A 60,948-nucleotide genomic window follows, 5' to 3' on the forward strand; every position below is an offset into this window, starting at 1 on the left:
TATATATATATATATATATATATATATATATATATATATATATATATATATATATATATATTCACATAGAAAAACGCTGTTTTAAATTGTAATAATATTTCACAATATTACTGTTTTTTTTATCAAATAATTGCAGCCTTGGTGAGCAGAAGAGACTTCTTAAAAAACATAAACAATCTTACCGATCTAAAACTATACATTTCTATATTACTAACAACAGTGTCGCTCCACACTGGCGAAGAGGGGACATTCTGAATGATATCTATCCAACCAAGTGGGGACTTTGTGTGTGTGTGTGAACAGTGAATTGAAGTGGCAGTGAAATACACATCCGTAAAGGGGGTCGCACACCGAATGAGAAGCGCAGCGCTGCGCCACGTCTAGGACAACTCCAAGTATCGCACACCGGACTCACCTTCTCATCAGTGTATGGCCAGCAATATTGTTATGTTTAATGACATGAAATGAAGATGTTTGTTCTATGTTATAATTGTACTGTACAATTAAATACAATCGTTGCTGAGTCTGCAGTCTGAAAACTACCTCAGAGCATCAGTTAACTGAATGAATTGAGAATCTCACATGAAAACCCAATTACATCAGCAATTGTCATTCAAGCAGCTGATTTATGTAAATGAATGCAAAACTAAATTTATTGCAGCATAGGGCAAAGTCAGTATACATTATCAACGATTTGAGACAACAAAATAATTTAAACTTTATATAAAACTAAATGGCACTCTGTGGCGGCAGCAGGATTACATTCAAAAGGTCACGGCGACGTAGCCGTAAGTACAGAGGCAGTGTTTACAAGTTGAACGCATAGGTTGAACGTGCAAACTAACTCAAACGCTGTTTACAAAAAAGTAATTAAAAGGTAAAACAGCGATGTCGGACGATTTTGATTCTGTACTTCCGGCTACGTCGCCCGTGACCTTTTGAACGTAATTACGTATTACGTGACGTTACAAACGCGCCTCACAGAATAGAGCAAGGCTAGCATTTGTCCTTAGAAAAGTTACATTTTTGGAATAAGTTTTGAAATAACCGATCGTTTCGCATGATAAGACCCTTATTCATCGTCTGCTGCATCTGAAACTGTTATTAACTGTCTTTTCGACCTTGGACCGTCTGGTTCCCATGTAAGTCCATTATATGGAGAAAAATCCTGGAATGTTTTCATCAAAAACCTTAATTTCTTTTCGACTGAGGAAAGAAAAATATGGACATCTTGGATGACATGGGGGTGAGTAAATTACCAGCAAAAGTTTTTTAAGAGCCACAAACCTGTATATAAAACTCTTTTTATTTTAGATACACTAAATGCAGACAAAGAAAAGACAGGATTTTGATGCAATATGCAAAAAAAGTCAGAACAGTCACACAGCTTGATCAAACAGGATTATGTTATTTTATGTTTGAGATAGATATAGATAAATAAAAATAAAAATATTTAGACATTTTTTTTTACGTTGATCTTACCTAAATGTTTTTTTTTTGTTTTGTTTTTTTGTTAAGAGTTTAAGTAACACATGGAAGCTTGATTTCAATCTTCGAATTAAACTGAAAAAAGTAGCAAATAAATAGAATAGAATAAAGAGTTTTTTTGGTATGTCAGAAATACTACAGAAACTGAATAAAGTAATCCAATGTAAAATAACACTGGATAGTCTTTTTAGTCCAAGACTGAATTAAATACAAAGGCTATTAATTCTGATTGCTTAGAATTAATGCTATATTCTATTGTTTTAATTCAACAGAATTAATGACAGACACATATGGCTGCGTTCACTTTAAGAACGGATCCCTGTCTCATTTGTACTGTCTGTCTGTCACACGCGTTTAATGCTTATTTAAGACATTAGACTGTCTTTACGAGGTTACTCACCAATACCAGAGAAAGTGTTTTCTCCTATAAAACAAAACATAAATTCACAAAAGACATCAATTTTATTAGTTTGATGTAATCCAAATCTTTAGAATCCATAGCCTACGTTGTTTACAAGAAAAAAATCCTAATTCAACCTTTTATCCAGTCGTGATCTTCGCCTCCATTCTCAGCAGCAACCGTACACGTCAAATCCCGCGCTGGTGATGAATTCAAATTCAAAAATCACGCCCTTGAGAAGCGATACGTCGTGTTTTACGGCAGAGATATCAAATGGTCATTAGCTCTTCCCTGCCTCATCACAGATTGAGACATGAAGGACTGTGACGGTTGGTTTAGTTCTTTTGAAATAGTGCGAAGCTGCGAACTGAAGCCGGATGAACATTTTCATTGATTAACTAATTACAATGTTGCCAGAGAGGACTGCGACTGCAAAGCATCTTCATGTGAACGGCTTTTGGTAGCGGTTTTGACATTTTCGCAATAAATATATTATTGTGATTATACTTTTCTGTTAGTCACGTTTTTCTTCATAATGGGCTCTATGCACGGCGTTATTTCCGGTGAAGCATTAGGGATGCTCGATAACTTCCGCCGATCGTAGAGTCCAATGCAATACCGAGAATTTATATTGAATTTTATACTCCATGGTTATACTAATGAAACGTCAGTCACAAAAACAGATAAAACAGACACCCCTCGTTGTGTTTATGCTTCTTTTTAAAATTATATTAAATAAACATAACTATATATAAAATTACATCTAAACGTATGTACGTTTCGTTTCAAAGACGGGAGGACAGTAAATATTGAAGACTCTGCCATAATCCCGTTTTCTCCGGTTTTCCTCTGCTTTAATCTACACAACCGGAAATGGACGAGCATCCTTACGTCAAATGCGGAACTTATGCGTGCATATAGCCCATTGTAACGTTAGTTTACGTAGTTTTAACGAATTGTTAGGGGTAGGTTTAGGGGTAGGAGTAGGATTGGTGGCTCAAAATATATTTTAATGCCATATTGTTAATAGAACTGCCATTTCCCAACACATCTGTCCATTATGTTTTATCCTTTTTTTATATTCTGTATAAAATACACTGTAAAAAAATGTCTTGTCAAATTAACAGTAACTTACTGGCAACAATTATCCAGTACTTGCTGTATTTCATTCAACAATAAAATTACTTTAACACTAACTACAGTACTGTTAAGCATACTGTAAAATCAAATAACATTATTTTACTGTAATTTCTTACCATATTAAAGTACAGTATTACACTGTTAATTTTTAATAATACTGTATAGTATTATACAGTTATGAAATGTTATTGTATTTATTTGGTGCTACTGTGTAACCTGTAGAATATGTAGAAAATCCGTAGAAATAGAGTATTATTTAACAGTTAAAATAATATTTCTATGGATTTTCTACATATTCTACAGGTTGCACAGTAGCACTATAGGAAATAGAAAAAAGAACAATTGAAGCTTTAACTGCTCAAGGTTTATTGTGTATTTTCAAACACATTACATTTACATATATACATTTAAATACATGAATAAAATTAAATACATGAATAATAATAATGTAATATAATACAATTTAAATCATGCATGAAAATCATGAACAATCATGCGTTTCAAATCATTCAAAAATGATTATGAACAGGTAAAATAGAAAAGATTAAAGGGGCGCTATCTGATCAATCTATTAGAAAGGGGGGGGGGCTTAAACTAGATAGTCTATTGGTTTGAGATAGACTGTCTAACTGGTCAGACTGGTCTGTTGCTGATTTTAAAGGGTTTTGGGCTCCTTTATAACTAGAGGACCAGATTTGCAGGGCTGGGAGAAATGTATAAACTAGCTTTGACGAGTAAACCACCAATCCAGATGAGTATTACAAAATGACAAGTTGCACTCTAAAAAAATTCTGGGTTGTTTTAACCCAATTTTTGGGTAGAATATGGACAAAACCAAATGTTGGCTTAAAAATGCAATGTAAAAATTTAACCCAACGGCTGGGTTTGTCCATATTTGGCCAAAAGTTGGGTTAAAACAACCCAGCATTTTTTAGAGTGTGTTATCCAGTGTCCTTTAAAAAAATCTAAACACAAAACAATATCATCATGCACATGTGCCATGAAAAACTTGCATTACGGTATTAATAATCATTTATATGCAGACTTAATGTTCTAACATTTGCAATAGGAAGTTCTCTATCCAAGCTTTTATGCAACTGAACCAGAACAATTCTTAACAACTTGCAGATAGGCAATTATCTGTTCAAAATTCACAGATAGCAAATAATCTGTTTAAAATGTTCTCAGTGGGTCAGTATTTGGCCAAGGTATAGTAGTAGTAGTTGGATAAATAGAATAATTAAATTAGATTAGATTTACAATTCATCGGTCGTCAAGATGGATGGGGTCTTCTTAATATGCACAGCTCACACCTGTGGAAAAGGAGAACAGACGAGACGTTTTTACAGTAAAAGCGTTTTTGCTGTTGTTGTTTTTTTTTAGCTAAACAGCAAAAACAGACAAAATGATGTCTAAAGTGTAATTCACTTAATACTATCTTGTTTGTTGGACTGTTTAAAATCAATTCATTTACGGTCACGTGAAAACGTCAATCTTGCTTGTGTGATACTAAGATACATCGTATGACAAAAGAAGCTTGACAGGGCGTCTTTCCCTTCAAATAAGTAACGTTACATGTCAGTTTACACATAGTTATAAAAACAATTACGATATCAGACAATACTGTAAATGTCACACATAGCTTTGTATTTGGACAAAACTGCACTTTTTGGGCGCTGCGGTAGAGACTGTCACTGAGGTAAACATTAACGTTAACTTAAATAGCAGATTGCCAGGTCAGGATTTACACAAAAATAAGCGTGAAAAAATCAATAAGAGGAATCGAAACTTTAATTTTATAACAATAGGCTAATCCGAATCCTAACCTTGGATATCAGATTTAAGGATACATTTATCGATTTTCAATTCCCAACCCTATAAAGTTATAAAATAATGAACGTGCAGGCGTTTCCACCGACATAACGTGGTAAATAACAAAACTGATTAGACCATTTTGACCTTATAAGAGGCTATATATGATATACATGTTAATAAAATCACATTTAATCAAGTAACTTCATATAGTTCATGCCGCGGCCAATAACCTTAATCCGTTAATGTAAGTAACTGATATGGTTTGCATAAAATATATAATTACTAACCAGATATATCATATGTAGGCTATGGCGAAAACATTGCAGACGACAGCGGCGCGATGCACAGCCTGCGCGCTCTCACAGAGGGAATAAGGGAACTGAAGAGTTCTTCATAAAATGGCAGCTTGTTGTGGTTATTTTTCGCAGTCATTTCGTACTTATGTATTTAAATTGACAGTAACATGTCCCTAGGTTACATTGAAGAGTGTCAAATTGTACATCTTATAGTAAAATGTCTAGAATAGATTAAATTGAATACAGAAATTGTGGTCAGCTATTCTATATAACTTTAAAGTTATAGCAAGAATCCATAATAATTATTACTTACCAGATGAAGAAGTTCCTGGTCGGCAGAAAAGACAGCGGCACCACTGACACGACAAACTCTTTCAAAATTCAAATGCGCTCTCATGCACACTGAATTAAGGCTGTTCAAGGCGTGCTACATTTCTTTTTTTTTTAATGTAAGAATAATAACATTAGAGGTCTAGCAATTTTACCCGTGGAACTGTGTGTCGAGTTTTTCGCGGTCAGTTTGCACTGCTGTATTTAGATTAACAGTAACTGATAATTTCCCAGAATGCATTGAAATTCTACAGTAACATACTGTCAACTGTGTGCACAGTACATAATTGTTGAAAAAACAAAATAATACTGTGAAAACAACTAAATTCTACTGTAACTTACTGTACATAGATTATACAGTAAGAAACTGTTGACAAAAACTGTATAATCCTGTGAAAACAACAGAAATCGTTTACAGTGTAGTTATGTTTAGGTTTGGGATTAGGGTTATGGGATCTTACATAAAATGGTAAAAAGGGATATATACAGATATCTTTATGACATAGAATATACGTAAATACTTAACGTTTTGTAGCTGTAAAAACATAATAATGTTACTTTTAAATGTTGCAAATACGTATATATTATACATTTCAGCATCTATCCAAAAGTACAAAAAAGTATGTTTTCTATCTTTGCAAAAAACTTAAAATACCTACGTATTAACAATGAGACCAGGCTGCTAAAATCATATTGAATTTCGTTGACTAAAACTAGACTAAAACAATTCAGATGACTAAAATATGACAAACTAAATGGCATTTTAGTCAAAAGACTAAAACTAAATCAAAATTTGTTGTCAAAATGAACACTGCTTTAGTTTGAAAATTACTTCAATTATCTTTTTAACTGTTAACTGGTTTCAATCTTATTTATGGAACAGAAAGTTTTTGTTCAGGATAGGTCATTTCTTCTGTTCTGTCGCTCACCTCCACAGGGATCGATCTCGGCGCCCTCCCTTTACCCGTTCTACATGCTACCATTGGGTTCTATATTTTAATAAGACATGGTGTTTCCTTCCATTCTTATGCTGAAGACACCACAATATACGTATATACACCTATTGAGAGAAATGATCCGTCTGCTTCCATTTCTCTTTTATTATGCTAAGATGAGGTTACATCTTGGCTTGCAAAAAAATTGTGTCTTTAAATGAACACAAAACTGAGGTGATAGTTTTCCCCACTGATAATTTTAAGACCACCAGCATCGCTTTGAGGAGCTTCTCTGCATTCAGATCTATGCGGGATTAGGTGTGCTTTTAGATGGGCCTTCAAAACGTGATAAATATCTTCCGTAACTGCAGTTTATCAACTGCATCTAGTTTTTATTTGAGAAGTTGCACAGATACTTGAACATTGGTAGCTGTATTTGTAAGCGCTCAGACCAGTTTACCTAAAACACCTTCAAAAAGCCATCCTGCATTGAAATGTAAATGAGTGTGGGGGGATGTGGAATCAGGGGCGTAGCAATCATTTCAAAAGTGAGGGGGACAGAATGTCAAGCATTTTACATGGTTCATGTTTACATGAAAGACTAAGACTTGTGTATGTGTTTAGTTACTTCTTAATTTTTCAGTTTTTTTTTTAGATTTAGAATATGTTTCAGTGTGAAATACGGTAGAAATATCTTATTCGTTTGTCTGTTGATAAGTTTTGAACTTAAATAACAGTCTTGGAAATAATATGTAAGCATGTGCCTGTACAGTAAATCAAGTTTTGTTTGCCAGAAATCAATTCATGTAAATTGAAAGATCTTAGTTTAGCCAAGACTGATCGTGTGATCACTGAGTGAAGAGTTTTGAGAAGTTGTTCAATGTTGTATTATGTTCAGAGTTTTAGCAGTGTTGTGTCGAAGTGAAATATGTAGTTTGGAAGATGTAGTCACTGAATGCATTAATACAACTCTAAAAAGAAAAACAACAACAAAAAAGCAACCTGTAATAGCAGCTGCAAATGGGGCCTTATTTATCACTCAGAAAGAATTAGCGTTAAACACATTTACACAAACTCTAGACACAGAAGGATCATATGTTCCCCACATCACACCAGGACATTTCACTCAAAATTGTGAAATATTTCACTCATTAAGTGTTTGATTTACTCATTCAACTGATGTTCAAAACAACTGTGTAGTTACAGTGCTGCAAAAAAATGCAGACATGTTTCTTTATAAAATAGCAGACACAATACCACTGATATTGAAAAAAAAAGATCTAAATCAACTTCTAGGTTTGGGTGAAGTGAGAGGGTCACAGAGACGGAACTAAAAACCTAATTTGTCAAATAATCTCTAAAAATAAAAGATATTCAAGACTGTGGTATAAATAATTGGATGATCTGACCATAACTCATACTATCCTTGATTTTCTAACTTAGGACATTTCCTTTGTGTGTGATTGCATCGCCCTCCCCCACACTAATTAACATATCAATGCAAGATGGCTGGAAGGTGTCTAGGTGAAGTGGCCTGAGCGCTTACAAATACAGCTACCAATGTTCAAGTATCTGTGCAACTTCTCAAATAAACTACAATAAACTAGAGAAAATGCTGGGATTTACCCTTCCAAATTTATTTTGTAATGTTTTCTTTTGTAAAAATGTATTTAAAAAATAAATAAATACAAGAATTAGACTATCTACTGTTAACTGCAGTTTGTTACATTATCCATGTTTACAATACTGCACAAAATTATTCCTAATTTTCCCCTTTTGTATAGATTAAATTGGTGATTAAACTGAGACTAACACAAACACTTGTGGAGATGTTTAGTTAAATATAATTGGTTTTTTGTTTTGTTTTTAATTCAGATTATATTTCAAAATGGTATTACTGTATAAATATTGCAAATTTTGGTCTTATTCATGTTGTGTTAGGTTTTGAACATCAGTTTTGATTGGAGAATGTAAAGATGTGCAATTTGGTCTTTATAGAACATAAAGTTCTGTTGTTGTTTGTGTTAAGTGTGAAATACATTCATGTAAATTGAAAGACGCCATTGAATAAAAAAATTCCAAAGCAAAATTAAATGATCCACAGTTTGTCACATAAGCCCATTTCACTCCGAGATTCTAGAAAATATACTGATAATTTGTCCCTTGATCTTTTGATTTCTGTTCATCGACAGTACCAGGGATTACAGTATTGTAAACATGGATAATGTAACAAACTGCAGTTAACAGTAGTTTACTTCTTGTTTTTATTTATTTATTAAATACATTTTTACAAAAGAATATGTTACAAAATAAATTTGGAAGGGTAAATCCCAACGTTTTCTCTAGTTTATTGTAGTTTATTTGAGAAGTTGCACAGATACTTGAACATTGGTAGCTGTATTTGTAAGCACTCAGGCCACTTCACCTAGACACCTTCAAGCCATCTTGCATTGATATGTTAATTAGTGTGGGGGAGGGCGGTGTAATCACACACAAAGGAAATGTCCTAAGTTAGAAAATCAAGGATAGTATGAGTTATGGTCAGATCATCCAATTATTTATACCACAGTCTTGAATATCTTTTATTTTTAGAGTTTATTTGACAAATTAGGTTTTTAGTTCTGTCTTTGTGACCCTCTCACTTCACCCAAACCTAGAAGTTGATTTAGATCTTTTTTTTTCAATATCAGTGGTATTGTGTCTGCTATTTTATAAAGAAACATGTCTGCATTTTTTTGCAGCACTGTAACTACACAGTTGTTTTGAACATCAGTTGAATGAGTAAATCAAACACTTAATGAGTGAAATATTTCACAATTTTGAGTGAAATGTCCTGGTGTGATGTGGGGAACATATGATCCTTCTGTGTCTAGAGTTTGTGTAAATGTGTTTAACGCTAATTCTTTCTGAGTGATAAATAAGGCCCCATTTGCAGCTGCTATTACAGGTTGCTTTTTTGTTGTTGTTTTTCTTTTTAGAGTTGTATTAATGCATTCAGTGACTACATCTTCCAAACTACATATTTCACTTCGACACAACACTGCTAAAACTCTGAACATAATACAACATTGAACAACTTCTCAAAACTCTTCACTCAGTGATCACACGATCAGTATTGACTAAACTGAGATCTTTCAATTTACATGAATTGATTTCTGGCAAACAAAACTTGATCTACTGTACAGGCCAATTTGCACATGCTTAGATATTATTTCCAAGACTGTTATTTAAGTTCAAAACTTATCAACAGACAAACGAATAAGATATTTCTACCGTATTTTACACTGAAACATATTCTGAATCTAAAAAAACAAACAAAAAAAAAAACAGAAAAATTAAGAATTAACTAAACACGTAAACAAGTCCAAGTCTTTCATATAAACATGAACCAACGAATTCTGAACAGCAAAAAATAGTGCATATTGCTGCCTGTTGTGTGTGTGTGTTTATTCAACGCATTCTCATCCTTTAACGTCATATAGAACGCTATATGCAAAAACGGCGCTATACTACGCACATGGCACCCGTTATCATTAATATAACACGCGCTGTGAGAGCTAAGTTTAGGTGTGGGGTAGGGTCTGCGTATCATATTTACGCTAAAGGATTTATGACGACTTGGGTTCGCGTGTTATATTAATGATAAAGGGTGCCATGTGTGTAGTATAGCGCCATTTTTGCATATAGCGTTCTATGACGTTAAAGGATGAGAACGGTTTGGTTTATTATATGTATGAATGATGTGTTTTGGTAGTTTTAATGCGTTTTGAATGTGGAATGTACTGCAGTGAAGCTGAAGTGAAGAGCTTAAAAAAGTGATAAGTATTTAGAAATAAATACATTCTAATTTAATTTAATTTAATTTAATGGGAATATAACATTCTAATGTTGTGGGTTAACAGATTATGATTGGGTTACAAGCATCACCTGATGTCAGTCAGGATAAAAATGTAATGATAAAAAAATAAACAAATCTGGGTAATTTAAGCCCTAAGGAAAACAAGGTTGTTGTTTTTTTTGTTTTTTTTACTGATATTGGCCAATATGAGGGACCACAACCCATAAGATTGGTCTTTCATTACAGAAAAGAGGCTCTCCAGTTTGATGGTAAAGGGAACAATGTGTAATTGCTGCTAATATACTGTTATATACTGCTGCTAATATGCTAATATCAAATAATGTTATAGCTTTTTATAATTGTATTATGAAATATATGCCTTGTTAAAAAGAATTGAAACATGTTCATAATTGAAACCAAAAGGAGAATTATAAGCATTCCCCAGACTTACTGCTGCCATTGCATTTTATTTATCTAGAGTCTAGATCATGTACAGTTTAGCTTGTGTGGAGACCTGCAATTATACCTTAAAGAGATATTTCTGCTTGATTTTATTGAGTTGATAAACTAGATGCAGTTACGGAAGATATTTATCACGTTTTGAAGGCCCATCTAAAAGCACACCTAATCCCGCATAGATCTGAATGCAGAGAAGCTCCTCAAAGCGATGCTGGTGGTCTTAAAATTATCAGTGGGGAAAACTATCACCTCAGTTTTGTGTTCATTTAAAGACACAATTTTTTTGCAAGCAAAGATGTAACCTCATCTTAGCATAATAAAAGAGAAATGGAAGCAGACAGATCATTTCTCTCAATAGGTGTATATATTTTGGTGTCTTCAGCATAAGAATGGAAGGAAACACCATGTCTTATTAAAATATAGAACCCAATGGTAGCATGTAGAACGAGTAAAGGGAGGGCGCCGAGATCGATCCCTGTGGAGGTGAGCGACAGAACAGAAGAAATGACCTATCCTGAACAAAAACTTTCTGTTCCATAAATAAGATTGAAACCAGTTAACTGTTAAAAAGATAATTGAAGTAATTTTCAAACTAAAGTAATATACACTGTAAAAAAAAAAAAATCATGATTTGTTATCATAACGTTGTTTCTTCTGTCAAATCAACTTAGATAATGTATGTGGTTCAGATAACATAATATTTTGAGTTTCTGATTATAAAATCAATCTCCTTTGAAGATTTTGAAATTTTTCAATTTCAATGAACGTAAAGTTTCAAGGCAACCAGGTAACTTCATTTTTTAAGTTAAACCAACAATAATTGTTTTACAGTGCACACATATCAGTCAAAACTGCTTGTAAAATGTAAAATATAGTCAAATACAACTATTTGTATATTTGTCAAATACAACTTATCAGTAGGCAATAAGCTTAAATGGGATATGTGGACCAATCATATACTGTAAGTATAAAGCCACAACAGAGAATTAATTTTTTAAAGCAATAACTTTCCTGTATTGTCCACAACATAAAGCTTCTGATGTTTTATAGGAATTTCATCGAAAGTGTTATGATATTCTGTATTATTTGTTAGTATGGAATTGCTACTGAGGTAAAATTATTAAGAAAAGTAACAATGGCAAGTAAATTGTTAGGGACTGCTATAACCAAGCATAGACAGTATCTATGAAGAGAGAGCGTTAAATAAGAAAAAAATAATATTATGAATGATAAGAGGCGTCTTCTCGCCTCTGCTTTCGAACTGTTGCCGCTGGGCACTTCATAATAACTGCATGCTATTAATCATTAGTTAATCATTAGTAAATAGTTTATCTGTAATTTATAAAGCATTAATAGACATTAATAAGAAGTTTATAAATACAGCTATAAATGCTCTATTCTTGTGTAAATGCTTTATTCTTTATTTAGAAGCATAATATTGTGTTTAATCATTGTATTTTCATACTTTATTAATGATCAATTTATAATTTCCTAATGAAGAATAACATTATTTACAAACCAGTTATTGAGGAGTTGTCAGTGATTCATGAGGTCACTTAAGTGTATTTAAATGTAGTAAATGCAAGAAGTTAAGCATTTAGTAGTGGTCAGTTAACTTTTTTTGGCAGCTCATCTAAAGTGAGGAATAGTTATATCTTGTAAAGCATTCATAAATTAGATTTAAAGGCTCAGTTCTCTTCTAAACAGAAAAAGGAAACAAACACAACACTTTGAACATAAAAGAACATACAAATATTTAACTGAGCCTTTGAAATCTCTTTTATAAATGCATTACAAGGCATAACAGATCCTCACTTTAGATGAGCTCACAAAATAGTAAACTGACCACTACTAAATGGTTGATAACTACCTGAATTAACCTTGGATTACAGTAGAAATACATGTTAAAAATGTATTAACACACTAAGTAACTATTACTATATGTCTGAATAATAAGATACATGAATGCACATTGAAATAGTTTATTAATCATTTACTCACTTTCTAAGTGATCTTATAAACCACTGACAACTCCTAAATAACTTTATATTGGTTTATTATTATGGTTGATAATGCTATACTTCATTTAGAAATCATAAATTGTTCATTAATAAAGCATGGAATTAAAATGATTAAAACACATTATAGATATGCTTTTAAACCAATAATCAGCAATTTATAAAGACAGATATAAAGCTATAAATTCTTTAATATTGTTTTAAAAGCATATATATAATGTGTTTTAATAATTGTATTTTCATTAGTTAAGCATTTACTATTGCTTAACTAATGATTACTAGCGTGGGGTTATTAAATTTACTGAAAGTACCTTAACTAAGCAGCTCTACAGTCTCAGAGGCTTTGGGACAGCCAGCCATTCAGACAATAGAGAAGTGTGAACGACGTGTGTTAATGGGCCACTGCAGTTCCTGCTCCAGCCTACAGGAGCGCTGCTGAGTATGGGCTTAAACACACACACATGTGTTAGTCCCCACTTGGTCAAAAGTTAAAAAAATTCACCAGAGCGTTTTTTAGTTGATTTTAACATGTTTTAAGGCATAGCTAACAGGGGACTTGAAAAATGTCCCCACTTCCCTCGGCGGTCCCCTGTTGGTGAGTGTGTAACGACACCAAAGTCCCCTCTTAGATAGGTAGACAAGTACACACACACACACACACACACACACACACACACATACATTTGTGCACTAAGTTGGGTAGTAAAAAGTATTTCAACATTGAAAATAAATATCCATTGCTCTGTTTGAGCAGACCAACATGAACCAGAGCCCCTAAAGCAATCTTTAAAAAAAATTGCTAAACATGGCAGTATCTAATGTGAGCATCTCCATGGAGAAAAATATTAATATTGAGTTTTTAATTATTCATGTTGGCTTGTTTTCCAATAAATTATCTACAAATCCCACCTAAAAACAAGGAAAAAGATTTACACTACAGGTACAGAGCACAGGTACAAAACAACCCTGTCCACACCTGCAATCTTAATACCAGCTGTAAGAAAAAGCTCAGTTGGAAGTGCTGTGAATAAGTGTTCAGCCACACAATAGAAAGCAGCAAGCCATTCAGAGACAACAGATATAGAGAATACAAGATGGAGAAAAGAATGGCATGAGTGCATGAGATTCTTTAAGGTCAGAGAGAAGTAGTTAGATGAAACTCGAAGAAGGGGAAGAGGGGGAAAAAACGGGTTTGAGATAAAGGAAAGACAACAGAGAGATAGGCTGGGATAATGATGAGACTGAGTTTGAAAAGTGCTCTGACAGTGTCCTTTAAAACACCCTTTCCTTCAAGAGAAATAGAGAGAGAGAGAGAGAGCAGCCATCTGTCAAGACTTTACACTGCAGTCTTGCAGCTATCTGATAGCCGGCAGGAGAGAGCGGCCTGACAGCTCAGTGTAACACCTGCATTAGCATTCGCCGGGCGGAGAGAGAATGCATGTAAGGGCAGGACAGAGTGCTGAATCCTGCTGATATTACAAGAAGGCTTTTTAAGCACAAATTATTCAAAAGTAGCCCTTTTGTGAGGAAATTCACTTTCCTCACGCATCCGCGCACACCCTCGGACTCCATTCTGCCCTTGGGGAGGAAAATAAACATTTGCCGCAGGATAGTCTTTGTTCTCAGGGTTTATTGACATTTCAAACAGATGAAAAATGCAGGGCTTCGTTAATGGCTTACTGTTTCCTTGCTGTTCAAGCAAGTTTTATTGCAGAACGGTTTATTTTTTTTTATTAGTAAAGCAGGTTGTTTATGAATATAGGTTACGGAAACACATTGGCTGATGCTTGACTCCAGTATATTCACTAGCATGCTAATTTATGCTTTCTAGAATAGATCACTTTTACATTAAATTGCTTGCGCTTAAAGACTGCTAATTACTCATTTGTGTATCACATACAGCACTCTTTTAATCCCATATGAATGTGATAAGGTATATTACTCTTAAAAGGAAACCTCCTTTTCTTGATTTGACTCTCATCCCAGGACGCCTAAAATGCTGACTGACAGATCATTCATAAGACACAGTTTGGTAGCCATTAATATCTGTATCTTTCTACAAACTGTCAGTAATGGTTAACGTCCTACTTTTTTAAGCGTGACAGATACTGGATACAGTACATCTATCTTAGTGGTGCGCCACCATCAACAAGAAACCTGAATAAAACAACATTTCAATAGAGGTTTGTGTTCAACTATTAAGACAGCATAATCCAAATTGAAATCTCTTTCCTCTTCCGAATAATTCATTGATTCATACCAACAATGTAATCTGAACAATAACCTCATGCAGATGTGTACCACCAACGTCTGTGAGTTTATATTCCCATGATGAATACTGGCATTTCATCATCTTTGTTCTTGTTTACTCATCTGAGCTCTTTATCTCTCTTTCCCAGAATAACATAGAACAATGACTGTATAATACCGATCAGTAAGCTCTGTGTCCAGTGTGTTCAAGATGGATGTACTACAGCATATCATGCTAGCTTGCTCCTCCCCATTACATTCTCCACACGATGATACCCATGGTGAGAGGTGATAATGATTGTTATTAGTAATCATAATTAGGAGTGAAAATATTCAGGTTTACATCTGTTAGGGGTGTGTATATCACCCCTAGATCATGTCTCATTATAGTCCTGTAACTGTAAACTATTCTTTTCTACTGAATACAAAATGATGAATGATGAAGTCTATTAGGGCTAAATTATTCAAGCCATAAATTGAAAATAAATCGTTATTTTTTGTGCCAGACGCATGATAAAAAAATGCTATATTTCTTAGCGACAAGGACTTCTTTTAAACTCTGCATTAAAACCTTCTGCATTAAAATTACTGTATCACCAAGCTTTATTAGGGAGAAATAATTTTTTAAAAAGTGCCAGCTCGAAATATTCATGCAATTCAAGAGTGTTCATTACTGCATGAAAACGCTCAATGGCACCAACATCAAAGGCAAAAGCCCAGGCCGTAGATCCACTGAACCTTCAATACACTTTAACGAATCCCCCTTCTGCCATCCTTCAGTATTCACACTTTTCACACACTTAGGTGGCTTCATAATAGAGTAAAATCATATCAAAGTGGAGGTTTTGACTCCAGATTGATTCAAAATGACTTTAAACTGCAGTGCTGCTGATAACAGTTTAACTATTAAAGCATCAGCAAATGCAGTGAAATTGGAGAATTCAAGCTGCTTTTGTGATATACCAGAGAACATATCATGAACCATATGGCCATGCCTCTTTAATTTCAATTGACTGAAGTGAGATAAAAAGGTACTAAAGAAATAGGGAGGGGGAAAGCAAGGGAGAGTGAAAGAGAGCAAGACGGAGATTTCACACCATGACTTTTTTTTTTTCATTCAGTGAAGATCAAAGGTAACATGATTCCTTTTCTTCTGCTGGATCAGAGGTTTTTAATGTGTCTGCTCCTCTCTAAAGTGCTGTCTTGCTGAACTGGATACGACTGGTCAGAATATCACACCCTTAGGTAATCTCAATGAACATTTCCTCCTGTCAGAAACTGTAAACGTACAAAATCACTTCATCTTAAATGGTAAAGCATCCTTTTTTTTTCATATTATGGAAAATTAGCATAACTATCATGTTGAGATAAGGGTTTGAGGAAACCCCAACAGCGTTTTAAATAATAGCTCAAAAATACACTGTCTATTATTGAAGTATTAGGATGACACTTTATAAAACTCTGGCAGTCTGGCATTTGATTTTCTTGTATTTCTACAGTGTGTTGTTGTTGTTGGAATAAAATAGCCCAAGTAAATAAAAACATGAAATGTTAAATATTTTTGATATATTTTTTTTAAAAACACACAAATATTTGATTTGTTAACCTGCATGTCATGTGACCATTAACCAACATCAATGTTAAATGTTAATGCTTTAAATTATTAAAATATGAATTTACTCATTAAATTTTAAAAAATCATGAAGGATACAAATTAACCGAAAATGTCTCCCACACTTTTAGAAATTTTAAAAATGTTCATGCAAACTGTCACAAGGCTTCATGGGTCACTTTTATGGTAATTTTACAACTTTCACGAATCTTGTAAGGTTCAGACCCCATTCATTTCAGACTGATCTCATGAAATGGCGTATGTATGACACGCCAATTCGTATTTCCATTTTTGGAATGCTATCAAAATGCATAATCGCTTTTCAGCGTGTTTATGAACGCCGTTGACTTAATGTTACATTACTGTATATATAAATATATGACCTACCTTAACCCCGTCCCTAAACCTACCCGTCACTGGGGTTAATACCATTTATGAGTCTTCCCCTACAATCCTAGGAAAAAAATATCGCTCCATAGATGTAGATCTACATTTTGCTTCATTTCGCTCGGACATTTAACGGCGTAGACATACACGCATACATGCGGATAGCTCAAAATGCGTATAGATAACACGCCACTTGACTTGAATGTATGTATGTGGCGTGTATGTTTACGCAAAAGTCATGATGCCATGTTGTAATTGTATGGAAAATACAGACAAGCAAAGTGTTCTGAATTTCTTCTTTTGGTTCAGTAGTACAGTACAGGTTTGGAACAACATTAAGGTGAGTAGATGAATGTTCATGTGAATGTTCATGTTCATTCATCTGAATGTTCATTTTGGGGTTAACTCTCCCTTCAAACTTACTCAAACACTCATAAAGAGAGGCTCAATCTTCTCAGAGTCAGATTTCCTGGCAGTCTGTCCCGCAGGCGCTGACGTAAGAGAAGATCTCAAAAGAGCTCTCCATGGTGCTGATATTTCCGCTGAAGCGTGGGGCTCTTCTCAGTTACGAGCTTTTCAGAGCCAGCTGGATAACCAGACAACATGCCGGGTCACTTGGTCTCCCCTCCCCTCTCTTCCTCTCTGCACTTCACAGGCATGAGGAAGCACAAGTCAGACTCTTGGCTCTCCATTTGCCAGGACAGGCAGACAAAAATAGAGCCAAAGTGCCCAACAGCACGGGGGAAAGAGACATTTGCCAGTTAGTTTTGGCAGGGACCGGATTCACCACTTCAGCAAGATTACACACTGTGCTGAAAAGGGCAAGAGATTAAAAAACAAGCACTTGGTGAGCGAAAGAGAATGATAATAAGCATGGATACAAAATCTTTTATCAACATGGTGATTATAGGTCAAAGGCGCACTTAGTAATTTTTACCACTTAAAAAATAGAAAAAATGAACAGAGCGTTATTTGCTCACATGAAATGAAAATGTTATTTAACATTGATCACATGACCAATATAATGAATATACTCCTGGCACATATGCTCATGGCAGAAATTATTTATGACTGATTGTGAATAGCACATTAAATGAGTAGGTATATATATATATATATATTATATATATATAATAATTATTGTTATTATTATCATTACAAATATTATTAGGCCATAAACGCTGCCGGATACATAATTTAAACAATTAATGCCAGTTTAAAGAGTTTTAGATGGAGCTGTTTACACAATTCCATTCCACCATCATATCTTCCAAGTTGCCATATCTTCTGCAGTTATGACGCATATACTACTACTACTAATAATAATAACAACAACAGTAATTATTTTTTATCATCAGTATGTGGTGATAAAAATCTATATTGCAAAATAATCCAAATAAATAATTAAGATGGTCACACAATAGGTCAGATTGAGTTTGGCACATTCAGCTGAGGGCTGGCACAGCCACATCAGATCTGCAGTATGGTCACTAATCTGTGGGATCAGTAAAATCACGGAAATGAGAGCCATCACACTGCAGTAATCTCCTGCGTCTGGAAAACTGTGTGTGAGTGTGAAAGAGAGAAGGATAATGTGAGATGAAAGAGCATGAGAGAGGCTGTAGAGGCCGGTAAACAGTAGCAGCCATGATCAAGCAACTATTTAAACCATGTGTAATTGCAAAGGATTAATGGCATTGAAATAAACCCGAGTTCAGCCTGCATGTGATGAGTCCAGACACCAGTTTGATTAAAAGGAAAAGATGACAATGAATCAGCAAGAATGGACAAAATAATGATGCAGAAAAGAAAATATCATTATTCTGATTTTATCAGTCTATTTTGAGCTCATCCCAAAGCCCCTTTAAGTTTAATATCTCAAAAAAATTCTTACAGTCAAGATTTATCTTGTCTTATCGTGACAGATTCATCCGTGCATGTTATTCCAAAGAGATGTTTGTCTTTGTAATCTGTAATATTTAATCAAAATTGAATAAATGTAAAATGGTAAAATAGATTGCAGTTCATATTGACTGTAACATCAAAAATATCAGGTTGATAAGCTTATTATTCTTGATTCTAAACAAAATGTCAAATTGATATGCATCAAACACCCTCTTTGAAATTTTTTATGACTTCTGTTGAGGGTCTCAGAGACCTCGGGCCATTTCTAAATGCTAAGATTTTCTATCACGTACTGATTTTTTATTTTATATTGTGTTTTTGTTTAAATAAATAGAAAGGATAACAATGCATCTGGAATTTTTTTTTTTTACATGGAAACCTTTTATTTCACCATGACACAATAGTGCACCGAGCCATTGAAGGAAACAAAACATCAATTTGACAAAAGGTGCAACATAAAACATCAAAGTAATGACAGAATTCAAAAGACGTGAGAAACAAACACATTAAATAAACTATTCACAACATCAAGATCATATTTCCCCCTAAAAGGGAGTGGAACTACCATTAATACTGAAAGAAGTAAACACTGGTAATACCTGTAGGTCATTTACAAAGGGCTTTTACCATGGCTGCAGTCTCCTGAACCCATCAAGCACAAAACACTGCAATCAACGAGAAGTTAACCTTTATTTTCAACGAGGTTTTGACATTGAAACCTGAAAATTGAATGGAATTCGCAAAGGTTGATCTCTGTATCCGAATATTACATCACGGTTTCCAAGTGATAATTGATGTACGACAAATAAACACTTTATCAAATGCATCAAGCAAATCTGAAACACCGCTCAAAGCTAAAAACGATTCAGTTTTCTGATGGTCGCTTTTTTGTTGTTGTTGTTGTTACATTGTTTATGTTATAATACACATGAAAATTTGGTAGAAAATGATCTTCTGAAAGGGATGAAACTGTGAGCTGAGACAAAGAGGGGGCAAAGAAAAACAGACAAAAGGAAAAGTACTCAGATATTTTGCCATTGAATTGGACTAGAGGCACAATGGGTCCACAGAGCAACAGATGTGACCATTCTGCAGAGAAAAAGAGAGGTAGGTAGGGAAGGAAAAGGAAGACAGACATTAGTCAAAAGAGAAAAGCCGCCAATGTGACACTCACTCAACCACTTCCATACTGTATGTGCATAAAGCATCGACTACAGACTCTCACTCTCTCACTATTCATCTTTCAGCTCAAATGATGCTGATGACCTTGGCCAGTCACATAAGGTGCTTTAATAAGTAGATGAATTCTCCCCGTCCATGAGCACAGTTTGTTATTCCCGTATTCATCTCTGTTCATTCCTCGGCGAGGCACATCTCACATACCCGGGACCGTTTTTTGTGTGCTCAGCTGGACTGTATATGTTCCTGAGCCATCTATCTTTAAATGACTTATCCCATCATTTAGAGAGGAGTACAAATGCGAGATCACTAGTTGAAAGTACACTGTAAAAACATATTTTCATGATTTGTAATCACAACATTTTATTATTTTGTCAAATCAACTTAGATAATTTAAGTAGTTCAGATAACATAATATTTTGAGTTTCTGATTAAATCAATCTCCTTCATTGTATTAACTCAATTTTTCCATTTCAATGAACTTTAGGTTACTTATTTTTTTGTTAAACCAACAATATTTTTTTTACAGTGTACATGTATTTTAATTAATATCTTTAATTATTATTTCTCACTTATAATATTATAATATTATTCATAATGAAAAAAAAAACATTTATTATTAATTTTTTTATTCTAAATTGTATCTTCAGCATCAGCACCAAGTTGAACTGAAAAATGAACATAAATTCTGAATTTCTTTGTATTTGGGCTAGGCGATTTGTATAAAAGTTTGTATAAAAGAAGATCCAGAGCATATTGAGCTTAAATTGAAAAACATCTAACTGTCTGTAAAAAAAAATGGTGTCATAAATTTTGCTTATTTGATTAGTGACCTAGAAAATAAAAAAAATATTTTAAATAAAACAAAAAACCAAACTAAAAAGCATATACATTAATATGTTTTCCTTTCGAAGGGGGAACGAGAAGGCGCATCAATTGATGCAATGGGGACATGTCCCGCAGGACTGGTGTCTGAGGCACATGTACCAACCAGCCAATTGTGGCCGAAGCAGTGATGTCGCAAGGTGCTCCCCAGCCAATAAAAAGGGCCCCCGAAAACAAGTCATAATTTTCAATGTCTTAAGGAAGCCGCTTGTCTGTGTGCTGTGCAAACAGTTTAAATCCTGTGTCCATCCATGCATGTGTTTCATAACACTGGGTCATGATGTGTGTGTTTTCTGTCTAGAAGTGGAGCATGCACGTTCAGCCCTCGAGGGGAGTGGATGCATTTCATTGCGATGATTTTTTCACTGAGAAAGCTTCGCTCTCAGCTGGCGTCTCTTCATGTGTGAAGACTGTCAAGCCACTGAGCCCCGCGGCTTGAGCCCAGCCGAACTGCTTGAGGAGCTTGAGCAAGATCCCCTCACTCCTCCCCCTAGCTCTGCTGTCCTTCCTGTCTTCCGTGGAACATGAGGACTCATTGCTCGCTTATGATTTTGACAATATAAAAAGCAGTTAGTAAGTAGAGTCAGACGTTGTAAAATATCCGTTTCCAGCTCCATGCAGCAAAACGCCCAGTACGATGAGCTAGAGGAGCTTATGACTCATGCTACAACCAGACTGAGCTTGTAATGATCCGGTTCGAAGCGTGAGATCGCAGGCAGAGTAGCTCCGGTGAGCCTTCCATTTCTTCCAGACCTACACACTGAGGTGTCAGGTTCATGGGAACATCTATACTCTGCAAGGCTCATTCTGCTTCAAATTATTCGAAAGTAGAGGGGCTGAGTGAGTGGGGTTATAGGAGGATGCCTCGGCTCCTGTTTTGTTATAGTAGATGACATCGAGGTTGGTTGGCAAAGCGAATGTGGCGACTGGTCAGATTGGCGGAGCTTTGCATATTATGACAATATCGCAATTTTATCCAGGCAGATCTGCTTAAAGGAGTAGTTCACTTTAAAAAAAACTTTTGCTGATAATTTTCTCACCCCCATGTCATCCAAGATGTCCATGTCATTCTTTCTTCAGTCGAAAAGAAATGAAGGTTTTTGATGAAAACATTACAGGATTTTTCTCCATATAATGGACTTCATTGGGGACCAAACGGTTCAAGGTCCAAAAGACAGTTTCAGTGCAAACTGTTCAAAGGGCTTTAAACGCTTCCAGACAATGAATAAGGGTCTTATCAAGCGAATCGATTGCTCATTTAAAAAAAAAAAAAAAAAAAGTTTAAGTTTTATAAGCACTAATGGTCGCCTTGTTCTGTTCTGTGATGCGCGTTCGTGACTCTCCTGTTTGAACTCATTTATCAAAATGAACGAATCATGTCATTTGGTTCATTTAATGAACGAAATGAACGAATTGACTCGGAAAAAAAATTATTGATTTTGATTTTTTAAATGAGCGATCGTTTGGTTACCAGTAAAGTGCATTATATGGAGAAAATGGAATGTTTTCATCAAAAACCTTAATTTCTTTTCGACTGAAGAAAGAATGACATGGACATCTGGGATGACATGGGGTGAGTAAAATATCAGCGAAAGTTTTTTTTAAAAAAAAGTGAACTACTCCTTTGAGAGCCTTTGGGAAATTTATTTCTCACCAGGTGCAAGCTCCTCCAAGGACCGTCTGAGCCCTCACCATGAACGAGTTCCTGGAAAGAAGAGCGGAAGGCGAGTGTGGCTCCGAGAGGCGTCGTAATAGTAGTGAGCCGCACTCAGATCAAAAGGCTTCAAATACGTCATGAAAAGAAGAGAATCCTTAAGTGGGATTCCTCTATTGGAGCCTTTGTCCCATTTTACCATGATTCTTTTCTTCTTCAAATTCTTTTCTGCCATCTTCGAGGAGGGTGCTGGGGAACAACAGTTCTGTTTTCGAGGAGACTAAAATCTCCTCCCTCCCCCTTTGAGGAGGACATGGGGGTACAATAATTCTGCTTTAAGAGGAGAACAAAGTTTGCCTCCCTCCCCCTTTGAGGAGGGTTCGGGGGTGCAGCAAACCATTTTTCATCAGTGCATCGGCCATGATTGGTTAGTTGGTACACATGCCTCAGACACCTAGTCCTGCGGGATGCGTCCCCATTGTGTCAGTTGATACAGCGCCTCGTTCCCCTCCCAGGGAACTATGGTTTCATGCGTAACCTAAAAGGTTCTTTAAGTGTCGGTGGTTTAATTTCTTTGTAAAATTTTGTTTATTTCCAGTCTTAAATTAGATTCCAGATTTAAATTTGATTCCAAATCTCAGGTTTTTCAATGTGGTCTGAGAAATTTGAATCTCACTGTAAGCGTTTTAAAAATATTGAAATGCACCAAAACATTACAATCAAAGCTTTGACTCGGCACACAACCAAAAGCATTTGCCTTTGACTGAATTGGTATTCAGATGTTTAAAAAGTAAACCAGCCAGATGTCCACGAAACCCTTAGAGGGCCCGTGGAAGCTGTGTTCATTTTATGTGAAAGGATCTAGCATAAAAACAGCTTTTTCTTCGCTATTGTGACATATGAGTCAAATGGATATGTTGTTCTTGTTCTTCTCAAACAAGACAAAAAAAATGCAGGGTGGGACTTGATTGGTAACACTATAGTAAGTAGATATTAATGAATTTTACACAGTACTCAGTACTTCCAGGCTGCATATGTGGTCGCATTTGTGCGACTGCATTGTAATGTACTCAGTTAAATTCACCATGCGCAACAAAACGCCCTTGCCCTCAGATCACTTGGACGTGACTGTGGTTACAAGACGTAAAAACAATATAAATACTGTTCGTTTTCTCACACAAACCGCTCGTTTCGTGTCTTAGGCCATCAATGTGTACTTACATTTACGAGTCATTAAATCATGTTTAATTTGGACTTCTCTGTGCATGCTCTCTGAGGTGGTGACCATATACCTCCATTATATGACTGACAGACAACAACGGTTTAACCTAAAAATATCAAAATTGAAACTACGGCGGAAACAAAGACACCTGCATCTTGGATTCCCTTGAGGTAAGCTAAAACATATCAACAATTAATTTCAAAGTGAACTATCCCTCTAACACACAAGTCTATTTGCTGTGCGCTGAATTAAAGTGACAGCGCATAGTTTGGGGTCAAAATGAGCACAAATTTACATGACATAAATGAATTTCATAAAATTTTTCACAGTCATCTTTTAACTTGTTAATAGTTTTTTCCAAGAATATTTTGATTTGATAGTTAAAAGATGCATACATGAGGTCTTTTAACATCAGTGCCAAACTATGGTTTGCAGATTAAGACCACTATTTATCAGCATGCATATGATGTCATGTGAGTGCCAGGACGTCCCACCCTCACTCCAGTCAACATATCATCAGAGAACAGATGTTGTTGCAAGAAGGAGGGAACTTTCTTTTGATTAAAGATCACGAGGGTACGTGAAAAACTCTCAAACACTCAATAAAGTACTTGACCTTGGCGAATGTGTGTCTGTGGGTGGTTACGTAAGTGAAGTACCTTGCACTGGCAGAGGGAACACTCCGTGCCATGTTTGGTCCAAGCGGAGCCGCTGAAGCGAGTGATTCCGTATTCATCCACGCAGGTCTTGGTGATGTCATTCCGAACGGTATCGGCCAGGCAGGGGTCTGTGACGCAGCGCGGACAGCACTCGCCCTCAGGAACCACTGTAAACTCGCAGTCAGAGACCGGTGTGCATGATATCGGCCAGCAGTCCACTTCCCCCCTCTGAGAAACACACAGACGGAGACATTTTTCATTCCCACACTAAAAAGAATCAATATTTTTGCAATTCCGTTCAGTGGCACATAAATTACACACTTCCGCTTTACCATGCTGCAAATCACAAATACTGTGTTGTGCTCACTGATCCAGAGAAGAGTGTGTAATGATCGATCGATACGACATTCCTAGGTCAGTGCTGGTTTAATATAGTCACACACACGGCTTTCTCCGTTATCTATTCTTTAAACCTTTGTTTAACATCCGTTAGACTGCAGGTGAAGTGTCAAGAAATTCAATGCTTTATCCTTGTACCTGTGGGATAAAATCCACAAAGGACCAAAGTGATGAAGTACTTGGAATGCCAAATATTAAAATGTGTGAAAGTCGACAATTGGGGGGGTTCAGCTCATTTATCCAGTTATTTTGTTCAACTCAGTTACTCAATATCTGGTGAGTAAATAATAAAGGTCAGGAAACAATGACTTCAATTTTGAACTGAAGTCATGCAGACTATTCAAATGGCACTTTTTTGGTTTTGAATCATGAAAGTCATTTATATTATTTTTTAATACTTATTTTCTTTTTCTTTTTTAAGTTTATCTGTCCATTAATCATTCTCGTTTTTTATTTCAGAAAAGATAAAAAGTCATCTTTCGCCGAACTGATTCCAGACAACATATTTTTCAGATTACATCCTGAATCAGAACAAGCAACTAACATAGAAATTGAATACAAGAGGAATGCAGATATTTCTCTGAATGTCTCTCTCTCTCTCTCTCTCTCTCTACCCCCTCCTGGAGTTTTCCGTTCCGGAAACATTCCTTGTTCTTTTTCAATCCTCGCACTTCTGTATCCTTAAAATACAAAGCATTCTTCCTGCCTCTTTCACTCTTTTTCTCTGTCTCTTCCTCTTTCAAGTCATGTGTTCCTTTTACTTCGCAGGGAACGAGAAAAAAAACTGATGAGTACAGGATTCGAAGTGTACAGGGGGTTGAAAATTACTGAAAGAAATCACTGACTGAAAGTGTAAATGTGATAACTGTGTAAGAACAACATTAGAGACTAACAAAAACCAGCTGTACTGAAAGCTAATGACATTTCAATACGGCCGTGCAAAACTGTCTCTGTTCGATCATGTTCCTCTCTGGACACAGATTATGCTTGTGTAGGATTAAAAAGGGTTTTCAATTGAAAGTCAGTTATTGAGCAATTAATCCAGAGCCTGGCTTTAGCATTAGCCATATGTCTGTTACGTCTTTAACAGAATTCATTAAAGGGCGACAAGTTTAGCAGCCCTAAACCCTGAGCAAAAAGCTTAATTTCGGTGTACCAAAAACCTTCTCCAACAGAGAAACAGTGAGCTGGGAGCCTGGCATGTCACGAAAACCTGACAAATTTAGGAGCAAATACTGTAAGGATTTTCACTAGAGAGAAAGATGGAGCTGGACTTTATAATTCAATTCTTTTCAGAGTGCAAAAAGTTCTGCATAAAGAAAGAAAAAAATGCAGGAAGGACAAACACCAGAGGGGATGAAAACTGCATTGTTCAAGGTTTGGTGCAAGACTTCCTGACTGAGATATTGCAGAGAGTTCCACTGTGAACAGCAGTTTCTCTGTGTAATAGATCTGAATCTAATATACAGAGAACAGAACGACAGAGGAGTTTATTCTGTGCATTGTGCATTTGGGAATGCATACTGTTTTCTAAAGACAAAATATTTCCCACATTTGCATCATATGCATTCAATCATGACGTCAATCAAAGTTTCTTGAGAAAAGGTTCTATTCAGTTTTATGTGATCCTTTTCCAACCCTCACTCTGACACTGTGACTGTTTTCACCCCTGTATTTAAAGACTATAATCTCTGTTATGATTGGCTAATCTCCTCATATGCAAAGTCAGCCTGTTCTCATCCCAAGGCGTCACCTAACTGACGCTTTTGACCATGCGTCAACATCCGACGCACATGACACATGAGACGCGCCTCCTAGTGGTCTAACCCTACCCCAGACCTAAACCTACCCGCTTCATCTATCTGACGCTAAAGGTTGCCATGTGCGTCGGATTTAAACGCATGGTCAAAAGTGTCAGTTAGATGACACCCTAGGATGAGAATGCGTTGGCAAAGTTCATAGTTTTTAACCAATGAAGTCCATCTGGCTGAATACTGAACAACTTTTGATATATAAAAAGCACTATGCAGCCATATTATTACTAATATAATATAATTATACTTAAGTAATGTGCAATTAATATAATACCATCCAAAAGTCTGAGAAAATGTTAATGTTTTTATTTAAATTTAGATGTTGAAAAAATGTAGAATGAAAGAAAAGTATGATACAAAAGATTTAGGAATGTTTAAATATATTATTAATAAATATTTCTGTGTCATAAATATAATAGTTTTATTATAAAAGATATATGACATTTACCATGTTAACAAATTTCATGGCATCTACTAAAATACACAAGATGCTCTTTGGAACATTCTCAGATCTAGCTGTATGAACCATCAGATTTTATTATCAGATTCCATAATTTATACTGTAATATATATAGTTTTCAATTAGAAAATAATGCACAATTCAAACATTTTCACTATAGTGAATCCACTGTATATCTCTAAATGCTGAGATATTTCAAAATGAGTTTTGAAAGAACCTTTTCTAATGCTCTTTTGCAATAGTTCATTGACCATATAATATATAGTTCACAAATACTGGACTGGTAATCATAATGCATCACCACATGGAGTTGGTTTAACATGCTGTCACTCACCATACACTGGCACTGCTGGCAGTTTTCCACCCAGGTTTCTCCATTACTGTATGCTAGCAGACCGTTCTGATGCAAACACTGAGAGCTCAGACGAGGATCGCATTCAGGGCAGCACAACACATCCACCGTGGGATTCTCGCAGTCACACACCATCCGCCTGCACATCACCAACCCCGACTAAAACAGGAGAGAAAAACAGAGACTGAGTAAAAAAAACTCATTTCTCAGTTTTCCTTTGACTACAACTCCCATCAGTACCTTTGGCTCACCTGACAAGAGCAGACCGAGCACCTGTCATCATCCAGCACCCAGATCTGCCCGTTGTGTTTCACCTTCCCGTCATGGGCGCAGTCTCCCGTGCAGTTCCTACCGTGCGGACAGCGGCAGTCGTAACCTCCGTCCACGTTAAAGCACACGGTGTCATTGGCACAGCTGTGCCTCCCAGTCTCACATTCATCAATGTCTATCCAACAAGAAACAGAACACAATAAAACTCACTGGTTAAATGCAAGGGGTCAAGGCGTAGCTGGTTGGCACGGCCCAGTTAGCCCATTAGATGTCGTAATTACAACCATGCTGCATGTTTCTCTATTGACTTCCATTCAAAAATAGTAAGTTACCTTCACATGACTCTCCATTGGCTGAGAACATCCCGTTGTCATGGTATCCGTCACGACACTCGCAGTGGTACCAGCCAGGTAGGTTGACGCAAGTGGCTCGACTGTCACACTCCACAAACCCATCGAGGCACTCGTCGATGTCTTAGGTGACAAGGTGGAGACACGCATGAGGAAACCCAAGAAATGTATGAAAAAAAGCACAGTCTCACTCTCTGTTATTTTTTAACATTGACAAGGATAAATAGTTTTGAGCATCAAATCAGCATAATAGAATGATATCTGAAGGATCATGTGACACTGAAGAATGGAGTAATGCTGAAAATTCAGACGAATAATCAAATTTTATTTGAAAAAACAAAGAAACAAAAACTGCATATTCAAATGTTGTTTTGCTAGACTGCATTATGCTGTCTCCACAACCTTATTAAATTCCTGAATGCAAATCTTAATAAGTATATGTGATGTCTGTCCTCTTGTTTGCTTTGTGTAGCGTTGTTGAGACAGACACAGGACAACAGGAGGCGGTTTCACTGGATTTACTCTCATATATGAAACAAACAAGAGCAGCCTCTGAGTAAATCGCCCTTAAATTGTTTTCTTCAAGGGCATTTACAATGCCAAGAGCAAGAAATACAGAGAATACCTGATATACAAAACAAACAAGAGCATCCTCTGAGTAAATCGCCCTTAAATTGTTCCATAAAACAAATGTGATGTACATAACCATGCGCTTTCATCTCCACATAGACCAAAGTCAAAAAAATAACTTCAATAAGGTAAAATGAATAAAAATAACCACACAGATAAGTGAAAAAACATAATACACATAAATTGCAGTGAAGATTTAGACACAAAAGCAACAATTAAAATAAAGATTAATGGTAACACTTTACAATACGGGTGCACTAATATGCATTAATTCATGCTTAACTAATGCACAGATAATCATGAGTTAATGTATAACTCATGAAGAACTAAACCATTAATTAATGATTACTGCATCAGCAACTAATAAAGAGTCTATTTGATTAATAGATTAAGTAATACACGAATTTCTATTAATTCAACGAGCCATTGTGTATTGATTCCTTAATAACATATTTTATTAACTAATAGTGTAAATGAATGGGTTAATTACCACAATTAGTCAAAGCTATGCACTTCAACTTCTAGTTGTCTGCTTTAATTAATCATTAGCTAATGATTTGCAAAGGTATCATTATGTTATGACTTTACTTGTTGGGGCACATCATTATTAACTATTCATTCAGTAATTGTCGTAATTCGCACATGAACAATGAAATAATTAATCATGTATTAATGCATATTAGTGTACCTGTCATATTATCTGAAAGTTGAAATACAAGGCTTTGGCTCATTCTGGTAATTAACGTATTAATTGACACCATTAGTTAAAAAAATGAGTTATTATGGAATTAATCCACAATTACATATTTAATTAATAACAATTCATGTATGAACTAATACATTAACCTTACATACTCTTAATATGTTCCTAATGTGGTAATCATTTATGAATAGCTTAAATAATCATTAGTAACACATTAATTCAGTATTATCTGTGCATTAGTTAAGCATGAATTAATGCTTATTAGTGCACCCGTATTGTAAAGTGTTACCAGATTAATTAAGATTAACAGGAGCCTCTTCAGTGCATTAAACAATGGCAAGTTTTAAATTGTGAAGGCTCGTTATGACATCACACTAATTAAAGGGAAAACGCTCGTTCTTCAGGCAAGTATACCAGATAAATGAAAATATTTTGTGTAAATGATAATAAACGATACATACGTTTTAACAGTACACTTTCTGTAAATGTTACACTCACACAACACACAAAGTAAGAGAAATAGAGATTTTGTCATGGTCGTCTTGAAAGGAGCGTATGTTGATAATGCTCTTCAGCATCTATTCAACTTCCAGTCCTTGTCCTTGGATTACACTCAGAAAGGTACGAAGAGTGTCACACAGACCCAGTCAGTTCAATGACACTTCAAGGGTTAGAAATGATTTTGTGACTTTTTTTGTGGCTACAGATTGTGCTTCACCTCACCCATTTCATTCGATTGCTAAGGGGAAATTGCATTGTGTTGTTTTTCAATGCAAATTTTAATGTCAGAAATACAGGCAAGGCTGAGTAGAGGGGTTGAACGAAAGCTGAAGAATGCTATGGGTTTGTGGGTATGTGTGAGAGAGGGAAAAAATGCACGTAGCCTTGAGAGTCTTTGTGAAAGAGCATAGAATATGAGAAACAGCCTAAAGGCCCTTGTGAATCAGGTTTGCATGTGCTGCTTTTAGTATCGCATAGTATGGTTAGAGAAATATTAAAAGGGAAAGTTCACCCCCTAAAATTACAATTCTGACAGTATTCCCCTGAAGTTGATCTAAAGCTGTTTGACTTCATAACACAAACAAATTTATTTAATGTCTACTCTCTTCTACATAAGTAAATGGAAAACAGGGGCTATCAAGTTACAAAAGCAACATTAAAAAAAATCAAAAATCAACGAATAAAAACAGTCAATGCAGCTAAAAAATATGTTTCTCAAAATAACAATATTAGTAAAAATAATATTGTGAATACCGCCTTTCTTCGATTGAAATATATTTTAAAATGTAATTTATTCCTGTGATGGCAAAGCTGAGCATCATCACTCCAGTCTTCAGTGTCAAGTGATACTTCAGAAATCATTCTTATATGCTGATTTGCTGCCCAAGAAACATTTCTTATTTTAACCAATGTTGAAAACAGTTGTGCGGCTTTTTATATGGAAACTATGATACGTTTATTTCATAGAAATACATAGACATAGACTTATACATAGACATAGACTTATATAATCTTGACTTAGAAATCTTTTGTAACATTATTGTCTGTACTTTCACTTAAAGGTCATTCATTAAATATTGCACATTAGAATGCACCAGAGCAGGCTTAACATTGTAAACATTCGAAAATGAACTTATTCTAATATGTACGACAGAACTTTTTTTTTATTTTGACAAAACTGTCCTTTTACTCTGAGGAACATTCTGAGGAACATTTAATTAGAAACAGAATGTCTGATATCAATCATTTTCCATGCATCTCGCTTCTAAGATTGCTTCACTTTTGTCAAGATTTCACTCCCCTAACACAAAATCCCTCCTCTGTTAAAAACAGAGAATGGCGAAAATAACACAAACAAAACTGAATAATACATAGATGTTGGCAGTGCTGATGACATTTATTCATTTTCTTCCTTGAGCACAAACACACAGTGCACTCATCTCTCTCAGAGGAATGGCTGGCATTTGTGCTGTCAGAAAGCAGTCGCAAGTATTGATTGACTGTGTATTCACGGGTAAACCCCCAGGGTTCCCGCTGTCCTGCAGCCCTGCCACTAATTTGTCACGGAATGTCACAAGTCGACAGCACAATACATAGTCTCCATCTCATTTGCTCCATCTTCAGCATTTGGGATCCTCATACACTTCCATTTGTGTGCATTGCTGAGTTTTGCTCCGACGAAAACCAAGGGCGCACTTTATTTTAGAGGGGACCATTCGAAGTCTTGATTTTTTTGGGTCAGCTAGAATAGGTTTTCATGCTTGAATGTAAAAAAAATAAAAATTTCGACCCAAAAAGATTTTTCGACCCAATCTCACGGGAATTCGTACGAATTTTACGACCTCACTCGTACGATTTAGTACGATTTTTGCAAAATCGTACATATTTTAAGAATTGGCCAATTTGTATGAATTCGTACGGATGACCTACCCCTGACCCCGCCCCTAAACCTAACCATCACGTGGGTTTAGACAAATCGTACGAATTTGTACGAGTGAGGTCGTACGAATTTGCCAATTTTTAATCAGTCGTACGAATTCGTACGAATTGGTTGTGAGATAGCGTAGGATTTTTTCACACATTTTACATTATTGCAGCACCTCTCTTCGCAGTCTGTCAGTAATGCTCTGTTTAGTTCCTGTCTCTATAGGCCCTGACATGTTGAGCGTCGACCGGCCAAACCGTCGGCACTAGTTAGACATCTTTAGGGGTATTTTGGCCAATTGAGCATGTTGAATCAGCGTCCGTTGGCATCATCGCCATCGGTGAGAGAGAGAACTCTAAATTGCTGTTCAATTTAGCGAACGAGTCAGTGCTCGAGAATGTTTAATGTTCTAATGCTGTTCTAATTTTACGTCATCTTCCCTGAGCATTCCAATGCGCAAATATTTTCATTACAATATGAGCCACCTGGAGTGAAGAAAGGGATCAGATGATATATATATATATATATATATATATATACAGTATATACAATCTACAATCCCATGAGTACGGTAATAGTTATGGGTCCACAGTGGTATCCTCAAGTCAATTTCATCAGGGACGATTCTTCAAACGGCAAGTCATCAATCCACTTATTCCCTGAACATCTTGGCTGTTCCCATCCCAGCTATCTCCTTCATCTGCCCTGCTCTCATTCCCACCCCCTTCCCTTCATCCTCCCCCTCCATCCTCAAACTAATGAACAGATTCACACCCACCGCTGGGTCTCGCTGGGGAGCTCGGCACTGTAAAAGGGCCTCGATGCAAACAAGGGAGTCAAATTGCGGTTGTGTGCATGAAAGCCTGGTCCCATTCTCAAACAAAGTCTTTTACTTTTTTTTTTTTTGAACAGGAAGTTCAAAAGCAAACCTTTTCTTAATGAGAATACAGACAGCAGATCCTCAGAGTTTCCCCAAACAAAAGCAGAGATTCAGAGGAAAGTCGTATCTTTAAAGTCAAAGTGAATTACTGATCGCAACCCATTTAATTGGTGATGGTGACATATTTCGTGAAACGGATTTTCAATGAGACCCAAAGTTTTGGAATAACATGATGAAACAATAGACCCTCAAATTTTAAGTACAGTCAACTTGATGTTTCAGTAAATTTAAACTTGAATATTACATTAAAATGACTGAAGTTATTTGAATCTTCTATAATTTATACATTTACATTGCTTTAACTCAACTTTTTTTATATGTTAACTTACAGTATTCACTGTAAAATTAAGTAACCAGTTCATTGAAATGGAAAAATTGAGTTAATACAATGGAGGAGATTGATTCACTCTCAAAATATTATGTTAACTGAACCACATAAATTATTTAAGTTGATTTGACAAAAGAAAAACTGTTGGGATTACAAATCATGAAAATATTTTTTTACAGTGTTGATCATTAAAAGCAACAACACATCCTATAATATATCCTATACATATATAATTAATAATATAAATATAAAATTATGATGAAATGTTTTATTGTACATTAAAATGTATAATAATAATAATATATAAAATAATGTAAAGATACAAAATACAATGTATAAAATGAAAACATTACATTATACAGTATATTAGTTGTGTAGTGTTAATCCGGATAAAACAGAGGTGTTAAACAACAAGGGAAGACGTTCAACAGCTAAACTCTAATTATCTCCACCTCATTAGACATGATGAGTAACGACTTGGAATTCATGAACCCAATGAAGCAGACATAATCAGAGCACTTAAATAAACATGGAGAAGTTTTATCGGAGGACAGATCCAGCAGCTGTTTTGAATCTCTTTGTACACACAATTTCACGCTCCTCCCTGTAGGCCTTTCTCACTAGAGCTTCTGAAGATATTCTCATTAAAATTTGATAGGGGTAGGGCTCCATTCTAGCTTAATATTAAGAGTAAACACTTCTCAAGACTCCCATTCTGGTGCAAAGACGCATTTGAGGTGTTCAGTGACACAATGCACCCAATTTTATCTGCAAGTTGAATGTGCTAACGTTCCCTTGCTATACACCCATCACATAAAGAATTAACAAGTAGCCTGCAGAAACGTCTTGATTAAGAAGCAGGACCCCGAGCCCAGGGCGTTTAACCCCTGAGGACCTGCTGTAATTGGGTTTCCTTTATGAACAGAGCATGTGTGAAGCATCTGAGCCAATCCGATGGATAATACATGGTGCCAGCTAGTCTTCTAAGAGGTAAGAGCTGAGTTTGAAAGAAAATGTGACTCTCTACAGCTTTCTTTTTCAGGGGAAGATAAAAAGAGAGCGATTCTTATTCAGAAAGCATCTCTGCAGCAGGATATTTGATGGAGAAGATAATTCTGTGTCTTTGTGCTTTGGTCGATTACTCTCATTAAAGAACAGAATAACAACAAAAACAATGCTCTTATCAAATAATTTCTCTATTTCACCAGGAGGACAATATCCCCTGAACTAATGGATTGCTTTGTATTTACAAAAAAGGCAGGGAGTCGCCATATGTGGTCATATGTGCCAACGTCAAGCTGGCACGGATAAAAAAAGAAGAAGATGAAGAGAGGCTTACTGACAAAGACGGAGAATTTAATAATGCAGTTCCTTTAGTGGAGGGATAGGAGGTTTCAAAGGGATGAAGAACAGACTTTTCTTTGCCTCTTGTTTGTTTATGCAATATTTATCCTCTTTTGTGCCTTTGTCATAACATTGTATTTCCCCTCAGAGGAAGAAAGAAAACATAAGGGAGAAACGTGAGGGATTAGAGACGACTGCACACAAAACAAGCATAATCTGTCCTCCATCACACAAATATTTATACACAAAAATGCCACAACATCATGAAAACCTCTACAACATGTAAATGCATATGGTGGTGTGTCCAAAAGTCAGAGCCCGCAATAAAAATGTGGGTTTCGAAATTTAATTTGTTGTGAAATTAAGGGAAAGTTTTAGGATTATGAGAAATGTAAAAAATAAAATAAAAAAATAAAAAAATAAAAAAAAAGAAACAGATCATTATTAAATAGTTTGTGATTACAAATATACATGAATGAATAAATAAAAACAATATTTTACATTTTTTTTCTTTTGGCTATTTCTCTCTGTAATTCATAAACAAACAATGCATGAATGAATAAACAAATAAATAAATATTCTCTGATTTTTTTTCTCTATTTCTCTTATTTTTGTAAGTTTAGCTCTGTAATTAATAAACAAGCAAGAAATAATAACACTTTATAATAATGTTCTATTTGTTTACATTATCTAACATGAAATAACAATGAAAAATACTTCTAAAGTATTTATTATTAGTTCATGTTAATTTCAACATTTACTAATAAATTCTAAAATCAGAAGTTGTATCTGTTAATATCATTTAACAGACCTGAGCCAATTTCGGCTAACAATAAACAGTTGACTAACATTTACAAAGATTAATTAACACTGTAACAAATGATTTGCTCATTGTTAGTTCATATAAGTCAATGCATTAACCACTGTTAAGTTAACTAATGAGACCTTATTGTAAAGTGTTATTAACTGACTAACTAAATAAATACGAAATATGAAGACCTATAGGTTTTACCATGTTTATTAAGCTGTTTTCTATACTGTACGTAGTTATTTTTTAGCTTTTACAATCCTTGTGTGGACATTTGGTGTAATGTAGGCAACACCTGACCCAAAGCTGTGAGTTTGTCTGTGTGTCAGCCAGTTCTCTCTCCAAGAACGGTGAGTCAGGCGTTCAGCACACACAGCGTCTCGCAAACCACACCTCACTCTATCTTCTCTCTATCTCTCCACCAGCTGTCTCCCTTAGTCCCCATGCCTCCTCATTTCCTCTCTCCTCACTCCTCTTTTTCTCTTTCCCTTCATCATCCCTCTGTCACTCACACATAGGAGCGAGTGGGTGTTGGACCGGTTTGTAAAAAACCACCGGCAGATGCCCTGTTGAGCAAAGGGTTCTGAGGTCTCTGCTTCTCTATCTCTTTCTCTCTCACACACACACACGCACGCACACAGATCCCCAGAGCCATGAAAAAGCTTCATGTCTTTCTCTCTTCTTCTGTTCCAGAGTTCAGTGTCTCACTTGAAATCATACCTGCCAACAGAAGCCTGCACTGCGGGGGGACCTTACCGTAATTATTATTTTTAGCTTGTTTTGGAGTATTTTGTAACTTCCTTTACAATTTCCGTTACTATATATATATATATATATATATATATATACAAATAAGTGGACTCCACCCACCGTTTCATCAAGCCAATCAGATAACGGCCCGACCAATCTGAGCTGACCAATCGTACCACCTTCTCGCTACAGCCAATCACGACACCAAGCCTTCTCACGCATTATCATTATCCAATCTGGTTAGCTACTTAAATGCCATTAACAAATGGATGACTCAAATTTTCTCAATCTCAATCAAGATTAGACGGAAGCTATTCTTATTTTCACCCCTAATATTTAAAAAAAAAAAAAAAACATCTGCAGCTATCTATCCCAGGCTATTTCACTGCAAGGTCAGCTGAAGTGAGAAATCTAGGTGTAATATTTGATCCTACTCTTCACATATTAAAAATATTACCAGAACATCTTTCTTCCATCTTAAAAGCATCTCCAAACTTCGCCCCTCCCTCAACTCATCTGCAGCAGAAACACTTAAAGACGCATTTATTACATCGAGGCTTGACTACTGCAATGCTTCACGGCATCCCGGAGAAAACCTTAAATAGGCTGCAGTATTTCAAAAATTCTGCCGCAAGATAACTCATCCGTACCAGCTCCTGGGATCATATTACTCCTATCCTTCAGCAGTTGCATTGGCTTCCTGTCCATTACTGCATTCATTATAAAATCTTTCTCCTCATTTATAAATTCCTACATAATGGCCCCATTCAGATCTCCTCATTCTCTTAGCAGTCCCCATATCTCGGCTTCGCTCCATGGGTGACAGCATGGCAGGTCCTAAACTGTGGACTGTCCTGCCGCTTGAGATGCGCCAAAGCACAAGTGTATCCATTTTTAAAACGACGTTTCTTTTTAGATTAGCTTTCCTGTCAGCCTCTTGATTTCGATACAGTCTTTTTATCTTTGCTTTATTTTATTTTCCCTGTTTTTATTAGTCTTTTTCAATATTTAGTTTTCACCTTGTGCTCCTGTATGCTCTTTGAGGGTGTTTATATTTCTTTTTTTCCTGCATTTCGGTATTTTATGGACTTTTGTATGTAGTCTCTTGTCCCTATCTGATTGTACTGTTCGTACTATCATTGAATTCAATTATGAATGTAGCTGCATTTTGATTTAGTAATTCTTTGTATTTCCCTGATATTACCATGTCCTTGGGTACATTGAAAGGCGCTATTCTAAATAAAATGTGTTATTATTATAAGACACCATTCATCAAATTCATAGCAAACATGCATCTCTACAGTGTCATGAAATATTGAACATGTTTCACAGAGAGACATCTTTGGCCATGTTCACATTCGTGGAAATCATCTGAGATAAATCTCCCTTGCCTGGAAAAAATAAAAAAAAATAAATCACCTCTCCTCTGCTTTCTTGAAGCTCTGAATATTTCTACCAACTCAGTCCATCACTATAATATGAAAACCCTTGAGAGGTGACATCGGAGAATGTGAAAATGTACCATTTTCTCCACTCTCATTTTTTTTTTTTGTTGCTGCACTGCACTGGCTCCCAGTTGAAAGGTTACAGGAAATGCCCTTCCATTGGCCTAATTGCGTCTTACCTGTCTCACATCTCTTTCCAGTAAAGCCATGCTGGCAGACGCAGGTATCTGGAGTGACGCATGAACCTCCGTTGAGACACTGGCCCTCACAGAGCGCTGCACACATTTAAACACAACACACACATTTCAGCAGGGCTTCACCATACAAATGAAAAACAGGCTGAGCTAATGCATGTGTGCATTGTAGCCATGCAAACAATACTGATTTCCAGTGTTGGGGAAAGTTACTTTTTAAAGTAATGCATTAAGATTGTGTGTTACTCACTAAAAAGTAAATGCATTACTTTTTATGGAAAGTAACGTGTTATTTTTTGCTTTACTTTTTGTCACTTGCAAGGGTGGGTTTGCTTGTTTGTTATTTGATAACAACAACAACAAAAAATCAATTTCTGGCAATGTAAAGTTCCTTTCTCACCAGAAATGAAATGAATAAGCTCACACCGGTACAGTAGAGAAAAAGAATATATTATGTTTGTTTAAATAAAATATCTTAATATCTACTATAATTAGTCTATAGTTTTAATTTTTTTTTATTGTTTTATTTGCTTAGTTTTTTTTTTAATTTCAGTTTTATTAATGAAAAGATACTTTGTTTTAATTACATTTGTTCAAATTAAAATTAACATATATTTATATTAGCATAGCATTTAAATGTTTTCATATACAATATTTATATAAATAATTACATTTGTAATTGGAAATATTATATAGGCTGATGTAATATTAGTACAGTGTGAAGTTCAGATGTTTGTGCTTACCTCCGCAGATGGTCCCGTTACCGACGTACCCTGGTTTACAGGAGCAACTGTGTCCACCAACCGTATTGAAGCAAAGAGCGTTTTCGTCACAGGTATTCAGTCCACGCACACACTCATCGTGCTCTGAAAACACAAGGGGAGTGTGCGTCAGTGTGTTACTGCACAATTTCCTCAAACTTTTTCCACTGTCCTTGCAGCTGTTACTCTTGGAGGGAAAACAGTTCCATCTCATAGATAAAAAACAGGCAGAAGGAGAGAGAGAGAGACTCAGAAAGAAAGAATAAAATCACTGAAAGGGGAAGGAGTCGGATGTGGATGAGCACGATGTTTAGGGAATAACTGACACTATTGTGCAAAAATAATATGCCACAGTCTTTGCTGAAGGTTATCTGCGCATTTGAGAATGATTTCGCTATCTGGACAAAAGCAAAGGCTCAAAACCCTAAAAAATGCATATAGTTTATTATATTAAATAAATAAATAATATCATTTAAACTATAATTTTCCATAACAAATCTCCCCGAACATAAACTATGGCTCTTTTCCAGTTTGATTCTTTAGGTTTTTTGGTTAGCTTGCAAACCCTAACCAAGAACGATAACTATAAAGATAACTATAACTATATTAGCGTCCACACCAGTGCACAATATTGTTCTGTTTATTCTAAGAGTGCGCTAAAGTTTGATGTCCACTGCTTTAAATGCCCATGTCCTGATTCTGATTGGCTGGAAAAAAATCATTCTGAAAGAGAATCTCTGCGCCGTTATCATTGCAGTTATGTTGTGGACTATTCTTTTATATGAATTATTTTTAGAACTATATCTTTATCATTATCCCTGGCACGAATGGGCCTTCAGGCTGTTTTATGGTGTTGTTCAATTAAGACTTCAATGTAAATGCTCTTTTTGTATAAATGATGCAGGCTCAAATTTAGCTTGAACTGTTCTATCCTTCCATCCTCATTACATTTTGCAGTGTAAAATGGCAATTACATGTTTTAAGTCAGACTGCAGTGAACAGGGACACTGGTAAAACCCTTCAGCGAATCTGAGATGACTAAATTACTGGACTAAAACCCTGATTTACAATAAAGATATCAAAGCAGTCCATTTATTGTTTAAAAAAACAGGGTTCAACAGTTCAGTAATAACAATGAAAAATCGTTCTTGAATCTTGAATTGAACTTGATCATGAAACATTCAGCAATCATCTCACAATTTTACAGTCTTACAATGACCTTCAGGTAACCCCAAGCCTTTGCCCAGACTGCTTGAAATGCCAATGAATGTTTCTATGCTTCAGAGACTCATTAATATTTCTGTTTGGGACAAAATGTTCCCAAAGCAGCCAGGAGTTCATATTCCCAATTCATATGAATTTATAAAAATGACCTACCCCTGACCCCACCCCTAAACCTAACCGTCACTGGGGTTTAGACAAATCATACGAATTTGTACAAATTCATATGAATCACTCGTACGAGTTGGTCGTGAGTTCAAAAAACAGTGGTGAATCTTCAGTGAACCTCATAACAACAACACTGTCATTTTATAAGACCAAACATCCATTGTTCATACTTTACATTATTTGTGGAGCTTAAATTGAACTGTAGCTTTTAAACGATTTTTCTTTTTCTCACTGTAAGACCAAAAAGAACAATTTTGGTCCAATACCAGCTCCATTGGCTTCCCTGATGCACTCCCTGTTTACCTCAATCATTGATATTACAGTCATGCCAGCATTTGACTGAGATGAATCCCTCACTGTGGACGTGTTTGTGTGGTCTGTCTGATGTCTCATCTGCGTTGACTCATCTGCCTATGACGGCTAAAGTGACATCAATTATCCCCCTAATTATTCATTAAAAGGCTCTTCTCTCCTTCTCTCACACATTCATTTAATTTCTAGCTTCCAGATGGGCAGATCTGTCAGCCACCACCAGGTGGAAAATAGAGAATGTTCTCTCTGCTTCTCAGGCATACACTATCCATCCATCCATCCATCCATCCATCCATCCATCCATCCATCCATCCATCCATCCATCCATCCATCCATCCATCCATCCATCCATCCATCCATCCATCCATCCATCCATCCATCCATCCATCCATCCATCCATCCATCCATCCCTAATCGTGTAAAGCCCGCCCCAACGTTTCTGACAGGTGCCGCGATTTTGACGGATTGGAAATGGGCTTGAATGAGCTCTTTGCCAGACTAACTTTCAGAGCACATCTAAATTTGCTGGAAGTTGTTTGGGTTTTCCCAGGCTACCATCCTCAGAGTTTACTTCTCTTCTATTTTATCTCCCAAAATCCTAGTGTTTACACCTGTCTGTTTTTTTCTTCATTACGTGTTACTTTTCATCTCCGCAAATTCCTTCCAGTGAAGTGAAATTGCTTAATCAACTTTAGTCATAAATCTTACAACACAGATCTTTAAATCGCACTCATTAAAATATCATTAAACCATCTCATTAAAATGCATTTTGACTGATGAATGATGCTGATTGGTTGGGTGTTTTTATGCTGCGGTTCCTCATCAATGAACATCCCAGGATGCATTTACAGCTGAATTAAGGATCGTTCAACAACATAAACGCAGATCACATATTCAGTCTGAATGCTGCTTCTTTTCAGATCGAACAGAGAGATAAAACCATATGCCTCTTCTCAAGTATGCAACAAAATCGCTTTTGGAAGAGATGTATCTTTGTGTTTGTACATAAAACGGATGGTACATCCAAAAATTAGAATCATTTACTCATCCTCATCTTTCAAAAACCTGTATGACTTGTTTATTCCCAACCAATCCACATTCACTGCAGGTAAAAGAACAGCGTGAACATTCTTCAAAACATCTCCTTTTGTTTTCCATGAAGCAAAGTCACACGGATTTGGAATGACATGATGAATGTCAAAGTGAACTAAATAGAAACTAAACAAAGGTGAAATCTCTCTGATCTTTGAAGAAACATTTACACTGACATCTAGGTCCAGAACAAATGCATAAATGAGCTGATTGGAGACTAAAATCCTTTTAAGCTTAACATCTACTGACTGCTCTAGAGGATCTAATGAGGAATTGTGTGAGAGACACAAAAAGAAAGGAAAGAGGAACTCCACCATGTTCATTGTCAATCCCATTTACTCTTTTTTGAAACAATAAATGCTATCTAATAACTGGTAATGTTCCTGTAACTGACAAAACCTCTTATCATGCCAAGTTTGTTCATTGCAAAGCAAAGGATGCAATTAGTAAATATCAGTGAGCCGATCATGAAGGCAAGACAGAGCAATAATGAACAGATATGGAAATAGTGGAGCACAATTAAAATTATTACAGTAATTTAAACAACGTCTGATGTTTTAAATTAAAATAAGATCGGCTGATTAAAAGTGCTCTCCTTTTATATCAGGTAAAGTCTATTCCAGCTTCAAATTAAATGAATTCCAGTTTCAGCTGACGTGACTGTAGCCTGCAGATTATCTCAAAAAAAAATCCCACAGGCAAAATATGCAATATATTTCTCTGTGTGACTGCATGAATAATTGAAAATAATAATGTTTTGCCATCAGAACGCCAGCCTCACTGAGACTCTAAGTAAGAACAGAAGCAGATGCACAGCTTTGAGCCAATCAACAACAGACGCACGGCTTTCAACCAATCATCACTGGGCTAGAGATCCAGAGGGAAGAATGAGAGATTAAACGTATAGAGTTAAACTGATAACTGCTGTGAGTAATGATTTTATTAGATTAAAGAATCAGGGCTGAGCATTTGAATTAAAAGGCATCTCTCACCTGTGCGTTTTGAGAAGAAGACAGAAAAAACGCAGATGAACAAACGAAATCTGAATTCTATGATTCTAGAATAGAGTTTTAGCCTTTGAAAGGTCATTGTGAAAACCATTTATTTTATATCCCTTTCTACGACCAAAAATTGGTCACAGGCATATTTAACATTATAACTGACTCGACACCTCCAAATGTGTTTAGGTTTCCTCCTCAACCTCTGAGTATGCAGCTTTGCTTGAAGAAAGCAATGAAAAGCAAGCAAGGTTGAAGCTTGCTCCATAGTGCGCTTGTGCTTTCATAAATCAAGCCCTTTATATTACAAACCAACAACATGCAGCATTTAAATAAACAGAGTTCAGAAAACTTGATGGCGAGGTCAGTGTAATGCAGACTACTTGAAAATAATTTCAATAAATAATAAAAATGCAGCTGGCCTTGATTACTTATGAGATAATCAGCAGAAAGAAAACATATCTAGAATAGTTTCCAAAATAAAAGCTGAATTGTTGTAGGCCACGATGCACCTTACAGCCCAGGTGCAATTTGTTTTTTATGCTTTTTTGTATTTATTGTGACAGAAACCTTCCTGGACTCTGTTGTAGTTAATTGAGTTTTAAAGTAGGTCACCGAAGGACTAAGACTCGTGTAGCTGTTCCCTTGAACCGTGTTTCGCTTCCTTATCCTGTGCTCCTGAAGAGATTTAATTGCTTTTTTAAGTTAAAGATCAGGAACACGTACCATCTGTACTTTCCACCAGTGAAAACTTTCTCATATGCTGCCTTTCTTAAACTTTTTGTTTCATTCTTGTTCTTCCTCTATTGCACGCATTGTTAAAACAATGTTAAAAAAGGCTTGATAAGATGCATAAAACATGTAAGTAACTTAGAATTTGAATTGTTTATATTTATAATTAAATCAAACAACTTTATTTTTTTACGTATATTAAAATGTCAAAAATAGCACAAAAATTTACTAAAATTTACTAAAATTTACTGCATTTGCTACTAAATTTACACTAAACACAACATAGCAGAACTGGCTCTTAACAGGTATAACAAAAACAAAAAGTGATCAGTTCGCCAGAGCAAAAATGTAAATGTTAAACGTACCTTACCAAATGATTTTATGGGGTCTTTAAAAACATTTGACATTTTAATGACCAGACACATTAAGCCATGGTGAGCCATCTCCAATAATCAATTATATATCCCTGGCAAAACACACACACACACACACACGAAATGTTCTCTGTACTCACCTGTGCAGGAGTAATCATCAATACGGACGTAGCCGGTGTGACAGACACACATAAAAGAGCCGGGAGTGTTCATACACATCGTATTCTCCCTGCAGTAATGTTTCCCCTCTGCACACTCATCGATATCTGCAAACCATAGCAGAACACAAAACACTCAGTACCATGACCTGAACACAACACAACACCGTTTTCAAAACATTTGGGAAGAAGCTTTGCCAAGAAACCCCATTCACACACACTGCAGCTGTGATCAATTAACAGCATTTGTCAAGGGTGCTGGAAGATCCACTCATTACATCATGAGCGAATACTGTTCACACTGCTGCAGGAAACCACTAAGACTGTAAAATAACAGGAACACCAACACCATGTTTGAATGTTTCAAAGAATATTTAAGGGAAAGCACAAAAAAGATGACATTATTTAATCAAGCTTTTGTCGCCTCCATTTTGTTGACTCCTTGTCTTCCATGGAACAAAACAATTGAACACACTTTTCATAATAGCTGAAGGTTAAGCATTTAAAATTTTGTGCATCTGCCTGAAGGTTTGATGACACAAAGAAGATAAATACATCTAAAGAGTTAAAGGTTTGAATAACTTCTGAAAATAATTTACAGTACTCAGTCCTTAAAGGGATAGTTCACCCAACAATGAAAATTCTGTAAGACATTCATCATCTTCGGAACACAAATTAAGATATTTTTGATTCAATCTGAGAGCTGGATCACTCCTCCATGGGCTCCTCCTAGTGACGAGAACTTTTTGTGCGCAAAAAAAAAACAAACGAAAATAATAACTTTATTCAACTATTAATTTCCTTCTCTGTGGGCGTCGAGATTTCATGTAGTGAAAGGCAACACTTCTGGGTTTTACGTCACATGCATCACACACATGACCAGCGTCGGCCAATAGTGAGCCTACCAACGCAGAAGCTTTGCGCAATATCACTACGTGAAATGTCGAGGCCCAGAGAGGAGGAAATGAATAGTTGAATAAAGTCGTTATTTTTGTTTTTTGTTTTTTTGCACACAAATGTATTCTCGTCGCTTGATAAACTTAAGATTGAGCCACTGTAGTCACTCAGACTACAGCCAGCCAGTTTCAATTCCTCAAGAAGCCCATGGACTAGTATGCAGGAGTGATCCAGCTCTCAGATTTAATCAAACATATCTTAAGTTGTGTTCCGAAGATGAATAAAAGTCTTACGGGGTTGGAACAACATGAGGGTGAGTACTGACAGAATTTTCATTTTTGTGTGAACTAAACCTATAAACTGCATTAACGCAGAACACTTCTAGACCTTTTACTTTCAGTCCCTATCCTCCACCTCCTTCACTTTCTCAGCCTCCAGTTTTTTCTCTTACACTTACACGCTCTTGTCCTTCAGTCCACCCACTCTCTCCTCCTCAAGAAGACTTTATATAATATTTCTCACATTTACTTTCTTCTAAACCAACCAATCTAGACAGAACAAAATCATGTTCTTAACCAGCATTTTGTCTCTTTCTACAAATATGCTTAAAACAAGATATATTTAATAAAGAAACATATCCATCCAAATGCCATCCATCCACCCATCCATACATACATCCACCACACCACTCCATCCATTGCACCCACCCACTACATCCAACCAACTGACCAACCAATCACCCATCCATCCAACCAGTCAATCAACCAACTAAACCATCCATCCATGCACCCAACCAACCAATCATCAATGCATCCATATATCCATCATCCAAACCATCCATCATCATCCAACCAACCAATCCTCCATGCATCCATCCATATAAAAAATAAATAAGATAAACAATACAAAAACAAGAGACAGTATATTCTCTGAAAACAATTCTTAATTACAAACACAGAGTCATAGCAACCACTTTTGAGAAACTTTTGAAATGCCACTTTTGTTTACCAGTTGCTTCAGCCATTGACTGATAAAGTCAAGCTTCCTTTTTTTAAGATAGCATTTCAGGGAATCTGTAAACAAACTGGAAGTTCATCAGAGCAATATGTTTGCCGTAACAGTAAATAGTGAAGGAAAATTCTCCAAAGTCTTATCTGTCCCAGTGTGTCTACTATGTGGGATTCAGAGGCTAAACTGAGGAGGAAAAAAAACTCCCTCATCACTTCTGTAATTGAAAATATAATGCTTTTTTCAGGCGGTTTTGTTCTAGAAGATATGAAATCCCAAATTAATAATTAAAGTTTTTTTTTTTTCAGAGCCACATTGCCACTGGTATTATCCATTTGCCTGAGGCCGCTGCAAACTACAGACTTCAACAGTACGTGGACTGTTAAATTTGCTGAATTTCACACACACACACTAACAAGACACCATTGTGTGTTCCAATGTTGAATCACTTTTATTATATGTATGTATATATATATATATATATATATATACCAAATGGTAAAGAAGTCCAACAGTGCTTAACAAAAAGTGCTATTATGACTCAGCAGGTCTTCCCAGATACAGTATGTCTCAGTTTTCATCAAGCCATACTAATATCTTGCCTTGTAGAAACATACTGTAACAACTGTGTTGTGTAAATTCGGGCATTTCTGGTAACCAAAAGTTCTTCTAATATCACCCCCCCCCCCCCCCCCCCCCAAATTGTCCATTGATTGTCTATGCCGGAGGTGTCGTACTCCGAATCACAGTGACAAAGGTCACATTAAGTAAGACAAAGCAAGTTGTTCACCTAAGGTAAAACAAAAAAACAGACATTGGTCTTTTGTGTGGAAAGAAATATCCATCACATACTCGCTGGGCTGCCGTGTATGTTTAGACAAGGGTACATCCTATTAAAAGCCAGTGAGCCACAGGAATCCCTCTTCACATCTGTACACACACTCGCACAGCATGAACTCCAGGATTTAAAATGCATTAATTACAGCTGTAAGGATAATAGTGGTGCTGAAATATTCATTCAGCGAGACGCTAAGTAATCACCAGTCAACAGCTTTCATCGGCAACTCCTCCTGTGATTGCAGGCAATTTAGTGATTTGTGAATGCCTTGTTATTCGCTTATACAAAACAGAAATTTTAAGCAAGCAAATATGTGGTGGGGTTGTCTGTGGGAGTTTGAATACCTTGGCAGTAGGCGCTGTCGTCCCTGAGAGCATGATATCCCTCTTTACAGCTGCAGCAAGCTCCTGCCTCTAGGTTAATGCAGTCCGAATTCTCCACACAATTTTGGTTGTGACCATCAGCACAGAAATCATGCCCTGGGAATGAAATAAAGTAGAAGTGCTATGCAATGCCTAAATCTGACATTTATAATTGATGGATTATAAATTACACTTTTCCCCCATGTGTTGACAAATTTTCAGCTCATACTAATAGATGAAAAACTATACAGTACATTCATTTATTGTTCACCTACTCCTGGCTAATTGGCATGAAATACCATGTTGGGACGTTTTGGGACATGGCATGTCCAGCGGTGTGACAGGCTATACACCATCTAAAACCATTTTAAACAGCATTTTGCTAATTGTTTTATAATTGTTAATAAATGACTTCTTAATGGGGTTTTAATTGGTCTATTTTACTTGTTTTCCAACAAACATCCTTAAAATCAGCTTACTAAGCCTATTAAGCCTTATTTTAATAGATTGTATCTTAAATGTAACTCTACATGTGTCTATTGCACTGGTTTCATTAGTTTTTAATCAGTTTAGTCCGAAAACTATAAAAGTAAAGAACAACGATATCTTGTGCAGTGTTGCATATCAAATAAATTGATTAGATATTTTAACTTGAAAATTTGAGGGAATTTTTTTTTTTGCAGTGTTTATCTCAAATTAATAGAAAGAATGCATTGATTATTTGTACTTTGAAACAAAAAAAAAATCACACCACAAGATTCTTTAAAAAAAATAGTGAAACATTGAATAAACTGAACGACATCATGATGGAACAAATAGTGCTTTTGCCAACAAAAAGCAAAAAAAAAAAAACATAAAAATTACTATGCGTCTCACATTACAAAATTGTTCAAAAATGTTACTGCACACTGTGGCTCGATCTGTGAACTGAGAGATGCGGTAAAGTCAAGAATTGCCCTTTGAAGCATCACTGGTACACTGGGGTGTTATAAGTGTGTGGTGATAATGTGTGTGTGGTGATGTGTGTGAAGACTGGAAAAGATGTTTGCTGTCATGCACAGTCATGGCTTGGTGTTAAGCACAAATCAAGTTTGTGTGTACAGTGGTCAAAGGTGGCTGGCCTTAATATGACTCCAATCAGTGGAGTGTATGTGTGTTGGTTCTGTGTGTGTGAGTGTGTCGCACCTCTGCACACTTTGCAGCAGCGGTCTGTGAGTGTGATCTGCTCTGACTCTGGGCAGTTCAGCTCTGGACAAGTTGTCATCTCAACCCTACGCATACTTCGATCCTGCAAACACAAAAATAAGCCTTTATTCAATTACTCTTGCAAGTCAAACATCCAGGTTAAAATAGCTGCTAGTTAAGATGCAAGTTTCTGAGCCTGAATTCAAATCCTTGAATTCATTCTCACAAACAGACCCAGACTTTATTCAAATTCAGATTCTGCCTGAATTCAAATTCAGAATCAGACCCAGATAGAATTAAAAATTCAGATTCAAAAGCTACTTGGCATTCTTCTAATTCATAACCAGACTCGTGCAAAATTCAAATCCAGCCTGAATTGTACAGAAATTCTGCCTGGAATTCAAATTAAATACCAGAACCAGATCGACTTAAATATCGAACCCAGATTTCATGTACCCATTGTGTGTTTATTTATGATATATTATGATTGATCATGCTTTCATCTACAAATAAGAGTGCAGTGGTCACAGCTCCAATTAACACATCCAACTCCCTTACACAATTCAGAAGATTTCTCCAAAAATGAGTGCAAAAAAAGGGGTGAGATTCTGGTTTGGGCCTGCTGAAAACCTTCTGACCGTCGGCCTGCACTTACCCTGCATTCAAACAGCAGACAGTTTCCCTCAGAGTCGTGTACGCTCTTACGATCACCTTCCACGTACACTCTTCCTCTGAACAGACACACGGCTAAAGACGGAAAGATATAAAGAGAAAAAGAAGAAGAAAACCAGGAACACGCATGAAATTATGAGGATAGAGACAAAACAAAGAGCTTTAGAGCGCAAACCAGTAAAGCATCGATTGAACAAGCATGTTAGATTACGCCAACCAGAGCGCAGTGTTAAATAAAGCTCTGGTCATCAGTCAAACTGCTATTAGCTTCTCAACATTAGCTCTGCTCACTCAAACACAACATGCTGCACACTGGCCTTGAATTATTAATGATACCAGAGAACGTGTGTGACAGCGTTGTGTGTGTGTTGACATTCGAATTTGTGGCAGCGGTAACCTAGCAACACAGGGATGTGGTCAGTTTGTCATCAAGACCGCAGCATGATTATATAAAAGATTTCGGGTGGAGAAAGATAGTGAGGTGAGAATCGAGAAGATGGAGAGATAAAGGAGCAAACATGAGACAAAAGGAGAGAGAGAGAGGAAAAGTTGTACAATGATATGCAGCTCTATAGATGCGTGCCCTTATTTTGTGTGTGTGTGTGTGTGTGTGTACTCACGCTGGCACACTTTACAGCATTCTCCATGCATGTAGATTGGAGCTGTATCAGGAGGGCACTGAGGGGGTGGGCAGAAAATACTCTCACACTCCACTGTACCATTCTGCAGGTGGAACACACACACACCACCATCATCATCTTCGTCAATAAAACAGCTTCACAATCACATGATTCAGCAAAATAAGTTAAGAGAATCAGACATTTCATGAGTGATGCAAGACTAAAACAAATCCCAGGAAATATACTTCAGCCATTAACACCAGACAGAAGGATATTCACATCACCAAATGGAAAGAAGCATACATGGAGGGAGACGCACAGGTTAATGTAAAGCTACGTCTTAGTTGGTGCTTATTTTGGCAAAAGCCGAATACAAATCAGCATGAAGTTTTAACATCTACTCTCGTGTAATGGAAGTCAGCCATTTTTCCATGCAATTTTTTCTGAGACTTTTTTCTCAGAATTGAGATATAATCTCGCTATCTTGCATGTCATGAAAAAGGTCAGAATTGTGAAAATTAAACTTGCGATTGTGAGGAAAAAGTCAAAAATATTGACAATTCTGAAAAGTATCAATTTTGTTTTTTTGTTTTTCCATTTCATGGTGGATACAAGCTTCTATATTACAGAGCCCCGGCTTAAAGGGACATGGTGATGTTAAAAAAAGATAGAAAACTTGTATATTTCAATACTATAATGCATTTTCTACAAAAACTTTATGATGGAAATAAAGTAGGAAAAATTGTATTTTTTAATTTCTTGTGGAACGTAATTGTTTTGCTAAAAAAAAAAAGCAGATGAGCGAACACAAACTTATGGGGCGAACGTAATACATTTGTAAGAGAATGCAAAAGTTTTGTAAGAGCATTAAAATCATTGATTTTTTTTCCATTACCATGTTTCCTTAGGGTACAGAAAAATAATGCTTCCCACACGTAGTAGTCACATCATAGCTTTTTTCCATCATTTGCACAGTCATCCATGTCTCAAATAGCCAACTATCAATGAACAAGAATCTAGTTGCTCTGTCACTGAAAATCATTGCAATTGTAAACACCCTTGAGTTTGTAGTTTGGATAAGCATCTCTTGTTTAAAATCCCAAACTCATGAGTTTCATGAGCTAAATTCATGAGCTTACTGAGCATGTGCAGTTTCTGCATCCATCTATCCAAGCATCATCATCCCGGTATATCTCTCCGTTCAGGGTACACGTCCTCTCACAGTAACATCCATCCAAGTACTTCATCTTCTCTTCGGCAAGTGCCAACTACAGCACAATAAAGACACAAGGAAGAAGAGAGGCCATGACTGAATGATGAATCAATATAGCGGGAGGCGATTAAAAAAAAAGAAGAGCAAGCAAAAAAGAAATGTTAGAAGGAGAGGGAAATAAGAGTTTTATGATAAAGGCAGCATTTGTGGTGTTCACAAAGGACATCAAACAGACCATAGCAAATAAAAACTAGTGACATTTAACACAAACCAAAAAAATTAGATTGAACGAAAAAGTCAATGCTTTTGTGTTCCCACAAGAAACTTTGCGTTGGCTCACAAAATGTTTGCGTTCTCCAGAGAAACTTTGTATTTACATGCAAAGAACTCTTGCGAGCAAACACAAAGTTTCTCAGGAGAACGCAACATTTTTCGAGGGAAAGCAAAGGCATTAAAATATGTTTTTTTTCCTCCCATCTCATATTTTTTCCATCACCATGTCCCTCTAGGGGCTCCGTACACTACAAACCTTGTGTAGTAGAAAGAAATTAAGCAAGTCCCAATAAAATTAAAATTAAAAGTACCGGAAATATATATCTTTTTTTTTTTTTCGCTCTAACCCTCAAAACATAACCAAAACTCATTTAAAGCCCAAGTTAACCCTAACAGACCTCCCCCTTTTGTCATTTAGAAAATTCCCATCTCAAATGAAGGATTTAGTCCCTACAATTATTTTGCATTAGCTCAGTAAAATTAAATAAATCGATCAAGCAGAACAATCTGTTTTTGAAGTCAGGCTACTCAAATACTACACATTTTAACTTGCCTTGTTTGATGTTTTAGCTAAAATATCCTGAAGTTCCATGATCTTCTGAACCAGCCCATGGAAATCATTACAAGTGGGACAAGCTGCAAAAGTGGTGAACGTGCATTAATGGCATTTCCAGACCAGTGAGTAAACAAAGTGCATATTTTTTTCTGTGCCGTCTACAGAGAGCATGCACTTACTACGATTGAGATCTGGGCACTGGACGATGTATCCATGGGGTACGACTACCAACTGAACATCTTGCATCACTCCCTGACAGAAAGATATTGCAGAAAGCAAGTCAGAACGATGTAGACAGGACTAATGTACAACTTTTACGGCCAATTTTCAATGTGCAAGGCAATGTTGTACCCTGAAGAATCCATGGGCGTCATTTCTTTGACCAAGCCAGATGTTTGTTCCTCTAGGAAAGTCCATAGATGGGGTCTCCATAATCCTTTCGTAAATTCTCAAAGCAAGCACAAATAAAAAGCAATGAGTGAACACTGATAAGCACGAATACAAGGCATTCAAATCCATCTCTGTTGGTCCTTTTATTTTCAAGCCATTCACCTGTTACAGTCAATATGGAGCACCACTTGGGTGGCACTGAATGCCAGGGAGATTTTGTGCCAGTGTCCATCTGCCAGACTATAGGGGAAGACCTCTTTCTGCTGCCGCTGGTCTGAGGTTTGGAAGAAGAGACGGATCTCATTACGCAGACCGCTGCTCTCTACCTCCAGAAACCTGAGAAGGAAGCCAAGTCATAATCATGAATCTAAAATCTTAGAAGAACTCTGGGAAATGACTGCTGTCATAGCTCTTATGTTTCCATGCACAATACTTGTGCAGATTAAGCTGCCAATTGGTTGTTATTAAATTCTGGAATGTGGAAAAGCAGCAGGGAAAAAAAATGGAGCTATGTGTGAGTTCTGAATGAGGACGAGCAGTGATCCATGAATCTCTTGGCCTGTACTCTGAGTGCTGACCTTAAAGATGTGGTAGAATCAATACTGTGTGTGTTTAAGAAATGTCAGTGGACACTCTAATCAGAAATGTTACAGACATTCCATCGGGAGAAGAGATTATGTGTTCCTCTGAGAAACAGTCAATTAAAATAGAAAAAAAAAATAAAAAATAGAAAGAGGGTTTTACTGGAGCAAAAGCCTATGGATGGATGGATGGATACCTCTGTTCTCCATAGTGGATGGACAGCAGCACTCCTGAGCTGAATTTCTCCTGTTTGAGGGTCAGTAGAAGAGTGAACTCTGTTCTTCCTCTCAACCTCTGAAGAATACTCTCTGCTGCCTTGAGGGAAGCTCTTGCATTCCTTGATGAGCCTGATGGAGAGAGTGACAGAAAAGGAGAGAAAAACAATACATTCAAAACATGATATATATAACACAAAACAGATAGGACAGATGAAAATGTTTGATCCATCCATCTTGAATAAGCAGAATATATTAGCGCGATAAATATCAAGGGGTCAAAGTTTGGCTGGTTAGAATGGTCCGGTTAACAAGGTTTCATATACTGACACTTTTGACATTTCGTCTATGTACAGATGTACATGGGCCAGAAGGCGCCTCCTAGTGGTCTAACCCTAAACCTACCCAGAACTAAACCTACCATAACCGAAACAAAGCTCTGCGCGTGTTATATTGATGCTAAAGGGTGCCATGTGCATTGGATTACGACAAAATTTCAAAAGTGTCACTATATGACGCCCCAGGATGAGAATGCGTTGAAAAAACACACCATCTGCAACTAAAAAGCAGTTTTTACCATAATGTCTATTGAGTTTTTATATTTTGTCAAAAAACAACATATAGAGTGCATGCATTTTTTTTTCATTGCTGCCTTTTCACATAACAGAGCAATATAGATAGATTAAGTGTTTAGGACAACTTCTGACAATCTTGATATCATTTTTCAGAACAATTAGTCAAATAGCATCAACAGCTCTAGGGCCTGATGTATAAACGCTGTACGCACAAAACCGGCTTATGTGCATATGTAATATTCCACGCATTTATATTTATACAAAACTTATACTAAATAAACTTCCGTCCACACAGGCCCCAAAAAAGCATTAAAAGTTTTCCGTTTTTAGTTGGTGTCGTGTAAACACATGAAATGTCAAAAGGAAGGAGGAAACACTGGGAGAGGTGATGAGTTGGCTAAGGCGGACACAGGAAGTTGACTGTCCCCTCAGGGACGAATGTTTAAATCAGTCCTGTCAAAACACATGAAATGTCTGGGTCTAGTCCTCTCAAAAGGTGTGAAAAAATGCAACACACACTCGCACACACATAAAGGCCAACTGGGGAACACTAATGTTCTGTAGCCAGTGTCAAGTAAAGCTCAAGGGAGTTGTAAGCTGCAGCCGTGAGCCTATTGTATGGCAGGAATAAAGCAGAGTTCCACCGCCTTCATTACTCAAATACACTGTGTACGACACTTACGACACTGAGCTGAAGCTAACCTGGTAACCTCAACAATCCACAGAGGATAGCACAGGCTGATCTAATGGATTCCAGGACGGTTCACATGTATCAGCATTAAATTCCTCTGGGGTAGTGCTAGGAAAACAGGTTTTTTTTTCTTTCTGACACCTCTCTGATTAATTCACATTGGATCGACATTTCGTCTCAGATGTGCCATCCTTCAATCGGGATCGCCATTGGATGGCAGCATTTAAAGGTCAAAGAAGCAGTTCCTAGCAATCTGCTTGGAAATTATGCAAATGAGCAGTAATGACTTTAAATAAATATTATGCAAAATCTATATAAAACAAATAAATGATAACACATCTGTACAGAGAGCTATATTAAAATATAAATTATTGGTTAAAAATATGTTCAGACAGAGTAAGCTAAATAAATAAAATATTTTATTTTAAATATGTAAACGATTTTTCATCTCTGAAATTCAAGTTTTCAGGCCATGAGGATATACTCACTTTTCAGCAAGGAAGGTTTTTTTTTTTTTAATAATATAATCAATGGCTCCAAGTTATCAAACACCCCAGCCCAGCTGTGCCTCAAGAGAACCAATAACTTCAATAATGATAAAAGGGAGCTCCTGGGAGCAAGATAAACACCGTGTGATGCAAATTATGTGACTCTGTCGACACTATTCTGGAAGAATTTAAATTAAAAACCTTTCAAGAAGGTTGCTGGTAAGTTTTTTTTCTAGTGATGTTGAGTATCCATGCCAGTAATAATGTGAGCAATTACATCTAAAAAGCACTTAAATTGATCAAAAGTGAGGGTACTAATGATGCAAGCACTTAAATGCGTGTCCTAACACCATTGTAATGAACAGTACCGCAATGAAAGTTTAAAGCCAATGTAAAAAAAAAAACCTCCTCATTTACAACTGATGAATTATTCACAGCCTATTATAATGACAAAACGAAAAAGTGTCTCTCCTCAAATTAACATTTGCATTAATCAGAAGACATGGGTCCATTATTCCTTGCCTCAAAGCTGTCTGACCAAGGCTTGGGACAGAAGCAATGCAGCAGATGAGAGTATTAAATGAACTGGGAGGAAAATTCTGGGTCCCACTTTATATTAAGTGGCTTTATATGTACTTACATTGAAATGAATCATTTGATAAAATTGACTTATTGTGTGCATGTTTTTTACATTGTACTTATATTTTAAAAATACCAGCACGTAATTACAGCTGTAATTAATTTATGTAATTACATCTGTAATTACACAGCTGACCCATCCCTCACTTAAACCTACCCATGCCAGCACACCTGTCCCTAACCTTACCCTTCTCACACCTCAATAGCAGCAAAAGTGATTTGCAATACAACATGAGCACAATAAGTGCATTGTACTTATTTTTCAATGTAATTAAAGCCATTTAATATAAAGTGGGACCAAATTCTGTCATTCACTCACACTATTGTCTTTTCAGTCTGCTAAACATCATCTTTTGTATCCCATAAGAAAGAAAGTCATATTGAGTGCATGGGTAAATGATGACAATTTTCATTTTTGAGTGAACTATCCCTTTAAGTCTCTGCAAAATATGTGATCGAGACACAAAGTCGAGTCATGGAATTTCAGTTGGGGAATGCAGGTTGAGTAAAACGAGTGACGTTGAGTGTTCGTCTGGTCCAGGCCGCATCCTCGGGCAGGAGAACACTTAGCTAATGTCCCTCTTGACTGCATACTCAAATAGCTGATAAATAATCTGATCCTGGCACTTAAAACACCCAGTCAGCACCAGGTCTGACGGAAGAGGTACAATTGTGCCAAACTTCTTTCTTTTATTGTTTGCTGCTGCTCTGTTCCATGATCGTGAACGATCCTGAATAATGCTAAGGTTCACACCTGAAAAGACAATGACCTGCATAATGAGCCGCATAATGAGCATTCAGGTGTGTCACTGGGTACCACAAAAAAGATTGTGGGGACTTATTTTGTATGCATGCAAATTGTATAATATCCAAGGCAAACATCTCTAGTAATGCAGGTAATTCTCATACTGTATTTTTTTAGAGAGTTTTGGAATATATCCTCTCCCCAATGTGTCACTAATTAAAAACAACAAATAATTGAATGAGAAGGCTTATATTGACCTATTAAGATGTCGCTTACATCTACCTTGTAAATATATTTTTTTGCTATTTTATTAAAAATTTTCATCAGTTACAATTTTAACAATATTTTAAGTGTAATCTTTCTTTGTAAAAATATACATTTTATCATACATATTTCAAAGTTTGAATATTGGAACAAACCAAACACTTGAGTGATTCACTGTCAATTCAATTCAATTCAAATTTATTTGTATAGCGCTTTTCACAAAACATATTGTTTCAAAGCAGCTTTACAGAAAGTGCATTTTAGAAATGTATGAGTCAAGATTAGTCTAATTCATGAATGAATCATTGAGGTTTTGTGAACTGGATCAACAGATTCATTGAAGAGAATTGACTCGGGCCATGCACTCTGCTATTTTTCTATCTTTGATAGCATATACAAAAGCCTCTACAAAAATATGCATGATGGACCACTTTTATGATACTTTTTGGGGCTTGATTTGACATTTTGGAGCTTGACAGCCTCAGTCCTCAATCACTGTCATTATATTGAGAACAGTGTCCAGGATATTCCAAAATTCACCTTTTGCAGTCCACAAAAATCATAGGGGTTTGGAACGATGAGTAAATGGTAGAATTTAAATATTTGGATGAATTATTCACCTAAATTTGCACTAAAAAAACTAAATAAATGAAATACCAAGACATATCCATCACTAATAGAATTACTCTTTCCATTTTATAAACAGTGGAGGTTTTACACACGGGGTGGCCGTGGCACATAAAAATAAATTTGATGCTTTCAACAACAGGTGAAATGAAACTTCAATCCGCATCAAGCTGCCAGTATGGTGAATTAAATTTTGTTGTGGCACCCTGGAGGGCAAATCAATGTCAGGGGTGTCCAGTGGAATCCAGGACATCCCTTTGGCTCCGCCACTGGATTCAAGATTTTGTTCATCCCGCCCACAGACACTTACTCAATGTCTGGCTACAGTGTCACAACAGCATGCTTAGCCTGGAATTATCTCTAATATCTCCCCATCCTCCCTTCTTCTCTTTTCTCCTTTCCCCTTCTTTATGAACAGCACAGCAAGGATGTCATTGACGGACATTGAAAGGTCTCTCATCTGCATTCTGCACATTTATGACCTTGTCTCGGAGCCTGTCTGTTAGATCCCAATTCCGCAATCCCACTGGCATTTACTGGAGCGCCAATCAATACTGTGGAGGTGCCACCTGCCCAAATTAGAACAAGACTATTGCTTCCACAGATATCAAATGCCTCTGCTTATCCTACTAGATTTTTTTTCTGCCAAATATGTATGCATCCTAAGTCTGTCTAATGCAGTGTGTACCTATTGTGTGTGTGTGAGTGTGTGTGACTATGGGTGTACAGTTGCACACGTAGATTGTATCCAGTATAAATACATTCCCCAGAACTGCAGTGCGGAACAGAAGTGATGACACAGATGCCGGCCAACTGCAAACCCAGAACGTTACTGCATGCATTAAAATCTGTCATCATTATAGGTCACGGGAGTGGTGACAGCATAGAGCTTAAGTGAATAAAAGGCTGCTGGTTTGGTCCTAAGGTGCTGAAAAGTGGTTGAGCCAGAAAGCAGAGAATGACCATCACCATTGTGCCCTTGAGCAAGACACTTAACCCAAACTGCTCAAAGTGGGATGTCAATCTGGATAAACAACCACCTATAAATCACTAGAGGGACACCAATGCCATAGACAGATCTACTAAAACAGCCTTCCAAATGAAAAGAATGGAATTTGATTTAATAGAACAGAACAGACAGAAAATTAGAAACACTAAACAAAGTAGAACAAAGTAGAATACAGTAGAGCAACATAGCAGAGAATAGAATAGAATCGAGTAAACTACACTAACAATAGAGTATAAAAGAACTGAATACAGCAGATCAGAATTAGAATAGATGTGGTACAGCATGGAATAGACATTGAATAGAATAGAACAAAATAGAACACAGTACAGCAGACATAGAATAGAATAGAATAGAATAGAATACACTAACAATAGAGTATAAAAAGAATTGGATACAGCAGATCAGAATTAGAATAGAATAGATGTGGAATAGTGTAGAAAAGAACAGACAAAGAATGGAAAAAAAAACTAAAATAACAGAATACAGTAGACCAGACATATGGAATAGAATAGAATCAGACACTGAATAGAATAGAATAGACTCGACAAATAATAGAATATAGTAGACATTAAACAGCATGGAATAGACATATAGAATAGAATAGAATAGAACAAAATAGAACACAGTTCAGCAGACATCGAATAAAACAGAAAAGATTCAAAAGGCGCAAGATACAGCAGAGTAGAGTAGAACAGAACAGAACAGAACAGAATAGAACAGAACAGAATAGAATAGAATAGAATAGAATAGAATAGAATAGAATAGAATAGAATAGAATAGAATAGAATAGAATAGAATAGAATAGAATAGAATAGAGCAAAGACTTAATAGTATAGAAAAGACCAAACAGAACAAAATAGAGTAATTGTCATGTTTGGTCTGTGTTTGAGTTGGTTTTCACTGTTTCTAGATCAATTTCCTTTGTTTGTGTTTATTTGTTACCATGGTTTTTGATTTACCCTCATGTGTGCCACCTGTGTCTTGTTAACTATCTTGTTATCTAGTCCCAGTGAGTCCCAGTGTATATTTAGCCCAGTGTTTGGTTCAGTTTTTGATCTCATCGCTACAGTGTGGTTGTTATGCCCAGCGTGTTTTCTATTCCTGTTACCCTGAGATAGTGTTATTTTGAGTTATTTTGTGCTTGCAAATAGATCCAGCAGTTTTATTTCCATCTACCTGTATGTTTCATTGACAGTAATAGAATAGAATGGAATAGAATGGAATAGAATGGAATGGAATGGAATAGAATAGAATAGAATAGAATAGAATAGAATAGAATAGAATAGAATAGAATAGAATAGAATAGAATAGAATAGAATAAAGAACAAATGTGACCAGAGATGAAAAACTTAATTTGAAATGCTAGAAACTGAGTTCTTTAATAACTAATCCTATTTATCATACTGTAACTCAAGAGCAATAAACAGCATCATCGTGGCATTCAGAGTGAGCCATGGAGCCAGATGTTATTCCCTTGTCTACTCTCTGTCCTCATTAACTGCATCTCCTAAATGGGATGACAATTCTTTGATGGGCAAGAACTTGCTGCTCAACACAGGAGCCTCTTTACTCCTGGGACAGATGTTTCACTGTTGGGTTTATCCATTTTTCATGAGAGATTAAGTGGGATCTGGAATTATGCCGTTCTAAACCAGCTGTCTGCCTGGCTGTTTCCTCTTACCAGATGTTGACAATGGATTCCAATTTCTCTAGATTGACGAGGCTCAGTGCGAATGCTTTTTCTGGAAAGCTGCTCTGATGTCAGTTACACTGTGACGCTTCAACAAAAGCAAAGACTCACACGCCAGATCAATTGACTTGTGAAAAGCCAGTTACTCGTACCTTCAAAAAGATATGCTCTGCTCTCATTGTGGAACCCCTGGACCTGGGAGATTCCTGCATTTGACCTCACAAGATCAAACTCCTGGAAAATGTCCACATGTAATGCTGGATCAACCCCGAAACCTGAAACTTTTAAGGAACATTATTGTCAGGAATCAGTTTATCTGATACAGACACAATTGTATAAAACAATTCAAGTCGTATTCTATTTTTTGTAGAAATACACACAAAACACCTTTTAATTACCTATTATATTTTATATTAGCTACTTCAATAAATTGCACATACTATAACATTTTTATTATTATACCTTTTAATAAGTTGTATAAATACCATAAATGTTAAATGTGATCATAATTCACTGTGTTGAATAAAAAATAAAATAAAGCAAAACCAATTGATACAGGTCCCCATCCCGTTGCTGAAATTCACAAGCAATAAGACATCTGACAAATATAAGCTTACCATAGAAAAGTCCGACAGCGCAAAGCGCAAAATAAAGTTTGAATAATCCCATTGTGAAGGAAGGGAGAAAAACGCCTATTCCATCATGTTGGTGTTCTGCTGGAGACTGAGCGAGATGCGCATCAGTGATCCAAAAAACGCATCCTCAAATTATACTTCGGCAAAACTTTAGCAAATAAACACGGGGATATAAAGCAAGAGTGAAAACTCCATGAGGCGAAAATTCAGCTTGTGGAGATGCAGTGTCCTCTTGTGAATGAGCGGTCAGTGCAGAGATGCAGGTGCGCCTGTCCTTCCTTCGCTTACGGCCGGAGAGAGAGAGAAAGAAAGAGAGAGAAAGAGAGAGAGAGCTTGAACACACGCACCTGCATGTCATAAATCCTGCCACCTGCTGGTCATGCACATGAACATGTTTAACATGACGTTCACAAAACATTTAAAGTTTGCAGATACATTACAATCGCAGACAGTATCACAATAGCTTTTATTAAAGATCTTAACATATATTATGCATTCAAATAGTTGAAAACCTATAAAGTTTCAAACAGATGGCTAGTTGATTTTAAATGTCTATTTCGGTTTTACAGTTTTTGCTGTTTCACGATTTTTCTTTTTGTTTTGTTTTACTGTTTCAACTTCGTTGAAAAGCCATAAAACACTAACGTTATTTTTTTTTTAAATTAAAGTTATAAAGATATAAAATACTGGTGTTTTAAAATAATGCTAGCCTATAATAATTATAAATCAAAACTTGTTTTTAAATGGCCTACTTTGATGATTTAACTATAATCCCTAATATGTTAACGATATAAAATGACTAATGTAGGCTAAATCAGTGGAGATTAACTGATTAAATATTCTTCAAATAAAGTCATTAAAGTTGCTTGAATAATAACTAAGACACGTTGCCATGGCATCTGCAGTGCATTTGCATATGGTGAAGGGTCAGACGGTCATGTGAGGCAGAACTGATAATTGCAGGACCAATCAAACCCGTCATGTGTTGCAGACTTGCACCCTTGACACATACTGTGTTAAAAAGGTCTGCTTTCTGAAAATGTTACAGTTGCATCTGTTATCTTTTCATGCATATGGCTGCAACACAGTTTGTGTGTGCATGTGCAGTGATAGCTAATGCATTATTAATGAATCATCTAGATGGCAAACCATCTGATTATGATCCCTCCATCGCTTATTATTTATTAGGTCACTAATAGCAATGTGCATTATATTAGTGTAAGTGTATATAAACCAGAAACCAGTGGTGAAAACAGAGAGAAAGAGAGCGAGAA

General features: G+C 36.3%; 1 protein-coding gene across 1 annotated transcript; it reads right to left on the reverse strand.

The window, feature by feature from the left end:
* Positions 1 to 19,230: 19,230 nt before the first annotated feature.
* Positions 19,231 to 59,950, reverse strand: nell2b (neural EGFL like 2b). Its single transcript, XM_039668108.2, has 20 exons — positions 59,657 to 59,950; positions 59,192 to 59,320; positions 52,293 to 52,443; positions 51,677 to 51,850; positions 51,476 to 51,572; positions 51,304 to 51,376; positions 51,122 to 51,204; positions 50,222 to 50,350; positions 49,083 to 49,185; positions 48,446 to 48,537; positions 47,791 to 47,893; positions 46,588 to 46,722; positions 43,483 to 43,608; positions 38,428 to 38,550; positions 37,670 to 37,765; positions 28,100 to 28,240; positions 27,749 to 27,942; positions 27,480 to 27,656; positions 24,473 to 24,700; positions 19,231 to 19,962 (listed from the first exon to the last, which is right to left on the reverse strand). The coding sequence occupies exons 1-20, from the start codon at positions 59,706 to 59,708 to the stop codon at positions 19,921 to 19,923; spliced, it is 2,448 nt and encodes an 815-aa protein (XP_039524042.2). The 5' UTR covers positions 59,709 to 59,950; the 3' UTR covers positions 19,231 to 19,920.
* Between the last annotated feature and the right edge of the window lie 998 nt (positions 59,951 to 60,948).

This window comes from Pimephales promelas, chromosome 24 (assembly GCF_988280905.1).
Source record: "Pimephales promelas chromosome 24, fPimPro1.hap1.1, whole genome shotgun sequence".
NCBI lineage: Eukaryota > Metazoa > Chordata > Actinopteri > Cypriniformes > Leuciscidae > Pimephales > Pimephales promelas.

What these genes read in the sequence shown, in the direction of transcription:
- nell2b (XM_039668108.2), bottom strand. Translation starts at nt 59,708, where the DNA reads ATGGGATTATTCAAACTTTATTTTGCGCTTTGCGCTGTCGGACTTTTC. An exon ending in CAGAGCATATCTTTTTGAAG is followed by an intron (nt 52,444 to 59,191) that starts GTACGAGTAACT and finishes TCTCTCCATCAG; the next exon opens with GCTCATCAAGGAATGCAAGA. An exon ending in ATCCACTATGGAGAACAGAG is followed by an intron (nt 51,851 to 52,292) that starts GTATCCATCCAT and finishes CTTCCTTCTCAG; the next exon opens with GTTTCTGGAGGTAGAGAGCA.